Source organism: Panthera leo, chromosome B3, assembly GCF_018350215.1.
Source record: "Panthera leo isolate Ple1 chromosome B3, P.leo_Ple1_pat1.1, whole genome shotgun sequence".
Taxonomy (NCBI): domain Eukaryota; kingdom Metazoa; phylum Chordata; class Mammalia; order Carnivora; family Felidae; genus Panthera; species Panthera leo.
This window is the reverse complement of record NC_056684.1, coordinates 41,768,312-41,839,503: the sequence shown is the minus strand read 5'-3', so window position 1 is coordinate 41,839,503 and position 71,192 is coordinate 41,768,312. Positions and strand designations below refer to the sequence as shown.

General features: G+C 44.4%; 1 protein-coding gene and 2 long non-coding RNA genes across 19 annotated transcripts; 2 read left to right on the top strand and 1 right to left on the bottom strand.

Annotated features, from left to right (window-relative positions):
• The first annotated feature begins 11,953 nt into the window (after positions 1-11,953).
• Positions 11,954-39,830, top strand: TPM1 (tropomyosin 1). Of its 17 annotated transcripts, none has more exons than XM_042941824.1 (10): positions 11,955-12,199; positions 13,005-13,130; positions 13,332-13,457; positions 25,423-25,556; positions 27,634-27,751; positions 29,056-29,126; positions 29,889-29,964; positions 30,408-30,470; positions 30,752-30,821; positions 38,953-39,830. In XM_042941824.1, the coding sequence occupies exons 1-10, from the start codon at positions 12,086-12,088 to the stop codon at positions 39,033-39,035; spliced, it is 981 nt and encodes a 326-aa protein (XP_042797758.1). In that variant the 5' UTR covers positions 11,955-12,085; the 3' UTR covers positions 39,036-39,830. The 17 variants fall into 17 exon arrangements, with proteins under 17 accessions (XP_042797750.1, XP_042797758.1, XP_042797749.1 ...); XM_042941812.1 differs by lacking the exons at positions 13,005-13,130; positions 38,953-39,830 and adding exons at positions 32,239-32,317; positions 33,740-33,933 and having other exon boundaries at positions 11,970-12,199; XM_042941816.1 differs by lacking the exons at positions 13,332-13,457; positions 29,889-29,964 and adding an exon at positions 29,383-29,458 and having other exon boundaries at positions 11,954-12,199.
• Positions 39,070-48,577, bottom strand: LOC122221953. The gene is made up of 2 exons (XR_006203528.1): positions 47,497-48,577; positions 39,070-42,634 (listed from the first exon to the last, which is right to left on the bottom strand). It is a non-coding gene; the product is annotated as an uncharacterized LOC122221953 (long non-coding RNA).
• A 12,438-nt stretch (positions 48,578-61,015) lies between these two features.
• On the top strand, positions 61,016-62,672 carry LOC122221174. The gene is made up of 2 exons (XR_006203117.1): positions 61,016-61,121; positions 62,377-62,672. It is a non-coding gene; the product is annotated as an uncharacterized LOC122221174 (long non-coding RNA).
• Positions 62,673-71,192: the final 8,520 nt, after the last annotated feature.

Below are 71,192 nucleotides of genomic sequence, written 5' to 3'. Positions count from 1 at the left end.
GCCCTATGCGAGGAGGATCGCAAAAGTCACTCACCAGAGACATTCAATTTCTTTTGCCTCATTGCTTTAGTTAATTAACACAGTGTCTTGCATGCAGTTGCTGCTGAATAAAAGCTTGTTGACACTTGAATTAATAATCAAAAACAGGTGAAAACCTAGTCACAGTGTCGATCTGGGGAGAAACAAAGGGCCCTGAGCTGCTCAAAATCAGGAGCCAGATTTATCTGCAGTTCAAAAACAGGAAACCACTCATCAGAATAGTGGTTACCCTTAGAGGGTATGTAGAAGGGGCACAAGGGGCTTCAGGAATGTTCTGATTCTCATTCTGGGTGCTGGCTACACAGGTCTGTTGAGTTTGGGAGACTTCAGTGAGCTGTATGTTTGTGACGTATGTACAGCTCTGTATGTGTGGTACGTGTCAATAAAAATTTTTAAATAAAACAAATAAGGGTCAGGTCTTAACTCATCCCCAGAGCCCACCTGATGCAGTGCTGGTAGGAGTTCAAGGATCCACCTCCCTAGCATTTCCATACACGTGATATCTGGTTAAAATAACTAACCGAAGCAGCCTGGAAAAGCTTAGGAATCCGAGGGCCAAGTCCCAGAAGAGCAGCCTTGTTCTGAAAAGAGTTCGGGGCGGAGAAGGGCTCATTGCTAGGGGACCAACCCCAAATGGTGTAATAACATTGTGTTTGGGCTAACATCTTATACACAGACCAACAAACAGACGTATGGGTGTGAGCATATGTTCACATGCCTTGGGCCTTTTGATAAATTCAGAACAATTATATAAGTCAATCTTACTGAAACTTTCTACGTGGCAGGGACTTGTGGTTTACATTCCTTAAATAGTTCAATGATCACAACAACCCGATGAAGTGAGCATTACTATTTATCCTCATTTTTCAGATGAGGGAACTGAGGCACAGAGAAGTTTTAGTGACGTGACTAATGTCAGAAAGCAAATAAATGACAAAATCAGGTTGGTCTGATTCCAAAACTTATATATTTTTTAAATGTTGAGAGAGAGTGCATGAGCACATGGGGGAGGGGCAGAGAGCGAGAGAATCCCAAACAGGCTCCATGCGGTCAGCACAGAGCCCAACGTGGGGCTCAACCTCTCGAACCGTGAGATTATGACCTGAACCAAGATAGAATTGGACGCTCAACAAACTGGGCCACCCAGTCACCCCCAAAACCTATATTTTTAAAAGAATACTTCCCAGCCCCCAAAAAAGTTATAAACAGAGGTTTGTACACTTGACTTCTCCATGTAAAATGTAAATACTCAGTTTCATTCATCAATGGTTTACACTGAAGGTACATCTGGTAGCAAGACAAGTGAGCTTGTTTGTTTCAAGGGGTAAATAGGAAATCATTAATTTGCTGGTCATTTTTCCATATGTGAAAGTTGGAAGGGAAGCAATAGATGCAGCAGTTCTGTAATCATACTTCTCCCAACAATTTTATGAGGTGGGTATTTTTATCTCTAGTGTGCAGAAGAAAGTGAGGCGGGAAGAGACGAAGGACCTTCATCCCCGTTCAGACTCTTGCCTGGATTACTCCAAAGCCCAAGAAGGCATTTTTACTCCCAAATATGGCAGCCTACATCCTTGTGTTGGCCTCTTAACTGGACCCTCTAGACTGTTGGATTGGACAGGAGGACTCATGTGTGGCCTGGCCTTGTGCTAGATCAGGTGTGCTCAGTGACTGGGCTGTTACTTCTCAGGACTTCTATTTGTCCCTTAGCAATACCAGGGCACCCAGGCCCAATAGCCCAGCAAGCACCAAGAAAAAGTGATCATGCCAAGGAGCACACCCACAATGGGTTCCCTGGAAAGGAGGAACCCAGAGAGCACCACCAACACTCATGCCTTGGAGGAATTTGGCTGATGACTAAAAAGTCACAAGCCATGCCAGCTTCCCCAGAGAAGAGAAGGACGTTAAGTAACAGCTTCCCCGCTAACAGCACACCTGGGAAAAGTACATCATTTCCAGCTATGAGCTCACCATCCTTGCTCAGACTTCAAGGCTGACAGAGAGTGAGTGGAGGTGAAAACAAGCTATGGTGAGCTTTGCTTTCTCTCTTTCCTTAGCTGAGAAGATTCTCGCTGTGGGCTTTCCTGTTGCTGTTAATGCTATTTAACTGCAAGATATTGTGACTGCTACTCTTTTAATTCACACATGGGACATTCGTTCACTCAGTAAACGTATGTTGTGGGCCTATTTCCATCAAACATTAGAAGGCGTGATGCATTCTGGCAGTCAAGAAAGGGAATTCTGTGGCGGTCTGAAATGGGTTCAAGTCCTAACCTTGTTCAGGCCTGGTCCAGTGAGAGTCTGGTGCTATTATTACTCGTGTGATTACTCAGTGGAAGTTGGGTGCTTGTCAGGAGAGGGAGAGTACTCAAGGAGTGTTCCTGCTAGGAGAGGCATTAAGACAAGTACACAAATAGCCCACGATTGTGAAATAGGAAACATGCAGAATATGACAAGTAACCTAATAGGCAACTGAGAATTGTAAGCACTGTCTCTTTCAAAATTGTTCCTTGGGGAGGCCTCATATTTACATATAAAGCATTGTTGCTGAGAGTTAAAGGAGCTTCTTAACATTTATTAATTTATCATTATAATACAAGTAAAACATTTTTTACTCTTTTTTAAAGTCATGTCTACCCTCAACGTGGAGCTCTAATTCACAACCCCAAGATCAAGAGTCTCTACTGACTAAGCCAGCCAGGCACCCTCATATTCATTTTTTAACTTTGGAAAGTACAGAAAGCATTTCAGAAATGTCTCAAAATTCCATCATCGAAGCAACTATAGTCAATATTGTGCATATGTTCTTTTGAGTTTTTTCCAGAAGTATTTTTGAGCTCTACATTTGGAACCTCTATTCCCTTAGACTCTGTAGCACATTCTTTTGACTTTGCCTAGTGAGACAGATCTTTATCCTTTGAAGGTAGGTTGTATGTTAGAAACATTCACAAGTCGTCAGGAACCAGGTGTGGCAAATTTGATGTGATCAAGCCAAGGGCACGTTGCTTTGGGTCCAAACACAAGATGATAGAGTAATGAAACTAATTTTATTGGGTGGCTTGTCAAATAGCTCTAATGACAGTTCCAGTGAGTTGCTTGAAATTTCACTTTGCATAAGCAGTGACTTAGAAATAAAAGGTCTCCAGGGCACCTGGGTGTTTCAGTCAGTTAAGCATCCGACTTCAACTCAGGTCATGATCTTGTGGTTCATGGGTTCGAGCCCTGCGTTGGGTTCTGTGCTGACAGCTCAGAGCCTGGAACTGTTTCAGATACTGTGACTCCCTCTCTCTCTCTTCCCCTCCCCCACTCATGCTCTGTCTCTCTCTTAAAAGTAAACATTTAAAAAAATTGTTTAAATAAAAAATAAAAAGGGGCGCCTGGGTGGCTCAGTCAGTTAAGCGTCCGACTTTGGCTCAGGTCACAATCTCGCGATCCTTGAGTTCGAGCCCCGCGTAGGGCTCTGTGCTAACCGCTCAGAGCCTGGAGCCTGTTTCAGATTCTGTGTCTCCCTCTCTCTCTGACCCTCCCCCATTCATGCTCTGTCTCTCTCTGTCTCAAAAATAAATAAACGTTAAAAAAAATTTTTTTTAATAAATAAATAAAATAAATAAATAAATAAATAAAAAGATTTCAGGGCCAGAATGCTGAGTTGTTCATTTTTAACTTCTGGGCACCCGAAGTTAAAAATGTTATTCCTGACAAGTAATAGGCACTTAAAAACAGTTGGGTACCATGAAGGAGATCAACCACTTTATGTTTTAATTGATTGTTAATTGCTGTGTGGCTTTGGCTAACATTCCTTCCTCTAGGAGACTCAAGAGATTATAAACCCTCCAGAATTTTCCATAATATACTCAAGAATATATTTTGAAAGAAGAGCAAAGAGGAAATAAGAGATTGTTAACACTTTAATTATTCAATTCATAAAAAGGTTCCAGTTATAAAATTAAACCTTAAATATATGGCTATACTCCCTTTTTACCACCATATTCAATCCTATCCACCCCCCCCCCAACTCCTTAGAGGAAATGAATTCAGTTATCATATTGATATGCACTAGCCAATTATTGTATGTTTGTGTATGTGTGTATATATATAATATATGACATATATAAAGCATACGTATCATTTTTTACTAAATTGTATCACTATATGTATGATTCACTGCTTACATTTTTTCAGTCAAGTAAATTAAAACTGACTTCTTTAAGGGGGACAAGACCCATTTACATATTTAAGTGCTGGTTCACTTCCTTTGAAAATAAGCTCTTGATGTCATAGGACTCCCATAGCCCTTCCATGGCATTTGGGAGAATTTAGAGGAGCCAGAGAAGTCAGCAGATGCACAGAAGAACTTCCCCACGGGCTAACCCTCGAATTTATCAGCGCAGCACCTCACATGTGACAGTGGCACTGAGGAATGTGGTGGATAACATGAACTGATGTCAAACTCCAGGATTAGACACCTCCTAAGAGATTCCCTTTATCCTTCATGACCCATGATGCATCTGTCCTCCACAAAGGTATCTGGCTCCTTGAGAACATATTTCTATTTCCAGCTTGTACCACCTTTAGGGGCTAATGAATTCAATACATTATATCTGCATTGAGAAAGAGGTTTGCATCCCTACCATTATCATCTGAACTAAAACAGCTGGACATTGTCTCTTCACATATTTTCGTGGATAGCAAAAGAGGATTTTGCTTCAGGGAAATGTGGACTGAGATTCTCGTATTCCCTCTATCTAGCACAAACAGTAGAGGGTGAAATGGAAGCTGGGAGCCAGGAATAGAGTCATTATAACTCAACTGGCTGGCATCTAGATAGACAGATCCAGTGGTTTTTCTCCAACCTCTTCCCAAGGCAGATGTCACACGTCTCAGCTAGCATCTGTAGCAGCCCCACACTTTGGGGAGGAACAAGGAACAGAGCTGGAAATGAAATGGCTCCTGTAAGAAAAGCCTCCCTTGGGTGGTATTTTAGGACATGAGCTCAGGCTGCCTTGTCCTCAGTCATCTTGCTAGCATTTAAGCAGCCCCTTGGGTCACAGATCATGGCAGGTGCTGGGAAGGAAAGAAGGCCATGCTAAAAATAACCAGCCTCTTCTGGAGCTCTGCCTGCTGCTGGGAGCTCCCTCCTCAAGCGGCAGCACCTCAGAAAAAGAGCAGAGTTTCCTCCACCTCAAGCAGTAGGAAAGGCCCGGCTCTTTCCTCCTCTGCAGTCATTGATGTGGAAATGGTCCTCTGGAGAAAATACCCTCAAAGAAGCATTTTTACTGAGAAATAGCAATTTCGATTAAAGCAAGAAAACGGGCTCTCTTAAGGAGAAGCCAGGGTCCCAGTAGAAAGTGCTGACGGAGAAGGGTTTTGCTAGACCGCCAAGAAAGGGTCTTTACGAAAACAAGGAAGTCCACTGCTTATTTTCAGTAACCTGGGCCCACCCATAGGCCTCCAACCCAAACAATCGCCACTGAAAATTGAGCTGTTGGCAGTGGCCTGGCAAAGTCGCAGGAACAAAGTTCTAGAAATCCCAGGTTTGCGCATGCCGAACACAGTCCTCCGAGAGCCTGGATGGGTGGTAGCTAGATGTCAGCTAGAGCGTGAGGCTCAGGCTAGCCCACGTCCACGGGCATTTCTGTGTCAGGTTTCACATCTGCAGAGCAAGAGTGGGGTTCTGCCTGCCAGTCAGGAGTCTTCAAAGGTCACTTTCACATATGTTCCTGTTAAGGACATCAGTGGAAACTTGAGAACCAAGTATAAAAATATAAAAATGAACAGGTGGCATCCAATGCGAAAAGAATGCGGGGTTTGCCGGGAAGTAATGATTAAAACCATTCCAAAGCTTAAATGTGGCCCCCGAGGCTGGCTCAAGTCTCTGGACTGCAAAGTCTGTGGACGCTTTCATTTCTGCACAGTCTGGGTCTTGAGGAAGCTGCTATGCTGGCCTCATATCTTGTCTTCGTTTTCCCCCAAACATACTACCCGGGTTGATTGGTGGCTCATTCTTTTGCCAACCCGACGGTTTTAGCAGGTGTAGATTTCTTTTTTTTTTTTTTTTTTTTTTTTTTTTTTAGCAGGTGTAGATTTCTAACAATTGCCTCCAACTCTCCCTTGAAGCTACTAGGAACAAAATTAAAGTACCTGCCTTTCTCTCTTCATGAAGATGTCCTTCTTTTCCCATCTTGAGCCATAAACATAGAGAAAGGTCTCATTGGCCCAAACACGCTTTCTCACCAGGTTATCCCAATAGCCGAGGGCGGTGGGATTTAGGAACCGGGGTGGTAGTACAGAGATGGCCTGTACAAGATAAGACACCCTTTCAGTCCCAGCCTCATTACTGTCACTTTTTCACCGTGTTCGTATGGATAAATGACTTCTGGTGGCCCTGAGTTCTCTCCTCCTCACCTTATAATGTGTTACTTTTCAATATGAAATCAAATATTAATATAAACACGACTGCAGAAGGGTTAATGGAAAGAACACCGTTGCTGGGAGCTGGGACATCCACGTTCCTATCCTTGCACTCCCACCTCCCAGCTAGGTGATCTGGAGCCAGCCACTGCCCTTGGCATTCCAATCTCTAGAGGGGGAATAACAGTCCTCATCCTGACGCTGTCACAAGTTGTAAGGAGGAGGTAATAAACTTGAAAGTGCTTTTTAAACCGTACGTCCATAGGGACTATGGCCACTCTTGAGGCTGCTAAATTCCACAAGTCAGGCTTGATTAAACCTATGACAATCAGGCTTGATTAAACCTGCTGCTGTCGTAAGAAGAGATTTGTCAGGCAGGAAAAGCCATATGCCTCTTTTCATACTGGGAGAACCATTTTGCCCGTGCCAACCCTCCAGGTCGCAAGCACACTCGGGTGACTCGCAGCGGGATATGGGACCGGCCGTGTGTCGCTGAACAATGGAGGAAGGCATCCACATAGCCTCAAGACTTTTCTCAAGGCTCTGAACCCTTCCTGGAAACAGAGCCTATTTTCGTTGGGTCCTTGGTGGTAGCATCACAAGCCCTTGAGAAAGAAAACTCCCTTGTGTACGAGGAGAACATGCTGTATCTTGTTCCGTGAGACAGTGAGCCATGAGCATAATAACACGCTGCATTCCAAAACCCAGTGGAAGAAGCAATTGTCTCTAGGTTTAATTATAGATTCTTTACTTTCCCTTAATTGCTTGAGTCAGCACTGTTGACTCCGGGGCAGTCACCATACACAGGTAGAGCTATTGCTGTCGCACAAGGTGCGACTATCAGGTAATGAGGTTTTCGGTTGGTTTGGTTTTTTAAACAAACAAACCCTCACATACATATTCAGGTAAGTGCTCCTGTTAAAGGTGTCGCTGATGTAACATAAGCTTTGCTTATGTTAACTCTGTTTTCTTTTTTTAATTTTTTTTTAACGTTTTTATTTATTTTTGAGACAGAGAGAGACAGAGCATGAATGGGGGAGGGTCAGAGAGAGGGAGACACAGAATCTGAAACAGGCTCCGGGCTCTGAGCTGTCAGCACAGGGGCCCGATGCGGGGCTCGAACTCACGGACCGCGAGATCGTGACCTGAGCCGAAGTCGGCGCTCAACCGACTGAGCCACCCAGGCTCCCCAACTCTCTTTTCTAACCAAATATTGGGAAATGTAGTGTGGCCGGTATGGGTGCTCTCGTGGGAGTAAAGGGACAGTATTTTTAATACTAGAGCTCTCCTAGAAAACCTGAGATATGTGATCCTCATAGCTATAGGAGGCACAGACAGCATCTGGGACAATGATAGTAACACTGTTGCAAATACACATTAAGTGACCCCTAGAGAGAGGGTTTTATCCTCAACATACAGATTTTCCTGGAGGAAAAGATCCACGTCTCCTGTTCACCATCCGTGATCCCATAAACTCTAGTTAAATGCCTTGCATACCACAAGCATTCAATATATATTTGAAGGACGTCTGTCTTACCCTGTCACAATACTTACATTTATTCTTCAGAAAATAAACCATCGAGCCCATGTTTTCAATAGAAATAAATCTTTGGAGACTAGTTTTGGTATCTTCCCTTCCCAGTCCTGTTTCTCCTGCTTACCTGTAGCCATTGAAGAGTCATTCAACAAACATTGATTGAGAAATGACTGAATACTAAGCACTGGAGAAATCTGGAAATTCCACAGACATTCTTAATGTTCACAGAGAACCTCAGGGCCAAGGTGTTGTGCAGGCTTCTACAACGCCATGATTTGGTCAGCTTTTCACTGTCAAAGAACACAGACTCTCTCATGTTACCCCAGGAAAGAAAGGGAGTTATTATAAGGACACTCGGAACTGAAATATCATCATATTCTCCCAGTCTCTCTCTCTCAATGGTGCTTCTGTTTATCTTGATATGTCTACTCCATTCCTTCTCCATAACCAGACTTCTCTGCTTCCTCAAAATTTAGATGATGCTTGACCTATTGTAGTATATTAGTCAAGAGAAGCTAGCTATGCTTCAGTAAAAACAGCCCCCGTCTCAGTGACCTAAAATAGCAAAGGTTTATGTCTCACTCGAGCACTTGCTCACCAAGGGTTAGTTGGGAGAGGGGGGAGCTCCTCTTATCACAGCCACTTGGGAACCTAGAATGACAGAGCAGCAATAATCTTGAAAAGGGAACATGAGGAGGCATGTGCTCTTAAAGTGTCCACCATATGTCCCTTCCACTCACATTTCCTTGGCCAAAGCAAGTCAATGACCACAACTAAATTGAGTGGGGATGTGCAATCCTACCAAGGCCCTGATTGGAGAGAAAGCCAAAGTATGTATAAATACCCTTAATCACCCTCATACAAGGCGTCTTCAGCCCAAGACTGCAAACCCCTTTTGTTTCAGCAGCCACAGCTAATGATTCATATTTTCCATGTTCCTTCATTCAAACTGCAGTGAGAGAAAAGCTGAGTGGCCCAATCCGTCTTGGCCTGACAGGCTGCAACCTATGTCCCTGGTTAGCCCATGGATCTGTCCTTAAGTTATGGCCAATCATCTGGGGACAGGCGTATGCACTATAGCACATGGCTGTCCAGCCCACGCCTCTTAATCCTCTCCAGCCACCGGAAGATCTGTCCAGTGTGGAAGAAATTGTTGTTTGAGTTAAGTCATGATGTTTGCTTGTCCTAGCCCTTGGTGGCAGGTCATAGACGGTGCGGTCCATCAAGCTAGGTAGGGTCTGGCCATGAGGCTATTTATGGGGCAAATTCTCAACAGTGGCGAGATGGAAATGAGGGAACCCAGGGACCTGCTACGTTAACCCATCAGTGTAAGATCAATGATGGCGCACTAAAGGATTTAAAAAATTGGCTCTATGCAGCTCTGTTTCCACCCTTGGACACCACAATCTTCCTCCTCTGAATATGGACCTAGGTGGGAGGAGCAGAGAGGGTAACAGAACTGGGTGACTTCAACCCACATGAGAAGACCTGAACGTGTGAACCTGAAATTCAAGTCCCATATTCCCCCATCTATCTTTCCAGTCTCATGTCCCAGTCTCGTGTTCACCCCCAAATAAGCCTACTATCCAACCACCATCAAACATTCCTTTTTCTTCCCTTGGTTCCTCCAATACCCTCCTCTCTGACTGCTACCCTTCCTCTAAAATCAGTTTAAAAATCACCACTTTCCAGAAAAGTGTGTTTTCTGTCTGCCATGACCCGGTCACTTCTAGGTCTTCCTCCTCTGAATTCTAAAACCTCTGCTCATGCTGAACACCCGGAGGACACGGACAGGCCGGATTCACTTTGGAATCCCAGAGCTTAGTGCCTGCCTAGTATGTAGCAGTTCCTCATCGATGGCGTGTTTAATGAACGGTCTGTAGCACTGGACATTTAAGGAAACTTTAACAAGTTCCTCTGCTATATTAGGCACAGTGGAGAAAAGTTAGTAATATATGATCTCTCCAGGAGTTTCTCTAGTTCAGTTGCCTAGTTTCACAGATGAGAACATTGAGGCCAAGAGAGGAGAAATGATTTGCCCTTTGCCACCCAAGCAGCCACTATCTACTGAGCTCTTTGCTATGTGCTAGAAAAAAAAAAAAAAAAATGCTTTTCACTCTTTATCTCATTTTCACCCTTGGAACAACCCTAGGAAGACTTTTTATACCTACTTTCCAGAAGAGAAAACTGAGGCTCAAAGAGATTGTAACCTGGCTAAGGCCACATTGCAAGAAGGTAGCCAGGCCGGGTTTGGATCCTAGAGTCTGACTCCCTAGACTCTTGCCCCCTATGCGGAGCTCCAAGGTAGGGAGTCAGCTCCTTATGGTCCATGCATCTGTATATTGCCCAGAGGCCTTGAACTTTTCTGTGCTCCAGTGGCTGGGTTGACACATGGTGATTTAAGGGTTCTGGTGCATTTTTGTGCCACGCAGCTCCTATGTACACAGGTCTAACATTCTGACCATTAGGTCAGGGTGTTTTTTCCTGCCTGGGCAGTTGGGCTAGTGGAAGAAACCTGATAAAATCCTGGAGAGGAACTTGATCATTCTCTGAAGGACTTACAAGTTGTTTGGCCTGCCTAATCTGCTCAGGCACCGTCTGGGGAATATTCGGTATCCATGTAGTACAGGTTGTGAATTGCTCCGTGGGGACTGTTAACAAGACCCTCACCAACTCCATCACAGCCAGTCTCAGACAGGACCCTGGGGCAGCCCCCTTTCCTCCTCTCCCACCAAAGCTCTGAAAAGAACAGGCTTTTCCCCCTTGGGAGCTGGGAGGTGTAGGACATGGAGAGGAAATCCTCCTGCCTCCAAGCAGAGATCACTCTACAGAGCTGGATCCGGTCCCTCCTCAGGGATATGGCTGTGGGTACAAGGACTTCGCTATGACACTCAGCCCACGTGTCGGCAACCTGGTGTCTGAGCACCTAAACATGGAAAGAGGCTGACACCCTAAAATCAGTGCAAGAAGAATGACAAAAAGCTAGATCTGGAGGCATCTCAGGGATCATCCCCCCCACCCTGGATATGAAAAGATGAGGAAACTGCAGCACTGAAGCTACTTGTCAAGGTCACACAGCTGCTGGTGATGGAGAACCAAGACCAAGGTGCCCGAGTCTAAACTCAATGTTCTTTCCGCTTAAACTCCCACCCACCCACCTACACGCCGACTCACGCCTTCCTACCCTTGGCCATAGCACCGCACACAGGCGCACGCACAACTAAGCCAACTGAGTCCTGTGTCCCTTAAGTCTTTGACTGCCCCTCCCCTGGGAAGAAGGACACACAGAAGACAGATTCGCAGACACCCTGACCCGCACCAGCAGGCAAGTCTCGGGAGCGGCCCCCGGGTCTTCCTCTCCACTCTCCTTTTCTGTGCACCAGTTGAGTTTCCGAGAAAGGGAGCGTCCAGATAACACCTGGCGAGCTGAGAGCCGCCAGGGAAGCACGGGGCCGGAGCGGGTGTGGGGAACTCGCAGGCCGGGCCCCGCGCGGCCGCTGCTCCGGGGGCCCCCGGGGCGGGATGCTGAGAGCGCCGGGGTCTGGCGTCTCCCGGGGCCACGCGCGCCCACTACCTGACCCACGCTCCCCCGGCCTCCTGGGGCTCTGGCGGGCCCGGCTCGGGACCCCGACGGCAGGGCACGGGCTCCGGGAGGAGGGGGCGCGGAGGGCACAGGGCACAGGTCAGGGCCCCGGCCCGGCTCGGCCCCAGCGAGGCCTGGACGCCCTCTCCCTGGCGCGCAGGTTTGGGAACAGGGCGGCCTCGCCCGGCCGCCGCCTCGGCGGCTCCGGTCCCCATATATAGTCATATCCACCGTCAACTGGGAGGCCGGCAGGCGGCAGCGAATGGGCGCGCGGCCCCCGCGGGAAGGAGCGGGGCGGGGGCAGGGGGCGGAGGGAGGAGAGGGGGAAAGGGGGCAGGAGAAAAAAGCTTTTCCAAAAAAGTATTGGCTGTCTCGAGGAATGCGGTCGCCCCCTTGGGAAAGTACATATCTGGGAGCAGCAGGCGGCTCCGCGCTCGCACTTCGGCTCGGCCGCCCCACCGCGCACTCGCCTCTCCGCTCCCGCCGCAGCCCCAGGGCCCCTCGCCGCCGCCACCATGGACGCCATCAAGAAGAAGATGCAGATGCTGAAGCTCGACAAGGAGAACGCCTTGGATCGAGCCGAGCAGGCGGAGGCCGATAAGAAGGCGGCGGAGGACAGGAGCAAGCAGGTCTGCGCCTCCCCGGCCCTGCGCTCCCCCCGCCCTTCACGGTGCCCCCGGGCCCTGAGCGCCTGGCACCCCTTCCCGGCCGCTCACCCCGAGGACAAGGGGAGCCACTCCCCACCCCGCCACTCCTGGGAGGCCGGGGACGCGCAGCTGAGAAGGGGGAGGGGAAGAGCAAGACTCAGGCTTACGCTAACTTTTTGGTCTCGTCCGGGGACGTTTATTTCCCTCCTCGGCTTCCCAGAGCCCGCGAGGTCTTCTCGACTCCTAGAGACACTTGACTCTCAGGATCGGGGATCAGTGTTGGACCGGAGTGGGGGGGCGAGCAGGTTAGGGTGAATCGAGTCCAGAAAGTGTTAGAAGCTCTTCTGGACTTTTGACTGGAAAGAATAAAACCTTCAACTGGGGTAGAGCCTGAGCAGGGGGAAGGGGCAGGGAGGTGGAGGTGGGAGCGGGGGGGGGGGGCGGGGTGGGTCGAGTCATGAAGTTTTTTCCTAAGAACAAAGATGGAACAGAATGGAGAGTACGGCCCGAAAGCCAGGGAGACTGGGGCGTTTTTCTGCATCCCCAGTGGTGGACTTGAGCGCGCTGGGACCTTGGCAGGATTCTCGTCCCGCGGGAGGTGGGGGTGCAGGGTGGGCCACAGTGCGGTTCCATATTCAGGAGAGAAGAGGTTACTTAGAGACCCTTGAACCCCGAGTCGGCAGCGCCCCAAGCCGAGGGGCCGCAGCCAACCAGGCGCTCGTGTGTTGTGTGTGTCTAACACCCGGTCCGTGCCGGCCGCCCGCGCCCGCCCGCCGCTGCCCCCCAGCTGGAGGACGACATCGCGGCGAAGGAGAAGCTGCTGCGGGCGTCGGAGGACGAGCGGGACCGGGTGCTGGAGGAGCTGCACAAGGCGGAGGACAGCCTCCTGGCCGCGGATGAGGCCGCCGCCAAGGTACCCGGGGCGCGCGGCGCAGCACGGCGCACGAATGGCTAACTCTGTCTCTCTCTTTCTCTCTCCCTCCCTGTCTTTCCCTCTCTCTCTCTGCTGTCCCTGTCCTTCTGGTTCTGTGCACCCACACCCCTCCCCCGCGGGATCACGCTGCCTGCTGCACCCCACCCCCACCCCTCCCCGTCCCTCACGGCCAACTCCCAGCTGGAAGATGAGCTGGTGTCGCTGCAAAAGAAACTCAAGGGCACCGAAGATGAACTGGACAAATACTCCGAGGCTCTCAAAGATGCCCAGGAGAAGTTGGAGCTGGCGGAGAAAAAGGCCACTGACGTAAGTGCACGCACACAGTATCTCCCTCAACTCCTGCCCAGTGGCCACTCTGAGGTCACCACAATGGCCAAGGGGCGATGGAGGAGGGTCACCTCTTCCTGCTGGACACCCGCACACAGCCCTGACATGGCCCAGAGCACTGGATGCTGCCTCAGACTTCTATTGCACACGTTCATTTATACTTCATCCACTCCTCTCTCTTTTTCTCCTTCTTTCCCCCACTCCTGGGGGTGGAGGTGGGTGGGTGAGAAGCTGGGAGTGGAGTGGCTGAAATTGGATGCTGGAGGTGAACCTTGCCTCCCTGGTGGCAGAAAACCTCTGCGGTGTCATCACCAAGGTTTGTGCAAACAGAATGCCTAGTTTACTTTCTTTCCTTTGCAGCCTCTGGTGGGTGGGAATGCCTGGTTTTCAATGGTGAGTCTAGTCAGGGTACAGAGGGCCTGGTCTCTAAATTGAAGGAATGACATGGTGCTACTTTTACTTAGAAGGCTGAGCTTGATGTTGGGGTGCAGAGACACTTGAGGCCTCCTTGCTCACTAGGGAAGCCTTAATCCAGCCCTTAAGATCTGCCTGGGAAGATGATACTTGCTTGGGTCTGCAGTCTGACAGCACTAGATCCTGAAAGTACCCTGGGAGTTATATATAGCTCAGTGCTTTATATGGTATAGTGAGCTAACTGCCCCCTGCCCCTCCTGCTTGCCCCACCCCCACCTGTCAGCCTTCTGACAACCACCACATAGTTTCAGGGGTGATGCACACACTGCAAAAACTCTACCAGCACTTTGTCCATTGCCCTTTGGAATCTTTTTAGCTGAAGAGCTTGTCTCTTCTGCTCCATAAGTCAAGCCAAGCATTAGATTTCCAAAGGAACGACTTCTTTTCACACTGTTGGATTCCATTGTAGAAGCTCATTAAGGCTAGAGGCCCAATTAGGAAAGAATTCCTTGGGAAGTTAGTAACAATTCCAAGAATGTATGAGCACCGGGGAAAGCTGTGCCCAGAAGTTGAACTACCAAGCACAATGGCAGAATTTTTTGTATGAGAGTAAAATGCAAATTGCTGGAGGGTCTTGGGCCTTGAAACCAGTAATGGCTTTTTGTGGCGTGAAAGGCTTAAAATGTAATCTCCAAGCATGCTTTGCAAATGGGAAATCCAGACATAGGACATTTAGAATCGACCAAAAAAAAAAATTCTTTTTTCAATGAACATCAAGATTACTGGAAATGGGGTTCACAGAAGCACTGACTTAGCTAAAACATTAAAGCTACAAACTACCTGGCTCTAGAAAAAGAGCCAAAAAACACATATAACTCTGTGTCTGCTTTGTATAATGTAGATCATATGTCTGCTTCGTGTAAGGCTAAATGGAGGATGTCTGTCTCCCCCAAATTCTCCAGCAGGACGTTTATTTAGCTTTTTCAAAAGAGCCGCTGATAGATCAAGGAGAGATATTCCTTATAAGGAAAAGAATGCAGAGAATTTGAAAATAGCCTAGTAAGACTGAAGGAGAAAAAAGCAACTACAATTCTTAAAGGGGAAAAAAAAAGATCATAATTATTGTAACTATGTAGTGCTATCATGTCTTTATTGAAAAGTTTTGTTTAAGGGAGCTTTGGAATGAAGTGGGGCAGAAGTGGATGAGGATATTTAAAGCCACCTTGGTGGAGGCGGGGTTAGCAAGGGAGGGAGCTTTTTGAAACTGTGTTTTGGTTTCCTACTGGAAAACTGTCGCTAATATGGTACTTTTTTTTTTTTATAGTAGATTGATTATTGAACTTTTAAGATATTGTAGGTTGTTTGGAATGTGTAGGGATGTTGAAGAAGAACATTTGCAAAGAAACGCTATATTTAAAGTGATTTCCTAACAAAAATAATCAAGAGCTAAGGAGGAAGAGACCGATATCACTAAAGAAAGCGGGAGATAGGAGGTCAGCTTCCTGAGGTAGAATCATATTACATTTGGAGTTAGGACATTTCACTGTCATTACTCACCAATTTAAAAACATTTTTACATTTTCCTACTACTTAAAACCTTTTTCTACATATTTACCAATACTTTACAAATTTTATTCCAAAAGAAGGGTCTTCCTAGCTTAAAAGATTGTAATTCACAAGGTAGCAAGCATCCTGATGGTTTTCTTTTGAAACTTTTGGTGTTCCACCTAAATGAGGCTGAATGGGATCAAAGGCTCCATTTTTTCTCTGGCCCCCAACCCCTTCCCCAATATTGTGATGTATCTGATATTTGCAGTATGTGAGTCTTTATTCCTTGCAGATCTTTGCTTCCTAAATCAGTGATTCTCAACCTTATGTAAACAGAATCTCCTAGGGAGGTTTTAAAAGCCCAAATCCAGACTGCACCCCAGGCCAATTAAATCAGAATCTCTGGGAGTGGAACTCACGCATTAGTATTTTTTAAATGTGCACCCAAAGTTGAGAACTGTCCTAAACTCTTGTATAAATGACATCAGCATTAAAATGAACTCACCTAAAACTGTCTTTCCCAGGTATTTGAAAAGCAGGACATTAAGTCATTAGTTGGCTGCTTTAGAGCACTTGCAAGTGTCCAGTAGTTTCCCTGGCGCCCCCTTCCTCCACCTTCAAAGTTGGAGGCCCACTGTCGGGACTCCTCTGGGGGAGGAGTTGTAACCTCCCGCCTGACCAGATGAACTGTGTGGAAACAAAGCGAGAGGCTCCACCTACAGGGCGTGAGGGCACATGCTGAGGTTTGTGAGAGTCTCAGCGGAGACTGTGACAAAGTCCATAGAAAATGAATCAGGAAAGCAAAGGAGGTTCCTTGTCAGGGCTTTGGAGAAGGAGGACGGGGTTGTCAAGTATGTTTTTGTTCTTCATTATTCCCACACTTAAATACATCAGGAATTGACTTGAAGGGCCTCCTGTGAAAAAGGTGAGGAAGAAAGCCATGAGATTTGGAAGGCATTTAAAAACGCAGCCCAAATGGGAGAATTGGCAGAGGACGGTTCCCAGAGTTTGGGTTTTCATCCAGCTGTAGCCAAAGGCTCTCATAGTGTTCTGTAGCCTTCATGGCTGTGCCTTTTAAAGGCATCTCAGTCCAGCCCAGAATTGGTCAGATTCCAGAAGATCTCTGAGGCTGATCTAAAACCAGAGAAGCTTGTAAGTTATAAGGGACCCGTGAGATGATTGTTTTTATGGAAAGGGAAGTGAGCCCCAAAGAGGTTCGTGGCCCTGAGAACACAGCCCGTGATGGGCCCCCACCTGACTCTTAAGGCAGTGCCTGCATATTTATTCACTAAAGCTATCATTTGAGTTAACTATGTACAATGTATTGTGCTAGGCACTTTGTTTTACTTCATAGATCTCACCACAGCCCCATGAGGGAAGTACTGCTATTAATTCCACTTTTATAGATGAAGCCCAGAAGAGTCAAGTTACTTGGCCAAAGTCAACAGCCAGGAGAGATTCTAGGAGCCGGATTCTAACCTACCTAGGAACGCTGCATTTAGAAAGGTTTAATCAATATGTTAGGTTTAATCAAGGTTAATGCAATATGTTAGTGGTTTTCACTTCGTGAGTTTAGTGAAAGAGGAAGGTTGTTGTGATTAGGATCTTGTGTGCTGTAGTTCTTTATAACGAAGAAAGGTCCTGGGGACACACTCAGGCCCCAAACTCCTCCACTCAGCTTCTCTCTTGGGCTTGGGAATTCTGAACTCCCGAGTGCGAACTCCCGCCGCCAGTAGGCGGCACCACCGCCCTTAGCAACCAGGTCCGTTACCCGGGGTCACCACGGAGCCAAGGAGGGGCGCTAGGAATCGCAGTAAAATCCCTGGCGCGCTGGCCTCCCTCCCGGCCGGGCCCAGCTCTCCAGGTGTCCCAAAGCGAGTCCACCACCTCCGACAGCCCCGGTGCCGCGAGCATGCGCAGTGTCTCACGCGGGTTGCATATTCCCGGGGTCCGTGGCGCGCGCCCCGCCCTCTGTGCCCGCCCCCGGCGCTCGCGCACCCGCCTGCGGTTCGCCTGCGCCGCCCGGGAGACCGCCACTTCCGGGCTGGTCCTGGGCCGCTGGGGGCGCCGCCGTTGCGCGGCGCGGCGCGGCCTGGGCGGGGCGGCCGGGCGCTCAGGAGTGCGGCTGCGGCAGCGGCGGCCGGAGCGCAGCAGCCGGTCTCTCCCACCGCAGTCCGCCGGCCAGACCGCCGCCGCCCCGCGCGATGGCCGGGAGCAGCTCGCTGGAGGCGGTGCGGAGGAAAATCCGAAGCCTGCAGGAGCAGGCGGACGCCGCGGAGGAGCGCGCGGGCAGCCTGCAGCGTGAGCTGGACTACGAGAGGAAGCTGAGGGAGACCGTAAGGGACCCACCCATTGCCCACCTACCCCCACCCAGAGGCGCCTCCGCCCCAGTTGGGCCCACAGAGCTGTGCAGGGCCCTCCAGAGCCCACCTACCCCTGCCCCCACGCCTCCAGGGGCGCACCTGGCGCACCTGGGGCAGCTGGCGTCGGACTCTAGGGAGGGGCCCTGCCTATTCCTTTCAGCCCTTCCTTTCCATCTTCGCTGGTTTAAAGTAAAAGCCCCGAGGGGAAGCAGGAGTGGTGTTGAGAAGGTTCTGGAAGCAGCGCTTTCCCAGAAAGGGCTCTATTTTGGGGTTATTCGCGTTCGGCCCGGGTGTCTCGGGTCCCTCGGGATGTGCACTTTGCGCTGCTGGCATTATTTACTCGAAGGGTGGGGAGGGAAGAGGGAAATCCTTTTGGAAATCCGTTCCTTTGGAAAGGGGCGCTGACAGGGAAAGTCTGGGGCACTGCCAGACTTTAGGGCCGGGGGATGCTAAACTCCACCATCCCCGTTGACCATTGGTTTTCTTTGTGGTGGTTGAGACATTGACAGCGCCGGGCTCTGACATACATGTATGTATGACATGCATAGTATGAGACCGCTTACCTTTCCCTTTGTATTAACCATCTCTCCTCCCTAGTGGTCATATACAGATATTCCTTTGTTACCGAGTATTGAGAAGAGTTGGCTACATGTCAACGATCATTGGGTGTATTCTCTTGCCGGCTTCCCCCTCCCCCATGTTGAATGTAATACCTGGCTTCCTTCCTTTCTCCTAAGGCAAATGTATCCAACATACAGGAACAGGATTTCAGAGGTAGCTCAGGCATTTGCTATTTGTTGATTTTCGAGTGTGTGTTTTAAATCAGGATACTCAAACACCTTGGGAATTTTATGACAAGCATAATATGGTGTCCAGCTGTGCTTAATACGGACCCATTCTTCTGAGTTGAGTAAATCCTACCGGTTAGGCGTTTGTAATGGCAATATGGCTGGCTGCAGAAACTTCAATACCTGTTTTGCATAAAATACATAGAAACAAATGGGTCCTCCTAGGAGGAAGGCCTAACTAGAGGAAATTTGGCGGAAAATACAGACAGGAATCAGGAAATTAATAAGAAAGACAGTTTTCTTGAGAACAAGTCAGCAAAGATCCCATTGATGTGTCTGAATTTGACAGGGCAATAAAATGATTCCAGTTCTCTCTCTGCCTGGCTAACAGCTGTCCTTGAACCATTAGAACTAATAGAACATGATGGATAAGAATGAGAACTCTGGACCCAGACTGCCAGGATCTGAATTCTGGCTTCTGCTACTTACTCCCTGTGAGATGCTGGGCAGAATGACTTCTCGTTCTTTCAGATCCCTAACTCTAAAATGTGGATAATAATAATACCTACCTGTTGAGGTGGCAAAAGGAGTTAGTATGTGTAAAGAAATTATAGCAGTGTTTGACACAACAGAGTAAGTGCTAAATGTCAGCTGGTATTAAAACTGCACATCACTTGGCTTTGTTCTTTGCTCCTTTGCCTTCAGTTCACCACCTATTCAAAGGGTCTTGAAAATGGCCTACTCTTTTCACTACATGTCAAAGCACTGCATATAAATGCTTTTAACCGATTTTTTTTTTTTTTTTTTCCTTTTGGGAACTTGATGGAGAGAGGATGTGGGCAGACTGGAGGAAATGTTTGGTTGAGGTGGCATTAGTGGTGGAAGTGAGTAGATAGAGCTCCCCTTACCCTCCTCAGAAAGGAAACATGTAGTCCTCTGCAGGAGAGCCTTCTATAGACTAGACTCCTGTCCTAGTGTTTGATGTTAGACACAGAAGATTAATTTTATGAAGGGCATATTGTTACTTTTATACATGTCTTCTCTTTTGTACATCATTTTTCTAACGGTAGTCTTCCTGGGCCTGCTGGCTAAAGATGATGCTTTCATTCTTTTCAAAGCTTTGTGTTTAAAGTGGTTTAAATAGTTTGAATTTTTTGGAAGTAATTTTGAAAACACTCTATCCAGGTTGATTGGACACAGAACTTTTTTTTTTTTTTTTTTTTTTTTGAGAGGGAGGGAGGGAGAGAAAGAGAAAGAAAGAAAGAAAGAATCTTAAGCAGACTCCACGCCTGGGGCAGAGTCTGGTGACACAAGAACTGGATCTCACAACCATGAGATCATGACCTGAGCTGAAATTAAGAGTCGGGTGCCTAATTGACTGAGCCACCCAGGCACCCCAGAACCTTTTAAGATAGCAGTTTGAGGACTGAGTCAGAAGAGACCATTGCAGATTGAGAGTTGTTCCTAACTTCTGCAACTGTAATTTAGAGGGAGTTAATTTAAGGTGGTCTCTTGGTAGTTGTCAGACATAGCTGTGAGTTAAGCTAGCAGTCAGTTTCTCTTAGCCACAAGGGTACAGGTTTAGTGACAAAATCATGAGCCGCTGCAAGAAATACTTGACTGGAGAGTTGTCCCTAAATTCTGATTCTGAAAAGTTCAGATGTACTGTAGTTAATTGGCCCTCTTAGGCTAGTACTACCTTGGAAAACTTGGTTATCCCTTATTTCCTACTGGTTTGTTTTTCCAGGGTGTGTGGGCCCTTCAAAATGTTGGAATGAGGATACTTTGCTTGATATAATGATTGACTCTAGGTCTTGTGACACACTAGGGTTTTGTGTGTTTTTTCTTATTATCAAAGGAAAGAGTAGCAAGAAGGAGCCAGTCTTTCCTCCTTTCTGGGTGGTATCCAGCAAACAACGAGACTTAAAGTTGTATCCTATAGGTTCTCAACTAGTAATTTTATTAAATCATGGGAAATAACCAATTAACAGAAATCCCCTGCCCTCTCCCACTTTCAAGTTGGTAAATAGCTCTGAGACCAGGAAACTCAAAAGAGTGCGCTTTGTGTTCACACTGGCAACCCCAGGCTGGCAATAACTGGAATATACACTCATGATTTCTGTCTTCATATGTAGGCAAGGCAAGGGCACTACAATGCCCTGTTCATGTCCGTTCTCCCTCATTATACAAATATGCCTCATAAATTATAGGCCTTGGCACAGATAGAGGAGGTTGTGTTTATCTATTATCCATGGGAGTGCCCCTTAATGTCATCAGTGGTTTTTTCCCCTTTCCTTACCATATAAGGGCAGAAGTTTAACTTGGCTGTAGTCACTTGGTCTTACACAGCAAGTTGGGTGAAACCTTCGCCGTATAACTACAGTTTGCATGAAATAAAAATGCCTGACCTTTGGTCATCCCATGTTCCCCTCTGGTTCAGGCAGGACTTTGAAAACATATTCCAGAGGATCATTTCTTAGGATATAATGTTACTCTCCTAGTTACTATTGACTGTTTTAACTAGAATACTTTTTTAAAGTAAAAACCATTGCTATTTATATTTATATATATATATATATATATATATATATATATATATATATATATATATATATGTATATATGTATATATATAGTTATATTGGCCAAAACATCTGGATTTCATGAAAATGTAGGCATCATAAAAGTTTGCTGTCAAATCTGATTTGGAGTAATAGTTTGCTGTGTTGAAGTGGCCCTGCTACCCTTGATTCTGTATAGTACCTTGTTGAGGTTGGGGGAGCCGTGTGCCCACCCTTGTTTTCCATGTAGGTAGCTGGTACCTTTGGGTTGGGTGCAGGACAGGCCAGGCACAACTGCAAAGTGCCTGCTGGCTGTTTAACAACAGATCTGCAGGAAGATAATTGGTAGCCTTTACTAATATAGCAGTCTCTTTTCTGAGTAGCTCATTACATGGTGGGACACAATAGCACTTTTGAAGTAAAAGAAACTAGCATCCCAAACTGAAAGACTCCACCAGCAGTTATCAACACATTTTTAGAAGAAGCCAACCCAGCGCACTAAGGGTGATTTCCATGCCTGGAAATGATTTGCGTCTGGAGTCTTGACCCTTCCCACACTCCTTGTTGTTTATATGTGCTTTTTAAATAACAGATGCTCATGTGGCTGGGGACTTGTACTGGCAGAGGTAACCGAAGGTTAAATCTTAGGTAGACTACCCAGGTTCTGTGATGAAGGAGCCTTAGAGAATACCTAAATAAACTTCAGAACTTAGAAAACACATACCAGAAATAAAAGGCTAGTGAAGGTAAGAGCTAGAAGCCTTTTGAACAGAGCATAATCCAAAGCACACACATATATTCATTCAATCATTCATATTCTCTCTCTCTCTCTCTCTCTGTCTCTCTCTCTCTCTGTCTCTCTCTCTGTCTCTCTCAGTCTCTCTCTGTCTCTCTCTCATACACACACACACACACACACACACACACAAGTAAAAATAAGAGTAAGAAGTTTCCTTAATTAATTTATGGACTTAAACTTGAGTTGCAGGGACCGAAACAAAATTGCGACCCTCCCAGTGTGGAACGGCCTGAGAAGCCAGTGGGAGTCCAGGTTTTTCCCAGGGAAAGCTTACGTGCAGATAGACATACCCCAGACACTGCTCCCAGGTCCCAGCTGTAGCCTACAAGCACCTTTGCCCGTGCTGCTGTGAAAGCTCAGGGGCAGCGGGTGTTGGCTTCCCAGCTTGAGGCCAGATGCTCTGTGTCTACCTGTGAGGTGTCACCCATGAGTGCTACTTGGTGAAGTTTTCAGTGGAATACCATACCTTATCTCTGAAGGGACGGAGAGGGCTTGTTTAGTGGATGCTATGCAGTGCAGTAACTGTTCTCCTAGGCCTGTCATCAAAGCCTCTCTGTCACATGGGGAGTTGCGTTGAGAGAGGCTATAGGGGACTTGCCACTCTAACATAGGAAGAGAGAAGGTAAGAGGTAAGAACCACCAATTCCAGGGCTGCTGTGAGATCCCTGGAGGCCATGAGAAGTGGCCGAGCCCACACACGAGGACCCAGGCAACTGGGGTTTTAGTCTTGTCTCCCACTGATGTCTGTATGGCCCGAGCAGGGTCAGCACTGTGGGTCAAAGCTCCCTCTCTCCTTTCTTTTGAAAGGAGAGCTGGAAGAGTGGTTCCCACAGGATTTGCCAGCTTCTTTGGATGGTGGGGCCGGGAAGGTGGAGGGATGGAACAGGTTGCGTATTTATGTTGCAGATGTTTGCCCTCCCCTCTGACCTCCTGAATCAGAATTTCTGGGGATGGGGCCTGGAAGTTTGCATTATTAATACGCATCTTCTAGGGGATTCTGACACTCAGCCAGTTGTGGGAACTGCTGGATGATGCCTAGAGACTCTTCCAGATAAACAGGTGAGACCCCATTTTGTGAACCAGCCACAGGTCTGCTGTGTGCACGGTCCTGGCTCCTAGAATGGACCTCTGTTCCCAGTTGTTGCTTGGGGGCCCTGTATGAGGCCCTATATAGTGCCAAGAAGTCGAAGGTTCTACGACACGCTCCTGGGAAATAGTGACATTTACGTTTCAGGGTCCAGAGCTAAAGGAAGGAGTGGTTAGAGTGAGGGGCAATAAGAAGGAAGCTATGGATTGACGGGGGCCGCTTAGGCAGGGAGATCTTGTGTGCAGAGGCAGGAATGAGCACGGCGGCATGGTCTCCTTACTCTCCATGCCCCGGCCACATGACAAGCTGGGGACCTAGACTGCCCTGCCACCCGGAAGGTCCTTTCCCCAGAGCATAAACCCTGTTCTTTCTATGAGTACAAAGTCCTCAGGGTTGGGGCCCAGGTGAAACACAGAGCAGAACCTTAGAGTGTGGTGGCTACAAGAAAACATTTTGAAAATCATGTTGACATTTCTCTGGCCATAGCACCTGTAACGAAGATACTTGCCTTTATATTCAAAATAATAACGAAAGGTGAGGAATACTTTCAAGTGTATGACCTAGACATTCTACTAAGGTATTTTTGGTTTTGCTCTTCGTTTTTGTTTTCAGCTTTCGGAGTTGCTTGTTTCCTGACAACCCCCCACCACCATGCCCCATTCATAAAAGGAATAGAATTGTGTTAGAAATGGAAAATACAAAAAAAGTGAACAAAGCTGACCTGACCTTAATGTATAGTTCCTTCCAATTTTTAAGAAATAGGGCTAGAACGACAGTTCCTTTTATGTAAGAAATGCATTGTCCCTATTACCCTCACTCCTCCTCTAGAAAAAAAAACATACTCATTGGCCGGTCAGACTTAGCAGAACCCATTACTAGCTGTGCACCCCTAAGGATTTACTTTGTGGGCCTATATGGATGCAAATTGTCCTCCTCAGAGCCATTTCCCATTTCTCCTTTTCCCTGTCTCCGTCAGCCTGTTACTACTACATAGTTAATTTTCGTCGAGATAAAAGTGTATTTGAATTTTTTATAAAGAGTCCTTCACCATGGTTGGAGATGCCCTAATAACTTCTCTTTCCCAGACAAAACTTGGCATTTAAAATTTTACAAATCCAGAGGAGCAAAGAGCTGAACATTCTCGTATTCATTTCATTCAAGGCCATAATCACAGCCTCTCACTACATGTGCCTTTCAGACTGAGTACGTCAGGAGTCCATGAGCTAAGAAAGTTGCTTTTGTTTAAATTATTTTATTCAGTAGACATTTACTGAGCCCATATTCTTTCTGTGCAGAGAACTATGATTGCTTACATGTAGGAAGCTTCCAACTGAGTAAAGCACACGGAAATATGGGTAGAACTGGCATGCCTTAAGTATGTATGGTAATTTTTAGAAAACTCTAAAGTGGTGTCCTGAAAACCTTCTCACCCCATGATAAGCACACATTCACAGTGGCTGCAGATGAGGAAATGGTACCTGATTAGTAAGTTCTCTCTTTGACTTCCAGGCATAGTATTGAAACAAACACCAATGCAAGTGTATGTAATGGATCATCATAGACTTGCAAGTGTTCTGAGGCTCACAGTAAAAAGTGTTTATAATAGCAGCTAATCGTTGCATCCCCCGAAAAGTAACATCTTAATTTAGATACAGATACTAAATAAAAATAGTATCTGTACTGCTTTCTCCTAAGGAGTTTGAAACTTTTCTTGTAACAACCTTGCAAGAAATGCCAGTAAGCTTATCTCAAGAACACTTGGGAAATTTGTCTTGGCCCTGTTCCAGCCTATGACCGAGTTCTCCTAAAGGGGTTACTGAAACGGGAGTGGGGGAGGGGCGGTTGTGTCTGTATGGCATATATTTTAGAAAGGCTGAGTTTTTAAATACTTTAGTTCCTTTCAAGACTCCTTTGAGAAAGTAGCCAGGAGGAAGGAGAATGCAGACTCCTGAGTCTGGTTTCCGGCTGGGCTGCTCTTGTCCTATGTGGCGGAGCCTTGGTAGGTCTTGTCTGTGCCCAGTGCTCGAGTCCCCTTGAGTGAGATGGCCGTAATGAAGCGCCCCTTTAGCAGTCAGGGGGACCCACTGTGGAGTTCTGTGGAAGAAAGGAACCAAGTGAGAGAGCACTTGGTAACGGTCCCTCTCTCCACTGAGAATGGTGCGTGTGGACTTAACACACGCGAGTGTGGACGTTCACTATATAAATCAATGTAGCAGTGTCTTCGAGAACTCTGGACTTGACCAGGGCGTGTAATGCACTTAGAGGTAGCTCACCACACGGCCAGGCTTCCTGTCAGAAATCGGTGTTTCTGGCTCAGCCACTTCCTGTAGGCAGTGCCCTCACTTTCTCTCCCAGTCTGAAATGCCTTTCACTGTCTCTGCCTAGGCTGAAGCCGATGTAGCTTCTCTGAACAGACGCATCCAGCTGGTTGAGGAAGAGTTGGATCGTGCCCAGGAGCGACTGGCAACAGCTTTGCAGAAGCTGGAGGAGGCCGAGAAGGCAGCAGATGAGAGTGAGAGGTGAGGGTGCCTCTCCCAGCCCACCTTTCTGCACAGGCCTCTCCTCCGGGTGGAACAGGAGGGCTTCTCTGATCTTTGGGGCTTCACAATTTTACAGTGCCTTGGTGGGATCGTCTCCTCAGTTGATCCCAGGTATAACTTTACTAGGTTTGTTCCTTTAACGTTTAGTGGAGCCCCTGTGTACAAAGCACTGTTTGAAATCCCAAGGTTACAAAGGAGAAAGAGCTCCTATTCCTGCCTTCATAGAGCTCATCATCCAGAGAGGGAGATGGACCTTTAAATGAGAAATGCTAGGGATGCCTATTGGTTCTTTCATTCTTGCTGACCGCAGAGCAGTTAGACATTTCCAAAAGATAAACTTTATTTAAAATACGCCAAGGAGACTGGGCCCAGATAAATGAACCATGCACTATCAGTTGTCAAGTAACCAGCAAATTGGTGGAAGAGGAAGCACAGATAAAACAGAAATATTATCTGCAAAAGTAAATTGTTTTGGACTTAGTAATGTTGGTAAGATACTGGTGCACATGTAAATATAGTCGGATAGTCGTGTATTCAGAACCCACTCCCTGTAACCTGGCCCCACCTGATTATTACTCCAAGATACAGTTTTGTGGTAGTAAAGGAATACCATGGCCATATAGCCCAGCACAACTCCGTGTATTCTAGAAGTTGTTCAACTGCTCAAGTTAATGTATTCATATTGCATAGAAGCGTTCCAAGAAAGACTGGACTGGAGAGTTCTGCTTGGAAGCATGACAGAGTAATGTGGTGGCTCAGAACACTGGGAGTGTGCATCGGTGCTGTGGCCTGGGCAGGTGAAGGCAATCCATCATTCTTTCCATTTCTCCTTCTCCGATAGAAGTGAGTTTCTGTCCACTCACTCCGATAGAAGTGAGCACCCTGCCACCATGGGTAAAGAGTGATTTCAGCCTTGAAGATTAAAGAAGCATTTAAGTTGAAGTTTCCAGCTCCTTATTCACTGCTGCTTATTGTTTCTTCCCTAACCAAGAGTTTTGGAATTCCTTAAGATGACTCATCATCTTTTACCGTGCACACATGCCAGTGGTTTTGTGGCTGATTCTTCCTGAAATATACTTGCCAGTAAACGTAAAAGGCAATCTGGCAATGTTAGACTTTGTAGGAAAAAAAGGAACTCAGAGATCACTTACCCCACTCCCCTCTTTTTACAAATGAGAAGACAAGGGCTCAGAAGTTGATGGGGCCTGCCCAAAGTCTCACGGCGAAATTATAGACAAGCCAAGAATTTTAGTCTTCTGATGCATCCTGTAGTACTTCATCATCCGAACTGCCTACTTAGATTTTGGTAAACGAATCCCATTTCATTTTATTTTATTTTTATTTTTTTAATGAATCCCATTTTAAAATGACTTATTCCATAAAACTGTAATACATCCCACAACAATTTACATTTTCGAAAACTTAACACTGTGAGACCCAGAGACAGCACAGACGATGGCATCAATCTCTCTGTCAACACCTCTATTATGTAAGAATTCTCTTAAAGGCAAAACTCACAGTTTTTCATCTAAAGTATTAGGTTGACCCATATGAAGTTGTCATTTTTGTAGGTCTGACATAGTCAAGTGTCAGCAGCGTCACATGGTTCGGTCTAATGTTTACGTTTGTGACTGATGGGGTGAGAACAGCTACCTTCTTTGTAGGAAGAAGTACACGAAGACAGATTTGTTTTTGTTCTAACTAGGAAGAAATCTCATTATTTATATAGCAAGTAAAGCATGTTGGCTTTTCCTGTTTCCATGCCTCCCAGTTTCAAGCAGGATCCTGACGTGGTACCTTTCATTTAACATTAGATCCCTGGATAGCTTCACCAGTATCGAAAGTGTGAGGTTTCGTTCACAATAAACAGAGAAGTGTATGTCTTTTTCTTCCTTCAGCTCTGGAAACTCTTGCTTCATCGTTTGGAAAATAAAAGCAGCCCTGTGCTCTATTTTGGTCTGCCAGTTACACCAAGCCTCACGGACCAGTGCAGCGCAGTGTGGGTTTACGGAGGTCTCCTCTAAACCTTGGGTCTTCTCCTTGTCTTCCTTTTCAGAGGCATGAAAGTCATTGAAAGTCGAGCCCAAAAGGATGAGGAGAAAATGGAAATTCAGGAGATCCAACTGAAAGAGGCCAAGCACATTGCTGAAGATGCCGACCGCAAGTATGAAGAGGTCAGATCTTGGGGCCCAGAGCCTCACAGACTCCCCTGCATTGGCCTGGGTGGGGGCCAGGAAGCAGTGCTTACAGCCTTGAGTTCTTCAGTGAAACGATCTGCTTCCTTGGTGGAAATGGGTGGTTTTGAGAAGCAGATTCCCTTTGTCTCCAGAAAACAGTTCTTATTTGATCCTGCTGAGGCATCCCAGTCTTGATCATGAAGCCAGGCCGTAGCACTGAGAAAGACCAAAGCTTCCCTTGCGATATCCCAGCTGTGCAGCCCCCAGACAAGGACAAAAGACCTTTGGCCAGGAGAGAGGAGAGTTGGGCCTCACTTGTGGAAAGAACGTCTCGTACTGTCACCGTGCAGGCGGCTCTTCCTGGTGTGATTCACCTAACATGATCCAGTTCAGGCAGCATAGGGACACAGTCCATGCACTAAAGTCCGTGTAGATTCAAGAGGCCCTTTTCAATGTGTCCTCTCTTTTCAAGGTGGTAGAATCCTGTTATCAGGATAGGTTCACAGGTGAATCAGCTTCTGGCCATGTCTCCATGAGAACAACTTCCTGTGATAACAGCTAACATGACTGTTGCTTTAGTTTTATCTTAATGTGTCACGGCTGTCTTGAAATGGCATTGACACTCCTTTTTTCTATTATTGTTATTTACCACCATCGTTATTACTATTATTACTTCCAGGTTACACTATGCCTGCTACTTTTGAAATGCTTCAAAGGATCCCTTTGAAGCTCTCAGGTCCTTTCCTCTGCTAAATACAGAGTTGACTCCATTAGTCATCTTACCAGCTCATCTCAAGTTAGCTTCTCTTGGTATCCTGTTGTCATTTTTAACCTCCTCCACAAAGAGGAGGTTGAGGTACAGAGCTCTAAATTGATAGAGTTCTCAGGATTATTTTCAGTGGTTTTTGGCAGCCCCCACCTTCACAGCATCGCATGCATCTTGTCTCACCATTCTGCTATTTTCAAGATGGTGAATTTCCTCTCTCTCCCTTCCTGCACACTTGGGCTGGCTGCCCTGTAATTAAATGGACTTCACCTGAGTCAGACTTAAAGTCAGACTGCCTCCCCCAAACGAGCGACTCTGAGTGTTTGTGAGCAGAAGCCTCTGGTCTGCTCTCCCCTGGCCCTCCGGGTAGCGAGTTGCTTCTCTCCCATCCACGGGAAAGAGGGTCATCTCATTTGTCGATAAGAACTTCTAGGGGCCGGTGGAGCCAGTACCCACCTCCGTGTCCTGCCCCCATACTCAAAGCTTGCTGGCCCCATGGTATGTGTGTGTGTGTGTTGTGTTTGTCCTGCTACAGGTGGCCCGTAAGCTGGTCATCATTGAGAGTGACCTGGAACGTGCGGAGGAGCGGGCTGAGCTCTCAGAAAGGTAAGCGGGCCCTGTGCCGGTCTGCTGTGTGTGGGGTGCTACAGAGCAGTGACTAAACAGCATGACCTTCTGGCAGCTGCACATTGACCTGTTTCAGCTCCGGGCTCCTCCTGTGCTCATCCGACATGGATGAGCTGCGAGTACGGAACACGGAGGACTTGTGTGGGGTGTCAGTATGAATGCGTGTATCACTGCATGCCTTACCTGCACACTGATTTTGAGAATGGCCTTGTGCATTTCCTGTGTCCACTAACAGCCAAGTTCGACAGCTGGAAGAACAATTAAGAATAATGGATCAGACCTTGAAAGCATTAATGGCTGCAGAGGATAAGGTACTGATGGCTCATGTGTGGTTTTAGGTTTAACTGCAACCCAGACGCCTTTCAGCTTCCAGTGTCTACTGGTTCGTTCGGTATAACGACACCCTCTGCTGTCTTCTGTCTTGCTTTAAGTGCTTTCTTTGGGTCCTTTAAACTCCTTTGTTTTTCCTTCAAAATGCTCTTTGGTGCAGCCAAAAAGAAGCCAAATTATCATACTCCAAAATTACCGGATTTTTGTCACCCTGCCTTTCTGCTGGCGCAAGTTTAAGGAGGCAGTGTCCTCGGCACAATTGAGTTCTTTAATACCTGATGATTTGGCTACTTTAAGGCAGCCCTTTGTTCTCTGGGACTCGGTTTTCATTTTTTCCCATCCCTCTCCTTTTTCTCTCCTCCTTCCTTGGGCTTGTCTCCCACCCTTTCTGCCTCTGATCGAAAACATTAGCAAATGTGCCGAGCTTGAAGAAGAATTGAAAACTGTGACGAACAACTTGAAGTCACTGGAGGCTCAGGCTGAGAAGGTAGGCCAGGAGCATGGTGTGGGGGAGAAGCATCTTGTAAGAGCTGCTCGAAAGACCCATCCTTTTACTCTTCTGAGGCCCTGCTGACGAAAGCATATTGTTTAGCAAATGGCATGATTTTGAGGTGATTTCCTGATGGTTATTGGATAACAGATTCTCTTTTTTAATAGAGAACATCTTTTATGTCGAGTATGTGACTCGTCTATAACAATTCAATTTAAACCAAGTGCCACATGGCTAAGTTATCTTGTTCTTATCCCATGTAAAACAATAGGCAAGAAAACAGAGAATGTATTGTAGTGTGCCATTTGATACCAGAGGCTCTGTTACCTCCTAAGGGATCCTCAACATCTGTTGGCTGGGCTGGCGCTTTCTTTGTATTAGAAGACCTGAGTATAGAGTGAGCTGTAGCCTGACATCTGGAATGCTCTTTCTAATTACAGTACTCGCAGAAGGAAGACAAATATGAGGAAGAGATCAAGGTCCTTTCTGACAAGCTGAAGGAGGTAATACTATGAGTGTTTTAGAGGAAGCCAACTGGATTTTAAATGAGTCCATTTGTATAAAGCTGGTCAGGGCTTCTTCATTTCAAAAGTATGGTGATCCAAGTCAGGAATATTCAAAGGTGGTGTTGGAGTTAGTGCGCTGTGCTAGTGACTGACTGAAGTGTTCAGACCCGTTTTATGGGTGCTGTGCTTGATTTTGATTCTCTAGTTTTCCCTGTATTTGTAGCTCCTAGAAATGTAAAACCTCCCGATTTTGACTAAAATAAATGGAATCGTTACAGGCTGAGACTCGGGCTGAGTTTGCGGAGAGGTCAGTAACTAAATTGGAGAAAAGCATTGATGACTTAGAAGGTAAGATCTTAAGTTTTGTTTTTAATTTAGTCCTTATGGTTGAAAACTGACCTGGCGGAACACTTTGCCAATCCAAGTGCATCCTCCTGGATATACTTCTTTGCTCTTGCACCTTCTTCCTGCCTGTCCTTTGGGGTTTTCATTCTGTGGCTCTTAAACTCTTGGACCTGAGTCCTCTGCTCTCCAGATGACTGTTAGCCACCAGATGAGGCACGTCTCTTTGTAAGGGCAGATGCCATCCAGCTTTCCTTCACACTGTGCAGAAGTGGGGCAGGTTTATTTGTTGTTGTTAGGTGAGAATGACTTAGTGTATTCTCTGCTTATTGATACCTCCTAATTGTCAGAGTGGCATGGATTCGTTTTTAGACACAACTCGTCTTCCAAGTGTGAATTCAATGTAACAGTTGGGTTCTTGTGGTTTTAAGTCCTTAATATTTTGGTAAATGCTCTATATTCTGAAAGGGGGGGGGGGGGGTGGGGGTAATAGGACATTGTGTTTTGAGATTATGTTCAAGCCTTTCTCCCCTAAGATATTTAGGTTTTTGTTTTAGTAACACCTGCCTTTGTCTCACGGAAATCCTAAATGTTGAACTCTGAGGCTCGTGAAGGGTCAGCTATGAAAAGGAAAGAAAGGAGAATGCATAGAATATACAAGAAAGGCAGAAGGGGCTGGCGAAGGCATCCAAGCTAGTGGAGAAGAGAGAATGACAGGTGGTTGTAAAACAGTCTGCCAAAGTGCAGCAAAGTGTGAAACCTTCATCGCTACAAAAACTAAATTGCAGACTTGGCAAGAGCCCCACCATAAACGTGTGGCTGTCCTCGCTTTTCAAACCTCGTGGGCCAGTAACAGGGTAGGTTAGTGAGAAGACCAAAGGAGTAGCTCACAGGACACTAAGAAACCGACATCCCAGTGGTCTGGTTTGGTCAGGAAGTCAGTGGCTTGAAGGCGGAGCCAGATAAGGATTTCAGAGTCACAAATTGTCCTTCCAAAACACTGCCCTTGGGAATTTTTTCCACTGTTGAGAGTTGCAGATGGCTGACTACTCCAGTGGAATTAAAATATAGCTATAGAAAGGAAAGCTATTCTATTACCTACCCAGGAGACGGCCTTCTGTGGTTGTATTCAGGGTGTAACATGATTTACTGAGAAACCAATCCTATTTGTTATGATTTTTCATATTGAGTCTTTCTTGTTTTATTTTCTAATGGGTTTTGTTCTTTTTGTTTTTGTTTCAATTCATTTAAAAACAAAACGCACGCCTCCTGCATTGGCCACCTGCTGCGGCATCACTTCCTTCATGCATTGCCCTTTTCTTGCTGCTGTGTGGGGATGGTGTCCGTGCCACCCTCGCTCACCCTCCATCTCTTGATCACTCTCCATGCCCTTGCACCTCTGCCTTCCACTTCCTGGTCATAGACGAGCTGTACGCTCAGAAACTGAAGTACAAAGCCATCAGCGAGGAGCTGGACCACGCTCTCAACGATATGACTTCCATGTAAATGTTGATCCACCCTGCCTGCTCACATCCGTGCCCTCACGCTAATATGATAAACTCACCACTGCTGCCTTCTGTACCTCCAGAATCTCCATCTTCACACCTTTCTGTTTGCTCTCTCTGCATAATCTAGGATAGTTATTGTCTGCTCACATTCTACTAATAGAAGAGCCGAGTAGATTAAGTCAGTCTATACACATCATTTTCCCTTCAGAATGTGTTCATTTCATGATCTCTGAGCTAGATTGTCCCCACCAAGCAGTGAACTGAAATACGAATGGCTTGAGCACTACCCTTTTAGGAAATTAAACGAGGCTCAAGTAAAACTAGAAGGCTACGCAGTGGTGCAGGAGCTTCCCCGGAAATATCAAAGATCGGTTTCCCGAGATTCGATTAAATACAATAGGATCATTTTTGGTAAAAGAAATATACACTTAAGGAACCCTCAAGTGTCTGGTTACTGAGGATCTGAGAGGAGATTGATCCAGTACAGCCTAGGGATGGTTGAGAGATGATCTCTTCCTCACCTGTAAGAATTCTGGAGAGAAATGGTTCATCTGCTGAATAACCGAGGCTTTAATTTTCTGTGTTTAAATAAACGGCATTGAAATATTCACAGTGAACACCACAGCTGGTGTCAAAGAATTGGGATACGAGACACCGATTACACAGTATGAGTTAAGCAGTTAATGGCTCACCTTTAACTGTGTGAGGCAGTGAGAGAGTAGATACCTTGTTCACATGCGAACTTCGATCATACACAACTAATCCACGTATTGCTAACCCAACCTAAGCATTACACTTCTTCTGCCTCTCTAAATTCTAACTTGGAGTGTTCCACAGAGCGTTCTCTTCATTCTAATAATATAGCGCTGAATTCCACCTGAGCTCTGGAAATTTCAGACCCACCCATGTATGAACATGGTAGCGTAAAGAGTGTGGCATGTGCCTGCTGCCTTACAGGCTATAGAATTTCCACATCACCATTAGAGACGTGACTGTCGCCATGGAAAGTAGAGAGAATTCCATCCTCTCTTCCTTCGTTTGTAAATGCGGGGGTGAATCAGAACATCTGTCTCTAGGTCTTTTCTGGTGCTAAAATGTGGTGATTCTATAGGGAAAATTTGTGGCATCAAGAATGCTCAAATATTCTGAAAGGTGAGTTAGCTTAAAACCTGTTTTTGAATTCTACTCGTGGGCCTTCTTGACGATGGACCGTCACCCAGAGGGGCCTGTGCTGGCCTTGGGTCTAGACACGGGTGGGCGAGGAGGGACATCGTCCTGCAGGTGCGGCTGGCAGTGGGTTTTGCATGTCTGCTTCCTGCCTGGGTTTCAAGTGCTGCTCTCATCTGTTAGTTTGCTTTTCCTTTTTTCCATTGTGCCACTTTTTTTCTTTTTCTCCCACCTTTTCTCCTCATGCAGATAAGTTTCTTTGCTTCACTTCTCCTGAGACCCCTTCATCAAGCTGGCTGTCCCACCTCTCTGAGCTCTGCGGTTTGTCTGTTCTCCATCTGACCTGGCTCATTCTTTTAGCATCCTGCCTGAGAGCCAGGCACACTGCTTTCCATTGTACAGAAGCTCCTCATTTCAGTGTAAAATAAACACTGTGTAAGCTATTTCTGTTTGCTATTCTTTTTACTTCTTATTTATTGACATTTCAGTTTCAACAAAACTAAATAATAAATAAAACTACAAATCTGCTTCACACATAGGAGGCTTAGTTTTGGCTGCTACCCTTTTTTTTTTTTTCATTCTGAACATGAATATTAAAAGTTGGTAAAGCACTAGTTCCTCACTGGACTTTTAAAAAATGCTCAAGCGTGGGTCCCTCTCAGAGTTTTGGTTTCCAAAGATTAAAGAGTGGGGTGTTTTGTTGAGATTGTGATGGTGCTGGTGTATAGTCCTCACTGAGAACCCACACAGGGCACATTGCTTGTTGGAGTGGCAGGTGTGCCTTGAGCAGTGCCTTCCTCTGCCAGAGGTGTAGTTAGATGTGTCAGTGCTGAGTTGGCCCTGTTCGTGGGGCTGCAGCTAACTAACACAAGGCTCTGCCGAAGGCTCCACAGCCGTCCCACGCTGCTGGGACTTCACATACTGGAACTTGGATCCAGTGTTATTGAGATTATTGTTGATCCTCCTTTACAGCACAAAGAACAGTTAAAGATTTTTAAAAGTATGTTCATTACTTAGCCACCTTCATTTAGATCACGAGATGACATCTTAAGTTTTCTACATATGGTTACATTTAAGGCAAGATTCATTTTTGTGCCCGTAAGGACCTTATGTATTCTTTAGGAGGAGTTGTGCATACATAATCTTTGTGATAATAGCAGTTTTTTTTTTTCATTTGTAGTTGTTATTAAAGTATAACCATTAGGGTTGGTTCTTTTTTTGCCAGTGTAGTTAGTGGAAATTGTTCAGAATACAGTTTTTTTTTAAGTTTATTTATTTTGAGAGAGTGTGAGTGGGGAATGGGGAGAGAGAGAGAGAGAGAGAGAGAGAGAGAGAGAGAGAGAGAGAGAGAGAGAGAATGAATATCCCAAGCAGGCTCCATGCTGTTAGCACAGAGCCCAGCGCAGGGCTGGGACTCACGAACCGTGAGATCATAACCTGCGCTGAAATCAAGAGACGCTTAACTGACTGAGCCACCCAGGTGCCCCAGAATACAGTTATATTTTATTTAGGCTTCGCTATTTTTACTTTAAAAACAATGGTTAAGTGATTAAAAAAAATTTTTTTTAACGTTTTTTTATTATTGAGAGACAGACAAAGAGCGTGAGCAGGGGAGGCGTAGAGAGAGGGGGAGAGACAGAATCTGAAGCAGGCTCCAGGCCCTGAGCTGTCAGCACAAAGCCAACACGTGGCTCAAACTCAAAAACTGAGAGATCATGACCTTCGCTGAAGTCGGTGGCCCAACCAACTGAGCCACCCAGGCGCGCCAATGGTTAAGTGATTTTAAAAGAAATTGCAAAATTAGACCTTTAAAATGATGTGGATTTTTGTTTCTTAATTCCCAACATTTCTGCAGCTCAGCAGTCTGGCTCTATTTCTCCTGTGTTTTAAACGTGAGTGATCTTGATCTGTTTTTGTTAGCCTGAGAGTGTTGACATATACCACTATACTCAAATGTAGACAAACTGAAAATATTGTCAATTGCTCCACAATTGCTCCACAAAGACATCAGAGTAGAGAAAAAATACTCTTTAAGAGGGCCATAAATTAAAGCATTTTAATACTGGTGTAGTAGACTTTTTAAAATTTGGAATCTGGAAGTCGGTGTCTCTCCCTTGAGAGTGTAAAAAAAGCCTTCTATAATTTCGTGGATTTTTTTTCCCCCTAAAGCTCCTTGGGTCTGCTTTTGACCGTGATTCCTGTCATATATTTTTTTAACTTCCTAGTAATAGAAGGGGGCCCTTCTCTGAGTGCCCCTACTCCCTGCTATAGACAAAATGACAGGTCTCCAAGTTCTGCTGAGCAGATGTGTAGTTAATTCTGGAGGCACATCTGTTTTGGGGGGGTGGTGGGGGAAAACTTTGCAGAGACTTTCACACTTTGTGTAAGTACATTCTACAAGGAGAAACGGGAAAATGATGCATTGGGAAGGCAAATCTGGAAGAGCCCCAGGAGGTAGGGGTGCACGAAAGGATAAATAGCACCTTGATTCTGTCAAGAAATTGCCGGTGTCCAGGTTTCTAGTTCACAGAGTCAGGCCATAGCTGCAGCTGCTTCAAGAACCTGGTTGGACCAAACAGAAAGCATTCCTGAGTCTGGGCACTAGAGGCTCCAGACATCTGGGAGGTAGGACAGGAGCAGAAAATACTTCTGAATGTAAAACCACTTCTGGTTCCTGCCCCCAGTCTACCCAGGCATGGCAGCTCCATGACAGCTGAAGTGGAGCAGGCCCAGAGGGGGATGTGGAGGGACAGCTGTCATTTAAGCTGAATTTACATTGACCTTCTGGATTCTCTAGGGTTTCTCCAAAGTTCTTTTATTCCAGCTTGGCCAAACCTGCCTGCCCGTGGCAATCGCCCCCCTGCATTAGCGGTAATATTGCCAGTGGGGTTTAAATTTGCAAACCCCAAGCATGTGTCCTTTGCAGGACACTGTGGAAGGCAGCGGAGAGGTGGTGAAGAGCTGAGCCCAAAATGTTCTTTGCCCTCGATGAGCTGGCCATTTTGCTGGAAGGTAGAGGAGTGAAGAGAGCCCAAACTCCTAGATGGTGTATGTTTGGAGCTACCTGGAGGAGGTGACATTTGACCGGCGTTTTGAATATCCAGAAAATGAGGATGAGCAAAGAGGACAAAGTAGCAGACACTCCAAGCTAGAAAGCATAGTGCAACCTAGCATCTTCCCCATCTTCTGTCACTTCTCAGAGAAAGCTGACATAAGAACTGATTAATTTCCCGACACCCCTGGGGTCCAGAGGCTGGATGGATTCGTTCTCCCTGGGGTTAGGATTGTCAGCTTTTCGAGATCGGTCGGTAGAATTTCTGGGTCCAGGTTGTCACTGTCATTTGAACCAGTCGTATCTCCTCCAACTTTTCATGGTAAATGCCAGGTTCTTGTCATTTCGGGGGCATCCCCTGGGCCATCAGATACAGACTGACACCTGTAGTTGGCCTCCCTAGCGCATGAGCAGATTAGACGCCAGTGTGTAAAACTGATGCTGTGCCGGTGGCCTTGTGGATGTTTGAGGTCTTGTCCGTGCTGTACGCCTCCATCTCGCGCCACACACGAACGCCATTCTCTTCAAGAAGTCGGCAAATGAATTTTACGTCACTTGTGCACGGAGACACGGGCTTGTTGTTGTGCTGTTTGAGTAGTGTAGCACCCTGTGTCAAAACGACGAGAGGTCAGAGTGCACCCTGTATGGTGGTGATTGGGGGACCGACAGGGAGCTTAGTTCTGCATTTTAAGAGCTGAGTGCACAGGGAGCCGGGGGGTGGGGGTGGGGGGGGGCCCTCCTGGTTCTGCCTGAAAGGAGAGCCAGTCCCTGGAGCGCAAGTGAAAGGGGTTCCTGGAAGAGGTGGGCAAAATGGGCGGGTTCAAGTTTCACTGTAAGATCTCCACCATGACCCCCTGCCTTGGCTCCTCAGGCTGTTGCCAGGAACTGCATTCGGCTCCATTCACCTAGGGGTTTTAGTAAGGTGCAAGAGGAACATTCCCCCTCTCTCTTTCTTGCCCCTGTCACTCCCTTTCCCTCCCTGGCCACCAAGAGAGAAATCCTGGCTCGTCCTGAGTCTATCAGGCCTTTCCCACCCATCCTTCCTGAGCACGGGACAGACGACCACCGGGTAAGGGTGAGCTGCTCGGCAGGTGACCTGAGGGGTCTCTGTTAACTCCTTCACCACGTCTGGCTAACCTGTCTTCCTTCTGCCTCTTCTCTTCTGCTAACCTGCTTGCTGACCTGTACAGATCAACTCTACCAGCAACTTGAGCAAAACCGCCGCCTAACTAACCAACTAAAGCTGGCCCTGAATGAGGATTAAACTTAAGTGGGAAAGAACTTGGGCTGAATTCTAGGAATGGAGCCCATGGGCAGGAAGTCCAGGACTGCCATGCCTTCAACTAATAGGGCCGACAGCACTTGCTCTCTGCAGAATCGTACATGGAGGGAGTTAGCAGAAAGGCTGGCTTCATCTGCGTCTTTCTTCCTCTTATAATCTGGAATAATTAAGTTCTCTTTAAACCCAAAACTGCTTTTATGGTAAAGTTATGTGTATGTATATGGATCAAACATTTATAACAATCAATCCAGCAATCGCAGTTCTTCTTGTTTGAACTGATACAGAATGGGGACCAAAAATTGTTTTCTGTTTCCCACAGAGAATGAGTTCTGCCTAAGTTAGAAAGCCAAAGCCAAGGAGTGTGTAACTATATACGTATACATATTATATATGATGCAATATATAATATATATATATATTGCTATTACATATTCATATTCCTAACTTCTTAATATCTGGTATAGCGTTTGATTAAATGTACCTATGCTTGGGCAAAATAGCTTTTGAAAACAGGAGCTCATGTCAGAAGTCCCTGATTGTCTAAAAGGTATGCTTTTATTCCGTCTAATGGTGTTGTTGGAATCTGGTGAGAATGTCATGCTAATAATAAATATAAGAATAGTAAGAGAATGTCCTACTGAAGTGTGCATGAAACTTGGATATTTTTTTTTAATGAGAAACAGAAATAAATCATTTTAAAAGTTGTCAGAATACCGACTTATATCATCTCTGTCTTCTGTGTTAAACACAGCTCCCAGATCTTTAACTGCCTGTAACTCAGAAATGTCTGCCATAAGTAACTTAGTGCTGCAAGCACCGTCGCTGTCCCCGTGGCATACGGCCGGGGGACCTTCACCAAGCCCCACCCGTGCTCTGTTCCGAGTGGCCTGTTGGTGGAGGTTCCCCCGACTGCTCTGTGAGAACCTGCTGTGCCTCTAGTCCCTTTGGGTCAGAGATGTCTTCTCCCTTTGTAGGTCCTTGTCTGGAAATGAGCAGTATCTTACAAGCATGCCTTGTCCTAATCATCTCATCTTTGTTTGTGACTGATGTTTGCCTGCCTAAATGTACAAACCGCCTCTGTGTCCAAAGTGCAGCTATTCATGACTTAATTTTCTAATCCCATCACAGAGAAAGTGGCTCATGCCAAAGAAGAAAACCTTAGTATGCACCAGATGCTGGATCAGACTTTACTGGAGTTAAACAACATGTGAACCCTCCTTAGCTGCGACCACACTCTTTCATGTCGTTTTGTTGTCGTTTTGTTTTGTTTTGTTTTGTTTTGTTTTGAAACACCACGCTTACCATGAAACCCCTTAAACGCATTTTTATTTACTTTTACACTGTCACAGAAACATCCACAAGATACCAGCTAGGTCGGGGGTGGGGAAAACACACACACATACACACAGACAAGGCGAGCCCATGGCAGGGCCGTAATGACTTAAATGTGCCATTTCCCGGGTTGACGTTGCCACACTTAGTAGAGAGTTTTGCAACACAGTATACTCAGCCAGTCTAGGAATCCTCACTAAAGCAGAAAGATTTCCACTCAAAGTGCCAACGATGTATTCAACAGGAAGGTTAATGTTGAAAACGCAATCAGGTGTGGATTGGTGCTACTTTAAGCAAAAGGTCCCACTGTGGTCTTTCGTTCAATATTGTACAATTTAGAATCCTGTCCGACACTAATTTATTTTGTCTTGAGTTTTATTATGAGATGAGACTGCGGATCCGGTATGCCTGAATTCACTAACGCCAAGGGTTTGTAAGGCACGCTGCTCTTTTAAGACTTCTAGGGCCTTCTCATTGGCACACCTGCGGCTCATTACAACTTGTAGGATAGCATTCGATGTGGACTTCCACTCTCCATTTCTCCATGTTCAAGTGAAAGATTTAGGCACTACGTACAATTGGTAAAGAAAAATCATTTTCTTAAGAGTTATAACTATATGTAAACATTGTATAATGGTATGGAATAAAATGCACATTGTAGGACATTTTCTAAATTTGGTGGTCCTGTCATTTGTATGTTTTTACTTGGTGAACTTTAGATGGTGTGGCCGACCTACCTTCCCTCATGAATGGTTTCTTAAAACAGTATCCCAAAGATTGGGGGAAACCGAATTCTGAGTGTTACCCTTCCAGAAGCTCTCGAGGCAGCATCCTTTTGGTCTGTTAAAGTTAGAACCCGCAGGAAAGACCCCATCCAGAAAAGCCTTCCTCCATGATGTGGTCATATATCTGCACATACATAAAGGCTTTTGCAGTGACTGTAGTGGTTCGGGGGGTTTTCCTCAAATCTTAGCTAAGTCCCTAGCGATGGCACATACACCAACACATAGTGAGTGAATGCACCAAGTGTGCCCTTGTCCCCCAGCAGTGTGACTCGAAAAAGTATTGCTGTAAAGGGTCTTTGTGATTTTATGCTTTCTCACTTGTCTTGAGTTCTAAACTCCAATACATCTTCGTCTTTTTGGACTTGGAAACTGAAAATATCACAGGTCGCTCCTGAAGACTCACAGCAAACGAAAGATTACGAACACTATTAGTTGGCCAAACTTGTGCTGCAGGGCGGAAAAGGACGTTCTCTTGGAAAGCAAACATGGGAGGATGGAAATAAACGGAAACGGGTTTGGATGACAGATTATATTTTCATTGAAAAGTATGAAGTGTATCTGTAGCTCTTCTTTCAAGTCCTTTGATCAGGTATTTTCTCTCCACAGAAAGGGTGTGTAAGGCAAAGAAACTCCTTGGGTCTCAAATTCCCCTCGTCTTCACCGCCCCTAGGCTCACCCCTGCCCATCCTCAGCAAGACCAAGAAGGCCTCTCTGCCCAGCAGCCTTTCCTGAACCCAGCACCCTTTCACTTTGGGCGCCAGGTCTGGCTTGACCTTTCCTAGCTGCCTAGCCGCATCAAGTCCCTAAATCTGAGATTCTTCATCAATCAAGTGGAGACGAGAGTCTCACCTAGCTCCTAGGATATTACATGGGACTGGAATGCGTCACCTTTGTAGTAAAGTACGTAACACAGAACGCAGGACATGCTTGATAACCATTAGCCGCTGCCGCCCTCGTCATGCCGCATGTGCATGGACTACAGCAGAGCAGATTTGATACCGGACTTGGTAAGGCTGGGGCAATGCTAAACTTTGCTCCAGATGGTGATGATTATTAATTCCTTTCTGAGATACCGCTTGCCAGAACCTGTACTAACGTGCCTTCCGAGTGTTACTTCAGCTTCACATCGGTCCCTGCTTTATTTACACAAAACCCGAGGTTCGGAGAGTCCGTGAAACTACACACAGTCCCATAGCTCACAAGGAGGGGGTCCTGGCTTCAGATTTGGGCCTGTGTGACTCCAGAGCCCTGTTTGGATTCTTCCACTTGTTTTAGATGCTTTAGGGCAGAAGAAGATCAACTGCCAGATGTAGCTAGAAACAGACGAAGCCGCAAATACGGTTGGGGAAGGAGGAGACAGGGAAGGTGTATGCGGAGTCAGCTCTCTGGCCAACATGACCCCTAGTGAGTGGTTTACTGCCTAACTTTCTCCCTGGCTTTCAGGGGTCAGCTGAAATAATTAATGAGGCATTGATTATTCAACTTATTCACCGATTCAAAGAATTATCTCCTGATCTTTCTGATGGGGGGAACACCCTGTCTCCACATGGCACTCACCTTGGGTCTGTTCCAATATGATAATCCCGGAACACGCCGCCCCTGTGAGGTCAGGAGAAAGATGAGGGCTCTTCAGCGTGGAAACACGGAGGCTGGAAGCCAGTATGGTCACTGCTTAGAAAACCATGAAGTACAAAGAAATAGTTCAAGATTCATACCCTAAATTCCATTAACAGGCCCGTATTTCAGAACGAGAAGTTGGAAAACGTGCCTTGTTCAGGTAAAGCAAGGTGGCTCTCCACAGAAAAAGGGCTACAAGTAAGAAATAAGCATCTCCCAAAAATGTTTAAAGTTACGATGAGAGTTGTGCAGACCGTTGCTTTCTGGACACAGTCTGAGCTTTTTGAGGCTGGCATTGAAGAGAACAATTCCTCTACTTATTATTGCTCCTGGAGATGTCCTTAGCAGAAAGAAAATCTAATTTTTGAGTATGCTGGTATGTATCCTCCAGAATTTAATACTTTGGGGCTGATTTCCGCCCCCCCTTCCGGGGCGGGGGGGAAGGCTTTTTACTTGAACAAACATTTGAGTGCATGTTAGCCATTTTTTCAACTTGTCAACACAATTTGTAGATGTGATTTTGTTTTAAAATCTGCAGTCAGATGTACATACAGGGGGAGAAAAAAAGTCTGAATTCTCCAATCAAAACAAAAAGTCCCGGGGTGTTCAGGGAGCCATCATTTCCAGAATTGCAGACAGAGGGTTTTGGGAAAATATTCGAGATGTCAGGCGGTGCAAGAAGTGTACCTTCCATTATGTATACTTTTTGACATTGAGGGTTTTCAGAGCTCTGTTCCTCCAACAGATGTCATAAATTTTGTGTGTCAAACAATGAATGAAGCTATGTTGAGGGCCCGCTAATAGGAATGCAACTTTTGCGGAATTTTTGACAAATGGGCATCGACCTGGAGGATAAGACCGGGGCCAGCCGCCTGTGAGAGTTTTATTTCCATCTGTTACCAAGGCCGTGGAGAACAAAGAGTCAAGTCACAGCCTTATCAGGGCCTGCCAAGGCTGATGCCCTAGCCGCAATGCTGATTCAGAGCCGGAAGGAGGCCTAGAGAGGTTCAGTGGCTTGGTCAAGGCCGCTCAGCTGCTTGAGTTCAATCCCATGGAGTTCAGCTCTCCCGAGGGGCCTGGAAAGCAAATGGGCAAAGCTCTGAAACCCGCCCCACCGCTCACTGTGTGAGCTCGGTTAATTTCACCATTTGAGCAGTCATTTCTTGATCCTTAAGGGAGAGGGTTTGTTTCTTCACGTGCTTCTTCACTTCCCCACGAGCCTGGGAACTAACCGAGGTGGATTGTGATGATGCTCCTGCCACCTCCACTCCCTTCTCTGCTCCTCAGCTGGAGCCCCTTTCCTCCTTCCTTGGGGTCCTTAGGAAAACGGAAAATACCTTCTTTCCTTTTGGAGTGAAAGCCTCCAGGACCATTCCTCTGGAGGCCACTTGTTGCAGTGAATCAGTACCTCACACCTAAGAGCCATTCAAAATGCGTTTCTTGATTGGACAAATGGCCAGACACAAACGCTCAAGTAACAGAGTCACTAACCATCTATGCACAGAAGGTTAAGAATGTGTTTTTTTGTTTTTTATTTTTTTGATGTTTATTTTTGAGAGAAAGAGACGCAAAGCGCTAGCACAGGAGGGGCAGAGAGACAGAAAGGGAGACACAGAATCTGAAGCAGGCTTCAGGCTCTGAGTTGTCAGCACAGAGCCTCACGCAGGGCTCGAACTCAAGAACCGTGAGACCATGACCTGAGCCGAAGTTGGACACTTAACTGACTGAGCCACCCAGGCACCCCGGTAAAAAATGCTTCAAAGCAATAAATTGAGATTTCATTTTTTAAGCAAAAACACTGGCCTTTGAAAGTCAGTTTTTTGTTGCTGGCTTCTCAAACTGCATTTGGATGTGCTAGTGAGTAGGAAAGCAGACAGTAGGAATACTGCCCCTGGTTCGTTCTTGAGGAGCCGCTGGGCAGGACGGCTTGGGAATCCACATCTCCAGAGGAAAGCTGGTGATGGCAAAACAAGCCATGTGTGGTAGGCGGGGTGGGGGGGTGCAGTGCAGGATTGTCGGTCCTGTCTCCCAAGGGGCCTCCTGCGTCTGGCTGGGCCAAAGTTCCTCTGGGTGTATGTTGCATGGGGTTGGGGTGGGGGTGGGGGGGTCGGGGGGGAAGAAGGAAGCACACTTCATCCTGGTGAGTCCTGATCTGTTTTCAACTCCGGAGATACTCTGGATTTGCAATGCTGCCTTTCCACTGGAATTCTTATTTCTTATAAGAATTTCTTATCTCCTAAATCGGATATTAAACTCTCGGGTACATGTGGTAGAATAGTATAGCCCTGTGGCCTTCCAATGAGCCAGGTTTGATTGGCTGACTACATTCTGCATCAGCAGCCCCACACTCTACCCTGCCCCATGCCCACTTGCTCTGTGAAAACCATGTTTCACACTAAAACAGTTTGCCAAAGAACTGCTTGAATCATGTTGTGTCAAGGACACCATTATCTAAAGCGAGCCCTGTCACTATCCCAAAAGGGTTTAGTACTGGTGCTAAAAAGCCCAGAGAGTGTGTTAGAAATGTGAGCCAGCACCTGGGCAGTAGGGTTTTTAATTTTTGTTCTTAATTAAGGTGGGTGATGGTTTCATAGGGACTCCTACGTCGTACCTCTCAGAACCCAGCTGAGAAGTGATGAATTACTGGTTTATTCAGCTTGAAGACTGCCTTTCCCATGATTTGTCTTCTTCCTGTTTTCACCAAGTACTCCTTTCCAGAGTACTCCAGAATTGTCTGCCTTAGCACCTTCCCAAGAAATTAAAAAGGAAAAAACAATTTGTCTAGGAATAGAAATATAAGAAACGTAAAGAAAATGTGCCTCAGTGAAGTGTTTCTAGACTCAAATCCTGGCAAAACTGTTCAGGCAAAACATCTGGCAAAACATCTCTTCAGTTACTAATTCTATACTTGAAAGCTTCTGTCTGTTTCTGGCTTGTGATCTCTCTTCCCTCTCCGGTTACAATTTTTTACTACTCCAATCTCTTGTTTTGTTCACTTTCCCTTAAACACAGAAAGGACTTCCATATTGTCCTCTAGTAACTAGAGAATATATAGAAATTAAGATTATACATGATTTAGCCTATAGGACTAAGAAATTCCATTTTCACCTAAGAAGCATGCACATTATTTTAGGAACTATATAGGTTGGGGGTTGTAGGACGATAAGGAAAAAGCATAAAATAGACTTCTTGCCCTCAGTGTCTACAGAAGAAGTGCACAGACTTGGAAAAATGAGAGGATATGAGGGCATCTGGGTGGCTCAGTTGGTTAAGTGTCCGACTCTTGATTTCAGCTCAGGTCATGGTCTCGCAGTTCCTGAGATAGAGCCCCATTCGATCCCTCTCTCTCTTTCTCTTTCTCTTTCTCTCTCTCTCTCTCTCTCTCTCTCTCTCTCACACACACACACACACACACAAACACACAAACATTTAAAAATAAATAATGGGCACCTGGGTGGCTCAATTAAGCATCCAACTTCAGCTCGGGTCATGATGTCATGATTTGTACAGTTTGTGAGTTCGAGCCCTGTCAGTGCAGAACCTGCTTGTCTCCCTCCCTCTCTCTCTGCCCCTCCCCCACATGCCCACATGCTCTCTCTCTCTCTCTCTCTCTCTCTCTCTCTCTCTCTCTCTCTCTCAAAAATAAATAAACATTAAAAAATAAAAACAGTAGGATTTGGTTGCATGGAAAATTGAGAGTAAATGTTACAGGAGTGCATTGAAAACACAGGCATCTTGCCTCCTTCCTGAAAGATTGCTAACCACCTGAAACCGGTGGAAAAGGCCCTCCTGGGTGTGCTGCATCGTTTTCTCAGAAGTACTCCAGTTACAGGCAGTTCACGATTCACTCTTACCTTTCAAACCTTAGAAACGAGACCTCTGCTCCTTTATAAAATGCTTTGGTTTTGCTCTTTACTCAGGCCACCAAGTTTTTTTCATTGTAGTTTTGTTCTGCCAGATTTTAACTGAAAAATTCTCCCTTCTTACCCACCTTCTTATTCTTTGTCTTAGGCTATTTTAACTTGTTTTAAATTATTACATTTTTGGGGTCTTACCATACCTTTGCTTTTATCCTAGAGCATCTCTCAATCTTTGCATAGACTCTTAGAGACTCTAAACTCAGCTTTCTATGCCAGTAAGGAAATTTGCAGGGAGCCTTTGATTTGTGGATAAGCAAATGGATGGGAGATGCCATGAACACTCCATTCTCCCCTGGGACCATTCCCCAGTGCTCTTTCTTGTGGCCTTTAGAGAAGATAGCAACCTGACCTGCTGGGGTTGCCAGACTTCAGCCTTCCTAATAGGTTAGGGGCCCTGGGGGTCTCCAGATAATTCATTTTCCAGCTTTCATGCAAAGATGAAAAGTGAGGTGGTGTATGTGAGAAAATTGAATTTCACTGTGTATTGATAGGAACTCTTCTTTTGCTTTTCTAGTTTTGGTTCCTACCCCCAAACGATAAGCACTATGGATAAATATGGCATAATTAAATTTGGATGACAAAGACTCTAACCTGAAGAATTAGCCCCAATTTGTATAACAGGGATAGATACTTATTATGTAGTTAAAGGAATATGTAAATTTCATGCAGCAATTTGCAAGCTCAAATGAAAAGCTCTGCCGGATTTGGAGACCAGGTTTTAAAGGAAATAAGTCAAAATGTATACATAAGGTCCAAACCACAATATAATTGTATACCCTGTGAGTTTTTCATTTGTTACATGTTATTAAAACTATAGAAAAAATCAGCAAAGGAAAAGTCACTCATAATCTCACCTCCATTTTTAAAAATAATATTTTCGTATGTTTTACCTATGTATATATTTAGGGCTTTTTCTTCAAAACTTTATATTATTTATTCAAAAAATGTTGCGTAGGTATCTCTCTATGTTGCTAGCCTAGCCTTTATGATATTACTAATATGATTTTCCATATGGTTAGTGTGCCATGATGTATTATTCTCCTATTTTTGATCATTTGGAATGTTTCTATTTTTTTTTTTTTTTTTTTTTGCTTTCATAACTAGAACTGGTAGAGATTCATTGTGATTTGGATATTTCCCATTATCCCATTGTGATAGGATATTTCCCATATATAGGACATGGAAACAGACACTTAAAAAAAACAACAACAAACAAAGCTATTTCTTTTTAAGTGCAGGCAAACCCTAAATGGAATGTTAAGCTGTTTGTTTTTTTAACTATGTAGTGATTCCTGCTCTAGCCAGGACTAGGCAGCCCATTTGAGTTCCAGCCTTTGGGTTCTTAAAAAAGAAACAAAACAAACACTTCCCAAACTGGTTAAAATAGAGGTTTTTAAGAAATCCAGCTCTACATGTTATCTCTGTTTCTCCCCAATCTCCACAGACCAACAAAAACACAGAAACTTGGATTTTAAGCAGTGCTTTTACAGCACTTACCCTCTCTCCTATACCCCGGTCTAGACCCAGAATTGATAAAAGTGAACAATGGGTGTGTGGGCCCAGAGGCCCTGTCCAGGGCCATTCTTGCCTCAGTTTTAGGAAGACGCTTCATCACTGGTAATGAACAGTGACAGAGGGTAGCAGCAGCAATACGTTAACTTAAGCTACATTACAGAGAACCCAGCCTAGGACAGCAGTTACAATCTCAGGCTTTGGAGTTAGAGCAGAATTTGAAAGCCATCTCGGGTTGTGTGACTTTGAGTAAGCTACTTAACGTCTCTATCTGCAAAATGGGGGTGACACTAACAGTAACTGCATTAAGGTCATGACTAAATACGATAACGCATGTCAAGTTTTCAGTACAGTGCCTGATACCAAAAAACTCCATGATGGACAACTTCTTTTGTTGTATTAGTATCTCTTAAATATACCTGAGTCTTGTGTCCTTGTGGTCAGCCCTTATAGCCATCCTCCTCAGGCTTCAAAGAAAAGGCTGCCCTTGTCCCTTCCATACTTACCTATGAGGCGCCTCTGATGTTCATCAGGATGGTACAGGGCCAGATAGTTCAGTGGGATCTTCCCTTTGAAATCACAAGGAGGCGAGGATTCACATCCCTTCAGGACTCAAAGCCAGGGTTGGTAAATAGTGTAGACAGCCCTTCTCCAGTGAGGAGGAGAAGGACCTGAGTAGACCCTTAGTGACCAAGGGAATGACCAACCATCGCCAGCTTTCCAGGGAGTCACCTCTTCCGTGGCATCCAAAATTGTGTACCCAGTTCCTGTGTCTTCACCAGAGCATGATGGGGGTTTGCCTGCAGGGTTTGGTTTCCTGGGGACTTCCCAATAACACTGTGAAAACCCAGCTCGCCTCGTTGCTGATCTTATTCCCCTGAACACTGGAAGGTTACCTAGGCCACATGAAAGTTTTCTTCAGACCATAAAGTACTCTCATCCTCCTCTGGTGAAATCCTTACATGTAAGGTCCTGCTTCTTGGTGTCCTCTGTTGGGTTGCGGCTCCTGCCTTCTGTATCTTTAGCCTTGAAAGAATGGGTTGGCAGGAGGAACAGGCTATTCTCAGTTGGAGCAGATCCTAGATATGCTGGAGGAGGCAGGAGCCCATGCTTCTTAACTGTGACTTTTGTCTAGAGAGGTGTGGGGTGTGGGGCAGGGTGCAGGGACCCAGCCAGCACCAGGAACCAAAGCCAAGCACCTGTTCTGTGCTTTTGGGTCCGGTTGGCTAGGGTATCTGACACTAGGGAACATCTTTTCTTTCACACTCCATTGTCTGGGGCTTCAGTTACATTCTTGACTCAGAGCCCAGGAATGGGGAGAACAAGCACTCCAAAATCCTTAGAGCAGTGACTCACTAAAGTTTTCGGCCTCCCCACCTCCCTAACAATGAGGCATACCACTGGTCTTCCAAGTGAAGGGTGTTACCACCACTTCCAAATAGCTGGGGGAGTGTCTCTTGGCTTCAGAGCTGGTGTTAAGATGGGTCCTATAAGCATGGGCACTGAGGGCATCAGCAAAAGAAGAGCACCCAAAAGAAGGGAAAAAAAAGGTAGAATTTAATATTTTATATCTCTCCCAAAAAAGCATTGATGCAGTCATCATTGGAAAAATTTGAGTATCCTTGGTCTATTGCCACTTATTTTATAGTGATATTTTATTTTGAATTATAAATGTGTGAACGGTATCTGAAGCCAACTACGTATCTCACCAATGCCATGGCCCACCATCACGAGGAGCTGGGTTCCTCTCCAAGCTTCTCACCTGTGCCTTTGACTCTCCTGAGGACCCCATCCCACCTTCCCCCAATGCACGTTCACACACACCCATACCCAGAGTCGTCATCACTACCCACATGGGGCAAATGCCAACCACAGTTACATCTTATGTGTTATGTTTTCATGTGTTTTTGTGAGTCTGCACCACTGATAAAACCTGTTCTATCTCTGGAGTTCTCCCCAGCTAACAACTGGGAAATTTGAGGCAAGTTACTTGTGCTCTGTGAATTTCACTTTCCTCTTCTGTGAAAGCCTGTCCTTTGTGGTTGTGTTAAAGAATGAAAGGTTGGGGCGCCTGGGTGGCTCAGTCGGTTAAGCGGCCATCTTCGGCTCAGGTCATGATCTCGCGGTCCGTGAGTTCGAGGCCCGCGTCGGGCTCTGTGCTGACAGCTCAGAGCCTGGAGCCTGTTTCGGATTCTGTGTCTCCCTCTCTCTGACCCTCCCCCGTTCATGCTCTGTCTCTCTCTGTCTCAAAAATAAATAAACATTAAAAAAAAATTTTTTTTTAAAAAGAATGAAAGGTCAAATTTGTCCAGGCCTGGTACATGGCAGGCTATCAGGAAATAGTAGGGTTGTTAATGCCCTTTCTTCACCCCTGGCCCATTCTGAAAGGAAGACAGAGCAGGCCCCTTCTCTAAGAGAACCAACACCATCCACCATCCTGTGTCAGTCTCAGGGAATTTATAGGGAAATTTCACCCTTTGAAGTAGCTTCCTGAGTCTCCTGCACCCACCACCCCAAACCTTTTTTTTTAATGTTTATTTATTTTTGAGAGAGAGCCAGAGTGTGGATCGGGTAGGGGCAGAGAGAGAGGGAGACACAGAATCCAAAGCAGGCTCCAGACTCTGTCAGTATGGAACCCAATGCGGGGCTCAAACTCACGAACCGTGAGATCATGACCTGAGCCGAAGTTGGACGCTTAACCAATGGAGCCACCAAAGCGCCCCTCACCACCCCAAACTTTTAAAGGGGAGGAGCATCTCTGGAGAGAGGCTGATTCAAAGGGTGGTACTGTCACCATTTTCTGAAGTCAATGCCTATATTTTTATTTTAGTGTCAGCCATCCAGTGGAGACTGGATGAATGGGTCTAAGGAGCCCTGGGCTGAGGATTCCTCAGAGAGCAAGCCCATTTGGAAGGGGAGGGCCAGCGCTGAGCCTTCTTGAGTTTCAGCAAGCTGTGCACTTCCCAGGAAGGCCCTTTCCCAGGCCCTTGTGGCTGTGAAACCCAAGGGGAGGAAGGTGGGGGAAAGTTATACAATAGATTTCCCACTTTTAAATGAGCACGGGAATCACCTGGAATCTTGTCAAAGTGCAGATTCTGACTGTGGTCTGGGGCAGGCTAGAGGATCTGTATTTCTCACCAGCTCCAGGTGATGCCAGCATGGCTGGTCTGTGGACCACAGTTGGAACAGCAGGGCTCTGAGGTGTGGCTTGGAATGTGACATTGGCATCACTCAGAAAGGCTGTAGATGTCATGTGGGTGGTGAGAAGAAAACAGAAAACAACTCATTCAGCTCAGAAGTCACAGTCCGGGAAGGGAAGACGTGATGCCCACACCAAGCTCAGACCCTCACACCATCCTAGGCCCTGAAGGTGAGGCTGGGGCGGGGGTGGCAGGGGAGGCTTCCACAAGACTACCTTGAGAAAGGAGGAATTCCTCATGAGGAAATTGGGACATCTTAGGAAGGGGACGTGAACATGAGGTAGCCCAAACCCATCAAGGCCTATATTCCAGCCCTCCCAGGACCACAGCAGGGCTTTGAGGGAGCTAAAGCACAAGCCAGGACTAGGGTGAGGCAACTGAGAGAACCTGGGTGCAAGATATAAGGAGGTGCTCATTCTCAAGGTCATGCAGCACTTGTGTGTGAGGCTGCCTTGACCTTTATACCCTCGAGGTCTCACTCATCTCACGCTAGTCCCAGCCCTGCTAAGGTAGGTAGTAGTCACGCTCTGGTTTCCCACTTTGATATTCCATCTGGGACAGCCAGCTAGACCCTCCATACCTCCTGCCTCTGGTTTTCCTCAAGAAAATAAGATAAGAACTAAGTGAAGTGAGGAAGAAAGTCACTTGCAATAAACATCTTTGGAATTTATTTATCTTGGAATTTCTGGCACCTAAGCCAAGACCTAGCATGAAGTAGGTGTTCAACACATGCTTTGTTCAATGAATGGTTGGATACTATTATTAAATAGAAAGGACCTTTGATTATTTACGAGCAGTTGCCCCTTGTCAAAAGGCAGGAACTGTTTTTTTCATTGTCTTTATATGAAATATAATACAGGTCAATAAAAGTCTATTTAACTTTATAGAGGTGAAATCCATCCTGTCTGAAGGAAAAGTCAATACTTGTTTTACAAAGTGTCAAATGAGGAACCTTCTTGAAAATACTTTTCTTCTTGAAATTCCTGTATTAATAATTTATTCCTTTAACTTTCTTTTTGCTTACCACTTGTCTTATTTTAAAATACCAGAACCATAGGGAATGGATTACATTAACCAAAAACACAACATTACCTTCATTATATTTGTGTCCTGGGAATTTTATAAACAAGGCATAGTATCACCTATGGGCCAAATTCAACCCACCACCTATTTGTGTACAACCTGAGAACTGAGAATGATTTTTAAATTTTTTAATGGCTGAAAAAAATTCACAGGAAGAATGATAGTTCATGTTATGTGAAAAGTATATGAGATTCACATGTCGGTGTTTATAGTTTTACTGGAACACTCACATCCATTCATTGATGTGATGTCTAGGGCCGCTTTTGTGCTACAGCTATGGAGTTGAGTAGTTGTAACAGAGACTTATGTTCCAAAAGTCTAAAATATTTACTATCTGGCTTTTTACAGGACAAGTTTGCTGCCTGTCTACTCTAACGGAAGGCTCTTATACTTATCCCATCAGCTTGTTCCAATAGTTTTTATAAAAATCACTGGATATAATCTAATTTTAGTGAGGAAATGACACTCATGTGATATGTAGATTCCTAGAAAGTTTTGTGTAAATAGAAATCTTATAAATAAAATCATATTTTTAAAGTTTATTTATTTTTGAGAGAGAGCAAGCAGGGAAGGGGCAGAGAGAGAGAGAATCGCAAGCAGGCTCTGTGCTTTCAGTGCAAAGCCCGACCCGGGGCTCGATCCCACGAATCATGAGATCATGACCTGAACCAAAATCCAGAGCCAGACACTTAACCAACTGAGCCACCCAGGTGCCCCATAAAATCATATTTTAAAATATTTTTTATATTTCTACTTAAAATAATTATTTAGGTTTAGAGAAGTGAAAACGTTCTCTCTCTCAGTTTTGATGGTCAGGTTTGTCTGAAGCAGGCACTGCATTACCCCAAAGGCACCTTCTCTTTATCTTGTCTTGTTCCTAATTCTTGGAGCTCAGGCAGTTGGTGCTGGTGCACTTTATCTCAGTCTCAGCTCACTGGAGGCAGACTGTTTGAATTATGATTTAAGCAAGAAAGAGACCTTTACCGGGGATAGAGAAGGAAGTGATTTACTCTAGGTACTCCCAACAGTATGCCTGGGAAGTCATCTGTCTGCAGCTAAATGGTTTCCATGCTGCAAGGAGTGTGTGTGTGTGTGTGTGTGTGTGTGTGTGTGTGTGTGTGTGTGTTGGGAAGGAGGAGGAAGGTGGGGAGGACAGGACAGGAACAAACAAGAATAGGAATTCTAGAATGGGTATTTCTCTCGTCGTCTCCCAACCACCCCCCTTCAAGCTTACGAGAAAAGATGGGATTGTTATTCTGGCCCCCACATCCCCACATGTACTCCCTCCCCATACTTCTATTTTGCAGTTGGTCAACCTCAAGGAAAGTGAACTTGGCTTCATTTGGCAGCACAGGGATTTGCAAGTTAGACATCATCTCCCAGTTATGAAAGTTGATGAAGTTTGATCCCAGTCTGAAAGTTGTGATTTCCCCCTGGCCCTCTGGAATTCTAGATTTTCCTGGATTTGCCAGAGGGATTTCGTTGGTCTCACCAGTATGAGCCTTGAAGCTCCATTCTCCCTTCTTACCTTAGAGTGTCACAGCCAAGTACTGTATGAGAACCCACAGGGCGGTAGCAGCATGGGCGCCTTCCAGCCACACTCCACATTGCTGGTGGGCAAGTTTAAAAGTCAGCTCCACCTTCAGGATGCAAACTGAAGAGACTTAATGGGAAACGGCTTGTTTTCATTCTGCCTGCCTCGGTAAACTTTTCCATCTCCCTGTTTTCATAGTGTAATGTGTTATATGTTGTGAAATACCCTTACACAAAGAATCCCCAATCTTTTCCTGATGTGAAGAAACTCTGAATCTGACCAAAATGATCAAATCAACGCACTACCATGCCTGCAACACTTCTGACACCAGACGTGTGGGTTTTCCACACTTCAGGCAATTCTCCGATGCTAGCTGGGTGTCCTACAATTCAGTTCAGTTCTGACACTATCTACCTGGAGTTGGCATCAGCTCCCATAGGTGAAGGGCTCAATCCCGCGAGACTGAGCCCACTTAAAGTGCCAATCCTAAGTCCTAGGCTGTTACCTGTACTTCTGACCAATTGGCTAGAAATAGAGCTCCCATGATCCCCTCCTTGGCTTCAATAATTTGCTAGAATAGCTCACAGAAATCAGGGAAGGAGTTAGGTTTTACCAGTTTATGATAAACGACATAGTAAAGGTAATGAGTGAAGAGGCAGATGAAGACATGCATAAGGCAAGATCCAGAGGGCTCCTGAGGAGGAAGGAGGTGGAGTAGGGCACCATCTCAGCATGTAGGTGTGTTCAACAACACAGAAGTCCCCCAAACCCCAAAGCTGGTATTATAGGAATTTTTATGGAGGCTTCATCATGTAGGCATGGTTGGTTATTAACTCCATTTCCAGCCCCCTGCCCTCTTCAGAGAAAGGGCTTTGAGGCTGAACGATCCAAGCTTCTGATTATCCTCAGTCTTTCTGGTGACCAGCCCTGATCCAGGATTCCACCAAGAGGTGAATACCGAATACCAAAAAATGCCAAGAGGTATTTTATAGGAGACATTGAAGGAGCTTTGTGCCCAGTTTTCATACCAGCTGAAACCAAAGCATGAGCAGCTATACAGGAGAAAGGAATCAGAAGGATGCTAGAAATGAGGTGAGGGGCAGGCCAAAATCTTGGGAAGGCTTTTAGCAACCTCCAGCAAGGCCACCTCGTCTGCAGCCCCCATTCGTACAGGGCCTCTGGCAGATGTACGGTTTTCAAGGGCCCGTGAAAACATATGAGAAAAACAATGACCGGGTCTAAACACAGGAGAAAAGTATAAAATTGAAAGTAAAGCATTTTATTTAAACATCTATAAAACATGTAATTATGTCAACTGCAATTTTAAATTTCGTATTTATAAATCCTTTGTATTTGAAAGTAATACTATGGTTTGATATTCTCACCCTATAAAATTTCCTGTGCATGTCTGATGACAGCCTAGATATCATAATCATATAGTAAATGAATGACTAGTAGCTAAATAATTTCGAAAACAAAACTCATTTTGATTGATTGATTTTTTTTTTTTTTTTTTTTTGCCTAGCAAACATTTTGTATTTAATGTGAAATATGGATATATTCTAACGTGTTTGCTATGATGTGGAATGTGAATTCCAAAATTAATTGAAAGGGCCTGGGGCCTGTTATAGGCGAAAACTCACCCTGGTCACAGGCCTTGGAACTGGGGTTCAGGACAAGTCGAACCAGATCTCCAAGGGGTAAGATGGAGGTCCCAGCTGATACGAGATAATCACTGCAGTGAGTAACCTCAGAACCTTTCAGTTCACAGTCTATCTATACCGAAGTGCTTTAAACCCTGTGACCTCCAGTGTACAAGCTTTCAGATGGTGGGTGTGACGCTTTCTGGAAAGAAGTACCTTACACATATAGCGAACTGCTACATTGAGCCTATGCTAGGGCTGATACAAGTCACGAAAGAGAAAGTAAGCCAGAATGAGTGGGTGATATGTTACTGGTTGGCTGCTAGCAAGAGGCCTGCGCAGGTCAGGCGGCCTGGCTGTGAGGCGAGAAGCTGCTGGAGGGCCTCTGGCCTGAACCGGCCAGCCCGCAGCCTCACTGAGCGATGGTAGGTCTCCTGATGGCAGTGCCTGTGTACTGTCACCCATGCAAGCACTGAAAGCCCACCCTGGTTGCTTTTTCCCTTTGAAGAATGCCCTTCCTCTCCTTTTTCACTCTTGCACTTGAGAAAAGGGAGGAGACAAGAAAACAGTGCTTTCTAGACTTCTCCCCCCACTCCCCGCCACTACCATTCTTTTGTCTTTGGTGTTCCCAGGCTCTCTTGGCACACCCAGCTGTGTTCTGTCCCTTCCTCGGCCCTCCCCAGTGAGGTGTCCTTGACTGCAGGTTTCTTTCTGTGAGTCAGCAAAGGTGGCCGGTAGACATTAGCTCGGAACACTGACAGGCTGGCTTCAGCGCTGTGGTGAGAGGGAAGGGCCAGACCAGGGGGGCATCAGCAGCCCTTGCGGGCCCAGGAGTGACTGTGGGAGAGGCCAGGCTGCTCTCCTCACCCCTCCTGCAGTGGCTCTGCACAGACAACCTCAGCCTGAAGTGTCCAGGGGAGAGGCGCTGGTTATGAGGCCGCTGCTGTTTGTCTGCTCTTCACAGGCAGATGACCTGTGGGGGGCAGTTTAATAGGTCTATGCGTCTCTCTGTCCCGGGTGTCAGTGACCAGAAGGGCAAGGCCAAAGAGCAAAGGAGAGAGCAGGCCAGGCCCTCCTTCCCCAGGAAGATCCTACCCCTTCCTCACCACACCAGTGCACTTTGGACCCTGAGGTCTAATTGCTTCACAATAATGAACTCACATCCATCTAGCACTTCCCTGCTCCCAGAGAACACTTAAATATTTCATTTGATTTTGACAGTCATGCCAGGAACAAGGGAAGGGTGCAGGCTTCAGAATTATGCCCATTTTACAGATGAGGAAACAGTTCAAGGATGAGCCGGCTGGCCAGTGTTCTGGGGCTGGCTCTGGGTGAGCCGAATGAGGTCGGAACCTGGTTCCTCTGACTCCAAGCCCACAGTGTGTGGGCTTCTACCCTGAACCACCGGGAAACACTGGTGGATGCTGAGCAACCAACCAAGGCCATCGGCATGGATTTGGAGCAGAAGTCCACACAACATGATTCTAGAACCAGAATTTCTGTCTCAGGAAACTTTCAAGGCTCTTAAAATGCTGACATCATGTAAACTCATTGAATTTGTGTGTGTGTGCGTGTGTGTGTGTGTGTGTGTGTGTGTGCACCATTTTATTATTTTTTTATTTTCCACTTTTATTGAGAAATAATTGACATACATCACCATGTAAGTCTAAGGTGTATAGCATGTTGGTTTGATTCACATATATTGTGAAATGATCACCATAGTAGGTTCAGCTAGCGTCCATCTTCTCATATCAATACAATAAGAAAAAAAGACGAAAGGAAAAAATTTCCCCCTTATGACAAGAACTCTTAGGCTTTATTCTCTTAACAACTTTCCTGTACATCATACAGCACTGTTAGCTCTAGTCATCGTTTTGTATGTTACGTCTCCCGTACTTGCTTATCCGATTACTGGGAGTTTGGACCTTCTGACCACCATCCTATTGCCTCTCTCCTTCTTCCACCTCTGGTGACCACAAATCTGATCTGTCTCTCTCTCTCTCTCTCTCTCTCTCTCTCTTCTAATATGAGAATAGTTGACACATAATGTTACATTAGTTTCACGTGTACAGCTTAGTGATTTGACAAATATATACATGATGCTATGTTCACCCCAAGTATAGCTACCATCTGTCCCATTACGTCACTATTACAAGATCACTGACCATATTCCTTATGCTGCGCTTTTATTCCCAAGACTTAGTCATTCGGTAAATGGAGGCCGTATGTCCCTCTCCCCTTTACTCATTTGGCCCAACCCCCCAAACCCTACCCTCTAGGAACCATTAGTTTGTTATGATCCTGCTTTTTGTTTGTTTATTCATTTGGCTTTCTTTCTTACATTCCACTTATGAGTGGAATCATATGATATTTGTCTTTCTCTGTCTTACTTATTTTACTTTCTATAATACCCACTAGGTCCTTCCATATTGTCTCAGATGGCATGCTCTCATCCTCTGTATGGCTGTGTAATATTATTGTGTGTGTGTGTGTGTGTGTGTGTGTGTGTGTGTCACATTTTCCCTGTCCATTCATCTGTTCATGGACTCTTCCACATCTTGGCTATTGTAAATAATGCTGCAATAAACATAGGGGTGCATATTATCGTTTCAAGTTACTGTTTTTGTTTTCCCTGGGTAAATACCCAATAATGGAATTACTGGATCATATGGTATTCCTATTTTTAATTTTTTCAAGAACCTCCATACTGTTTTCCACAGTGACTGTACCAATTTATGTTCCTACCAACCTTTCACAAGGGTTCCTTTTTCTCCACATCTTTGCCAACATGTTATTTCTTGCTTTTTTATTGTAGCATCTTAACTGATGTAAAGTGATCTCTCATTGTGGTTTTGATTTGTATTTCCCTGATGATTAGTGATGTCGAGCATCTTTTCATGTGTCTACTGGCCACCTGTATGTCTTCTTTGGAAAAATGTCTATTCAGGTCCTCTGCTCTTTTTCGTTGGATTGTTTTTTTTTTTCTGTATGTGTGTGTGCTGAGTTGTGTAAGTTCCTTATATATTTTGGATATTAACTCCTTATCATAAATATCATTAGCAAATATCTTCTCCCATTCAGTAGGTTGTCTTTTTGCTTTGTTGATGATTTCCTTTGCTGTGCAAAAGCTTTTGATTTTGATATAGCCCCAATAGTTTATTTTAGCTTCTATTTCCTTTGCCTTAGGAGAGATATCTAGAAAAATTGCTATGGCCAGTGTCAGAGAAATTACTCCCTGTGTTCTCTTCTCTTCTAGGATTTTTATAGTATCAGGTCTCATATTTAGGTCTCTAATTCATTTTGAGTTTATTTTTTGTGTATGGTGTTAGAAAATGGCTCAGTTTCATTCTTTTGCATGTAGGCATCCACTTTCCCCAGCACCATTTATTGAAAAGACTGTCTTTTCCCCATTGTATATTCCCCATGTATATTCTTGCCTCCTTTGTCATAGATTAACTGACTATATAGTCGTGGGTTTATTTCTGGGGTCTCTCTGTTCTATTGATCTATGTGTCTATTTTTTGTGCTAGTGTTGTACTATTTTGATTACTACAGCTCTGTAGTTTATCTTGAAATCTGGGATCGTGATACCTCCAGCTTTGTTCTTCTTTCTCAAGACTGCTTTGGCTGTTCAGGATCTTTTGTGGTTCCATACAAATTTTAGTATTATTTGTTCTAGTTTTGTGAAAAATGTTGTTGGTATTTTGAGAGGGATTGTATTGAACCTGTACACTGAAAAGTCACTGAGTTTTAGAAGGGAAGATCATTTCGTTTATAACAAGATTCAGTGCATTCATTCATTCATTCAGATATTCATTACTCAACAATACTACTCCATGACCGATAGATGCAAGCCAATTTGCCAAAAGTCAGTGTACCCCAAAACTCAATCTGTTGAATGATCAATTCACTCAATTTGTCAATTTAATCAGTGTTGTCAAATGACTGCTTTATTAGTTTTACCAAATTTATTCATTGTAATTGTAACGACTCCAGCAGTAATATTTTAACAACATGTTGGCTAAACAGAAATATGCAGATGTTAATTTTTTTCCACATCAAACACAACTTTTCCAGGCAAAATTCTAGCCTTTAACCATATGATAGGACTGTTTTGGCTACTTCTGGCTTCTTTACGTGCTTTTGAATCTAAGTGTATACTTTCAAACTTAAAACATTTAAACATTTTTTCATCAGTTTCTCCAAAGCCATGTAATAAGCCTTAACATCAGAGAGGCAGTGTAGACCAGTGATTACACAGGACAGCTTGGACCTGGAGCCAGCCCAGCTCTGCCACTTGCTTAGGGACAGGTTGCATCTCCATACGTGATGTGATCTCAGCCATGTTACATATAAGCACTGAGGGGAAAAACAGCACACCGCAATAATAACAGAGTTAATTCTGGGTGGTGGGATTGTGAGGGGTGCCTTCTGTATGTTTGACCCTAAGGCATAGTTCTAATAATTTTAAGTGTTCCTTATGTAAGAGGAACTACACCAGAGACCTTCACATATGTTATTTTATTTAACCCTCATAACAAACACAGAAGGTAGATGATATTATCACCATTATACAGAAAAAGAAACCGAGGCTCTGAAGCATTCATTAACTTGCATGTGTTCCCACACTTCAGAGGAATCTGACTTCCTCTGTCTGACTTCAAAGTTCATGCTAACTTTTACTTCCTCTGACTCAACCTGAGTCCTTCTCTGTTAAACGGACATAATATCTGCATCTCAGAGTATGGAGGGAGGATGGAATGGAATGATAGGCACGAAAGCCCTTGCAAATGAAAAAGCCATCTACAAAGAATAGTACTAATGAGCAGCATGAGTTGTATTCACTGTACTGTTCCAAAGATTTGCACGTATCATATTTCTTCAATCAATGACCCTGTGAGACAGGTGGCCATTATTATCCCCATTTTTCAGAACAGGATGTCAAGGATCAGAGAGGGCAACATGCCGCCATCATACAACTGTACATGACATTAATTATCTGGATGGAGCCTTTCCATTACAAATGACTTCTGGGTCATTTTCCCCAGTCTTCCTCCCCTGGTTCCTCAGGGATACACTGCAGAGAAAGGGAAACACCTTAATAGGTGTCAGACAGTCCGCTTGGCTCAGCAGGAGGTGGATGAAGGACGGGAGACAGATCAGAGAGCAGAGGTCAGGCATTAGATCCGTGCCTTCCATGGTGCGCATTGACCTTGCTTTCCAAGGACTCAGAGGATAACCACAACTCCAAGGACGCTGCTGCCACCTGCTGTTCACACATTCTCCACCCGAGGGCTTCTCCCCACCTTCGTGCAGTTTCTCAGGATCTTCGTCGCTGTCTTTCCCAGACCTCCTTTATAACCTGGGTAGAAGAACATCAGCCTTTGCTCAATTTCAAATGCAGGGAGAGCAAACCCTCAGCTGAAGCAGAAGGGCTCGAAGAGGAGAGTAGAGGCACACTCTGAGCTGTGTGACCTTGGAGGCAAGGCCCTGCTCTTCTGTGTGTCCGTGTCCTCATCTATAAAATGAAGACAACAATACCTGCTTCACACAGTTGTTTTTAAGATGAAATAAGATTTTTTTCCCTCTACAATCTACCTTATGAGAAAAAAAATTAAATATGTAAAGGGCAAACCAGGGAAAAGGAAACGTCTCTACATGCATGAAATCACCTCTGCTTACCTTAACATTTTTAACAATTAAAAGAATTTTTTTTCAGTAAAGTGTTCCCCTTTATATTTTGCTACTGCTTTTGAGTCTATTGAAATTAAGGCTCAAGTCATTTTTTGTGTGTTTTGTGAAGAATATCTGAGCCAGATGGGCACCTGGGTGGCTCAGTTCGTTAAGCATCTGACTCTTGGTTTCGGCTTAGGTCTCATGGTTAATGAGTTTGAGCCCCTCATTGGGCTCTGCACTGACAGCACGGAACCTCCTTGAGATTCTCTGTCTCTCTCTCTCTCTCTCTCTCTCTCTCTCTCTCTCCTTCACTTTCTGCCCTTCCCCTACTTCCTATTTCTCTCTCAAAATAAATAAAAATAAACTTAAAAAAAGAATATCTCAGCCAGCATATGAAATAGTAAAAAGGGTATCTGATTTTTCTTTAATGGAGCAAGCTTTCATAATTAAAATTGTCACTTCTATCTGAGACCGTCAGAGTTATTTCCAAGATTCCATTTCACATGTTTCATAGCACTTCTCTCAGGCAATGCATTTAGCAAATGGGCAAAGTGAAACTGAGAAAACTACAGTAGGCTTTTGCCACCCTCAAGTTCTCTTGCGAATTTGTGCAAGTAGCAAAGCTAGGAGGCCTGGCTCCCTCTAAGCAGCAATAAACATCACACCAGATTCTGTTTGCCTGAAAATTCCTTCTGACTAGGTCTAGATGCCAGTATTTGGGTGATAATCAACTTTCACATTGCCAAACCTATATCCCTTCCTGGAATATTTGTAACTTGTATTTGCTGGTTTTGAAGTTCCAGGAAACTGAAACCCTCTATTGGTGAGTTCCAGCAAGTATGTAAACTATTGCAGGACTGTTCCTTTATGACATACCGGAAGCCCGAATGTGATGTGGTTCCAGGGCAGGCCCGGCTGTTCTCATCCTCTGAAGCAGAGGTTGGGAACCAGCTCATTTTCTCACCTTCTTGGGGTGGGCAAAGTGTTAAAGAAAGGTACTGTCTGCTTCCTGGATTTCTCTTCTTGGTACCCAAACTTTCTCCTCTAAAAAGTAGTCCTTTAAGGGTGCCTAGGTGGCTCAGTTGGTTAAGCGCCTGACTTCCCCTCATGTCATTATCTCATGGTTCAAGAGTTCATGCTCCGCGTCGGGCTCTGTGCTGACAGCTCAGAGCCTGGAGCCTGCTTCTGAGTCTGTGTCTCCCTCTCTCTCTGCCCCTCCCCTGTTTGTGCTCTGTCTCTCAAAAATAAATAAATGTTAAAAAAATTGAAAAGCAGTCCTTGAAAATTGTCTTTCCTTTAAATACCATGTGATTTCACTCATATGTGGAATTTAAGAAACAAAACAGATGAACATATGGGGGAGGTGAGAAAAAAGGGAAACAAACCACAAGAGACTCTTAAAGACAGAGAACAAACTGAGGGTTGATGGAGGGAGGTGGGTGGGAGATGGGCCAGATGGGTGATGGGTACTAAGGAGGATACTTGTGATGCGCACTGGGTGTTGTATGTAAGTGATGAATCACTGAATTCTACTCTTGAAGCCAATATTGCACTGTATGTTTACTAAAAATTTTTTTTAATTGATAAAAGTAAATCAACTCTAAGCATTTTATACCTCTTAAATTGGTAAAATTTTATAATAAATTGCTCAATCCTGGAATGTTTGCAATGAAATCAAATACATCTATTGGCATTATAAATAGGGAAATCCTTTTGGAAAGCAATAAAAATATATTTGCAAGAATCCTAAAGATTTTTCATACCCTTTGAGGAAATAGTTCTACCCGTGAGAATTTATTTTTCAATTAGGCAAAAAGCTATGTTTAAGAAGCTCTCCATTGCAGCATTAGTAACAGTAGCAAAAGAAAAACCTGGAGACAATGTAAATTCTGACCCAAAGGGGATTATGATTAACTAATTTCATGGGATATTATTTTGCCATTACAGTGATAAACATGGAGGCTATGTAGAAACATGGACAAATGTTTGCTATAATGTTAAATGGAAAAGGGTAGAATACCAAATGGTGTGTACATTATAATTACAGCTATCTTAAGCTATCTGTGTTTTGGGATGACAACTACTGGACAGTAATGGGCAAATACACAAAAAGTTGTATTCAGATAGTAGGATTCTGGGTTATTTTTATTTATTTCCAAGTTGTCTTAAATATGGTTACATTATAAGAAGAAGCCTGGCCTTTCAGGGTGCAGATGTCCTATTTTTAAGTTGAAACTATTTACTCTGCAGAGCACCTCTTTTTGGAACAAGGAGGCAGTTATGATCTACTTGGAGAGGCAAGTGATTTCTCATTTCCATCAGTCGTAGGTTGCCAAAAAATTTCATCAAGCACCACAACATTCAAACACGATATACTGCAACTAGAAGAAGCAAACATCTTGCAGAGAAAAAAAAAAATCCTCTCTTTAAGAATCTTGTGTTCCTACATCCTCAATATGTTAATTGGGCTGAGATGACACTCTTGTCCAGCCTCAATGGGAGGAATCATAAAGTGGCTATTAAATATGTCAATGTCGGTCTTACTACCAACTTGCCTCTGTTTTTTTTTTATTTGTTTATTGTTTAATTTACATCCTAGCTAGCAAATACAATGACTTCAGGAGTAGATTCCTTAATGCCCCTTACATTTAGCCCATCCCCCCTCCCACAACCCCTCCAGCAACCCTCTGTTTGTTCTCTATATTTAAGAGTCTTTTATGTTTTGTCCCCCTCCCTGTTTTTATGTTATTTTTGCTTCCCTTCCCTTGTGTTCATCTGTTGTGTGTCTTAAAGTCCTCATATGAGTGAAGTCATATGATATTTGTCTTTCTCTGACTGACTAATTTCACTTAGCATAATACCCTCCAGTTCCATCCACGTAGTTACAAATGGCAAGATTTCATTCTTTTTGATTGCCGAGTCATACTACATTGTATATACCACATCTTCTTTATCCATTTATCTGTCGGTGGACATTTGGGCTCTTTCCATGCTTTGACTATTGTTGATAGCACTGCTATAAACATTGGGGTGCATGAACCCCTTCGAAACAGCACACTTGTATCCCTTGGATAAATACCTAGTAGTGCAATTGCTGGGTCCTAGAGTAGTTCTATTTTTAACTTTTTGAGGAACCTCCATACTGTTTTCCAGAGTGGCTGCACCAGCTTGCATTCCCACCAGCATGCAAAAGAGATCCTCTTTCTCTGCATCCTCGCCAACATCTGTTGTTGCCTGAGTTGTTCATGTTAGCCATTCTGACAGGTGTGAGGTGGTATCTGATTGTGATTTTCCCTGATGATGAGTGATGTTGAGCATTTTTTCATGTGTTGGGTGGCCATCTGGATGTCTTCTTTGGAGAAATGTCTATTCATGTCTTTTGCCCATTTCTTCACTGGATTATTTGTTTTTTGGGTGTTGAGTTTGGTAAATTCTCTATAGATTTTGGATACTAACCCTTTATCTGATATGTCATTTGCAAATATCTTCTCCCATTCCGTCAGTTGCCTTTTAGTTTTGCTGATTGTTTCCTTCGCTGTGCAGAAGTTTTTATTTTGATGAGGTCCCAATAGTTCATTTTTGCTTTTGTTTCTCTTGCTGCCAGAGATGTGTTGAGTAAGAAGTTGCTGCAGCCAAGGTCAAAGAGGTTTTTGCCTGCTATCTCCTCGAGGATTTTGATGGCTTCCTGTCTTACATTGAGGTCTTTCATCCATTTTGAGTTTATTTTTTTGTATGGTGTAAGAAAGCGGTCCAGGTTCATTCTTCTGCATGTCGCTGTCCAGTTTTCCCAGCACCACTTGCTGAAGAGACTGTCGTTATTCCATTGGATATTCTTTCCTGCTTTGTCAAAGATTAGTTGGCCATATGTTTGTGGGTCCATTTCCAGGTTCTCTATTCTGTTCCATTGATCTGGGTGTCTGTTTTTGTGCCAGTACCATACTACCTTGATGATTACAGCTTTGGAATACATCTTGAAGTCCAGAATTGTGATGCCTCCAAACTTGGTTTTCTTTTTCAGGATTGCTTTGGCTATTTGGGGTCTTTTCTGGTTCCATACAGATTTTAGGATGGTTTGTTCTAGTTCCGTGAAGAATGCTGGTGTTATTTTGATAAGGATTGCATTGAATACGTAGATTGCTTTGGGTAGTATCAACACTTTAACACTGTTCTTCCAATCCAGGAGCATGGAATATTTTTCCATTTGTGTGTGTGTGTGTGTCTTCAGTTTCTTTCATAAGCTTTCTATAGTTTTCAGTGTATAGATTTTTCACCTCTTTGTTATGTTTATTTCTAGGTATTTTATGGGTTTTGGTGCAACTGTAAATGGGAGCGATTCCTTGGTTTCTCTTTCTGTTGCTTCATTATTGGTGTATAGGAATGCAACCGATTTCTGTGCATTGATTTTATATCCTGTGACTTTGCTGATATGGATCAGTCCTTCAGCTTGCCTTTGACTAGCACTTTACAATTTTCAAAATACTTTCACATCCTTCATTATCAAAACTCCACACAACAGGCAGTGCATGGCGTATCATTACTACTTTGTAGTTGGGAACACCGAGGCTCAGAAGGTTAAGTGATTTGCCCAGTTCACACAGTTAGTAAGTGGAAGAGCGGGAACTAAATACAGTAAAACCTTGGATTGCGAGTAACTTGCTCTGCGAGGGTTCTGCAGGACCAGCAAACATTTCTAATAAATTCTAACTTGATAAATAAGCGATGTCTTGCAATACAAGTAGTACGTGATGCCAAACGTCACATGATCACAACTGAGCCAAAGGTTCTCACTCTCTCCCACTGCAGGATCATGGGTGACTGTCTCCCATGCTCAGATGCTCAGTCTCAGGCCATGGTGTTTGGCAGAAATCAGTGATTTTTCAGAATGTTGGAAGGTGCCCACAATGGGCGCTAGTGTATTTTTTGTCACTTCAAAGCACCTATGGACGGTCCTTTGCTTTTTCACACAAAAAGCTTAGGAATGCTTTGTTTCATCCTAGGTCAGGCTGCCTGCAGATATAGACCCTTTCCTCTGCTGCCTTATTGCCAGTTTTTAATTAAATATATTATTTAAATATAGTATCTGACAAGAGTTTAATACTATACTGCAGTTAACACCCATACGAGCATATAAAATGGCCCCTATGCAGAAAGAGCTTGAAAAGAAAGGCAATAAGAAGAAGGAGATGATTATGGTGGAAGTTAAGAAGGAAATCATCAAGAGGTACCAACGAGGTACGCGAGTGGCCGAAATTGCAAGATTTTATAAGAAGTCCACATCTGTATCTCGTCTGCAGAGGAGGAGAAAAAGGCAGAGAATTCCTCACTTTCAATATGAGATTGGGGAGATGTGTAAAATGTGGGAAACAAAATTTTGTAGAAAAGCACCACCTGAATAAGGCTGTAGCCGTGCGAGTAATGAATATATTTAACAACAATGCAATATCTAATTTCCACAAAATCCTCAAAAGGAGGCAAAAGCAAGTGTCACTAGATAGGTTCTTCGTTAAAGTTGCACGAAAAGTGAAAGATTCCATTGAGCCGATAGACAGCAGTGATTGTGTTAGTGCACTAGTGATAGTGAAAGTCATCCTACACAGTAACTCTCCTCTCGTGTCTCCCTCACACCAGCCACAAAGGTTTTCAAACGTAAGTGCAGGTTAATTTGTTTCTCTTTATTATTTTGTATTATATTACAGTACTGTGATCATTTTTATATGAATATTTTTGGGTCGTGGAACAACCATCTGAGTTTCCATTATTTCTTACGGGAAAATTTGCTTTGATATACAAGTGCTTTGGATTACAAGCATGTTTCTGGAACAAATTATGCTCACAAACCAAGGTTTTACTGTATTTGACAATTGTTTGACATAAGAGGACATGCCTAGACTGCAGTGAGTGTTCACACTCAACTCTACAGCACAGGAATCATGGAGGAAATAGTGATTGACTTTTTAAGGGAAGAAAGGAACATTTTGTGCTTAGTGTGCCTGGGAAATGTGCACAATGGCCTGTTGGAGAGCTTCATTGCAAAGTGGGGGAGCCAGAGTATGGAGCTGTGGAAGGAAGGTGACTCAGGACCTCTGTACCCATAACAAGGAGGCATGTGTGAGAGGGGGACAAGGCATATGACATGTCTGATGGGAACTTTGGGAGGAAGAACTAAGGGTGGACCTGGGCATAGATTTTTGGTCTGTGGGTAATCAACAAGCTAAGAGGAAAACATTTTGAACTGAGTTCTGGGGCATAGAAATAAGAACAACTCTTCAAATGGCATTTAGAGATAGCTTTTAAGAAACTACTAAGTAACTATGTAATTGGTGCTGAGAACAGCAGCATTTCCAGTGTCTCTGAGGTTCATTCAACATATGCTTGAGCCAGCTAGCTCGGGCTTCTCGAGCCGGGAGCTGTACACTCACCTTCAGGCATCTGTGAATGCTCCATGAGGACTTTCAGGTCTTGTCATTTGATGCCTATTTAAAATAATACTAATGTTTGCAGATTCTGGGTCATCTAGACGGCCACTGAATACCATAACATGATTTCAGTATCTACATGGGCACTGTGTAAGATAGTATTGGGGCCAAAAAATGCTATGAGAATTGTCACAACTAGAGGAAGAAAAGAATAGAGATCTACATAATATCTAAACAACTAGAGGCCAAGGACATCACAGAACATTGTATGAAGAAAACTTTCCCAGCGGCATCTGGATTGGCTCAGTCGGTTAAATGTCCAACTTCGGCTCAGGTCATGATATCACAGTTGGTGATTTTGAGCCTGCTTCGGATTCTGTGTCTCCCTCTCTCTCTCTGCCCCTCCCCTGCTGGCGCACTGTCTCACTCAAAAATCAAACAATCAAAAATAAAATAAAAACATTTTTTAAAATTTAAAAAAAAAAAAAGAAAAGAAAACTTTCCCAGTTGTTCAACCAGAAAACTGATGGGTATGCAAAGTTATCACACAACTCGTTATGTATAGCCACACCAAATACATAAGAACTCTGTCAAGAGAAGATACCCAAAAAAGGTGGGCAACATGTTCTGTCCATAGCATACGATGTTCTTTCAGGTTTCAGGATCCATTTATAATCTTCAAAGTTATTGAGAATCCCAAAAATCCTTTTTTTTTAAGTTTATTTATTTTGAGAGAGAGAAAGAAAGTAAGCTGGGAAGGAGCAGAGAGAGGGGGCAGGAGAGAGAGAGAATCCCAAGCAGCCTCCACACTGTCAGTGCAGAGCCCAACACAGTGGGCTCAAACTCGTGAACTGTGAGATCGTGACCTGACTCAATGTCAAAAGTCAGACACTTAACTGCTGAGCCACCCAGGCTCCCCAAAAGCTTTTGTTTATATGAGTTGTATCTATCAATGTTTATGTATTAGAAATTAAAAACTGAGATTTGTTTACTAATTTATTTTTAAATGATAATAAAAAACCCATTATAGATTAACATCTAACATTATCAATGAAAATATATCTTGCAAAATAAAATTATAGCGAGAAGAGTAGCATTATTTTACATTTTTGCAAATCCATTTAATGTCTGGCTAAACAGAAGACAGCTGGATTCTCATACTTGCTTATGTATTCAGCCCATTTTGATATATTGGTTGACAGATGTGAATAAAATATGACCTCACACATATATGTTGTTAGAAAAGGAAGAGTATTTTAATAGACTTTCAGGTGGTTGTGGACATTCTTCTTTGATATTACATCAAAATTGAACAAGTGGCAGTTTCTTAAACATTAACTACAAGGTAGAATCTGGAACCATAGCAATGAACTTTTCATATTTGGTTATATTAAAATCCACTGGTTCATGTTGCATTTTGAATTTCCTAACATCATGTTTGTATAGATCTTCCAGATGTCAGCGTATTTCATTATACGATACCAACTTCACTCATTAAGGTCTCAATGAATCTCAAGGTACTAGAAAGCTGTCAAGCTTGTGGTGTCAGATATAAGCCTACCAAAATTCTAATTTTCACTTGAAAACTCAAGATTTACCATTGGCAACAAATACTGTTATAGGATTTCTTTGAAGTGACAGGCTTACCTGGCTCATTTTTAAGAAAATGTCTGCCAAACTCCCAAGTTAGAAGAAGTTGTCCACCATCCTTTTAGGTAAAAATGGCATTTCATTAAAAAGTGACTAATTCAGCTCACAGTTCACCTCTACGAGTGTCTCTCCTCAAGGCAACTAATCATACTTCGTGAACACTTCCCGTTTTGTCACACCAAATATTAAAAAAGAGTTCTACTCAGTGGGCAAGGTTTAATAGAAGAAATTTCTATGGCTTCACCAAGGACATTATTAAGTGAAACACTTTCTTTTCTCTAGGAGTGCGTGGTGAAGAATACACCAACTAGTTCAGTTCGCTGCCACTGCCTTGATCTGTGTGACAGTGACAGCAGTGTCAGCCACCATTTCTCCTGCCCCATCAATGAAACTGTTAACACCGTGAGAAAGATAAATAATGTTATGATGATGATGATGATGATGATGATGATGATGATGAAAATAATTTTGAACACAGAGATCCCTAAAAGCTTCTCTCAGACCTGGGCGGGGGGAGTCTCATGGACCAGATTTGAGAACCACTGAACTAGAGTAGTGTACTTAATTGGACTCAGTTTTTAATAAAGTTCCCAGATGTAGGGGCATCTGACTGGCTTAGTCAGTGGAGCATGTGACTCTTGATCCCTTGTACTCATGTCCAAGCCCCACATTGGGTCTAGAGATTACTAAAAATAAAGTAAAATAATGTTCCCAGACTTTGAAAAATTACATGTTAGGTTACAGATTTTTTTCCTAGGAGAGATGCAAATGATTTTTGCTTAGTACAAAAGGGAACTCCAAGTGTTGTAATTTATTGCCTTATGGGACATTAACCAGTCCTGTATCTAACCTAGCAATTATATCCTAACATTCCTTTATTAAATTACTGATAAATACATAGCTTCTCAAACACGTTCTAGACTGGTCTTTACATTTTCCTGTTTCCCTCATTAATTGATGAATTCAGTAAAATCTTTGACATATGTTTATTTATATTTGCATGAGTCATGATTTTAACTTTTTTCAAAATTGTCCTTCAGCAAACTCAACTTTTACCATCATCAGCATCATTATCACATTCATGTTACTAGTAGCAAATCACTTGTTTAGCAAAACATCTTTAAATTAATGTCAGGGCATGTGGGTGGCTTAGTCGGTTGAGTGTCTGACTCATGATTTCAGTTCAGGTCATGATCTCGTAGTCATGAGATCAAGCACTGAGTCTGGCTCCATACTGGGAGTGATGCTTACTTAAAATTCTCTCTCTCTCTGTCTCTGTCTCTCTCTGTTCTCTCCCCCTCCCTCTCCCCCATTGAATTATTTGGGGTTCAATGTTACATATATTTCAAGGGAAATATCTTGTAGACCTCTAGGCTTACCAAAATTAATTTTATTTGAATGCTACTTAAATATATACTAGCATGGAATTATGTATAAACTCCTTATGCTATTACACAGCTATAAGTACAAAACATATCGAATATGTACAGAGCCACAAAACCAAGATAATACATACCTGCATCTACAGCACCATGAAGAATTCCTGACCCAAGAAAGACAAGTATGAGCAGAAAATTAGCACTTGACTTGTGGCTGAGAGTGGTATAATATTCACAAACCCACAGACCCCGACAATGCCATTGTTATCAGTGGAAAACCCACGTGGACATGTGGCCACCTGCTGAGAAATTTTAGGTGCCTCTAGACAAGAAATTTACTTCTCTGAGCTCCTCTGCAAAATAAGAGTGTGCCTACCTATCTAATACAGATGTTCACTTGGAGAAGAAAGCATGCAGCCATTTTTTATTTCTAAAAGAAGATTTTAAAAAAGCATTTCACTCTTTTGATTCTTCTCTCTCCCCTTTCAAGAACTGTCTCATTCCCTAATTTTGTTCTCAGGGTTGGCCCTGGAGCCAAACTCTTAGTTCTACCCTTGCCTACAGATTTGACCTTAAACAAATCTTTTAATCTCTCACTTCAGATTCCTCATCTGTAAACTGGAGGTGTTTATAATCTCTACCTCATAAGAGTATTGAATGGGCAATTTAGAATATGGGATATAAAGCACTTGAAAGTAATCAGTCAATTATTATTACTAGCGTAATGCTCGGCGCCTAAGAGCTAAATAAATGTTGGTTATCACTAGTCAGATTTTAGATGATAAGTAAGGGTATAGTCCCTTCTACAATGATATTTTTAGAAGGAGGACAAGAAAAAAACTAGCAGTTAGTGAATGGACACCTTGTGCCAGGTACTTTTGATACACTCCGTAATTTCATCTTCACAAAGCCCTGTGAGGCAGATATGATCATCCAGGGTGGGACTAGGGTGAGGGGAGTGAGGCATTTAAGGTTCAAAATTAAGGAAGCACATAGAACACAAAATTAAGGAGGCTCTCCCTCTTAGTCTTATGCTCAGGAAAAATGAGACCCACACACAGGAACTTGGCAACAAAATGGTAAGCGACAGAGAGGGGATTTACCCTCTGGTCTGCCAGCTGAAGCTGAAGTGGATCCTCTGAAAAAGAGGGACCATGGGTGGGTCTTCTTTCCTATGGGTTCTTACCCCTTTGCTGCATTCAGATAGTATAGGTCTCTGAGAGATTTCCCAACCTGTTCTAGAAATTTCCCAACTGATTTTCCTAATTGTGATTGAAGTCCCTGACATACTAAAGTGTTCTAACTTTTCTTTCACAGGAGTGCCCTGTTAGAGCTTCACTTAAACTTCTGGTTAAGTATCATAGCAAGGGCCTCTTAAGATTTTCTCAGTGAGTCCAGATTCTAACAGCTTCTAACAACTTAATAAGAAAAAGCCTCAGGAGAAAAATGGGAAGTTAAGATCTTTCCGAGAGAAGCTTGTCTTTGTAACCTGGAGGATGCTTTTGGAGGTCATAACTGTCATTAGGATGAGTCCTTCAAGCCTACCCTAGGTATTGTTTTCTAACATCCTCTTTTACCTAAAAGGTTAAAATGACTCTGGAAATAAGAAAATCTGCCCTGC

Excerpts from the sequence above, each read along its gene's own strand:
- TPM1 (XM_042941824.1), top strand. The coding sequence starts at position 12,086 with ATGGACGCCATCAAGAAGAAGATGCAGATGCTGAAGCTCGACAAGGAG. Across the intron at positions 27,752-29,055 it reads CCGACCGCAAGTATGAAGAG|GTGGCCCGTAAGCTGGTCAT; the intron begins GTCAGATCTTGG and ends GTCCTGCTACAG. Across the intron at positions 30,822-38,952 it reads AAGCATTGATGACTTAGAAG|AGAAAGTGGCTCATGCCAAA; the intron begins GTAAGATCTTAA and ends ATCCCATCACAG.